Source organism: Nycticebus coucang, chromosome X (genome assembly GCF_027406575.1).
Source record: "Nycticebus coucang isolate mNycCou1 chromosome X, mNycCou1.pri, whole genome shotgun sequence".
Lineage (NCBI taxonomy): Eukaryota > Metazoa > Chordata > Mammalia > Primates > Lorisidae > Nycticebus > Nycticebus coucang.
This window is the reverse complement of record NC_069804.1, coordinates 23556107-23628195: the sequence shown is the minus strand read 5'-3', so window position 1 is coordinate 23628195 and position 72089 is coordinate 23556107. Positions and strand designations below refer to the sequence as shown.

The 72089-nt window shown below is 40.6% G+C and overlaps 1 protein-coding gene and 1 pseudogene across 1 annotated transcript; one reads left to right on the top strand and one right to left on the bottom strand.

Annotated features, from left to right (window-relative positions):
* The first annotated feature begins 3503 nt into the window (after nucleotides 1–3503).
* LOC128578036 (non-histone chromosomal protein HMG-17-like) lies at nucleotides 3504–4677 on the top strand. The gene has a single exon (XM_053580448.1). It carries the CDS (start codon nucleotides 3632–3634, stop codon nucleotides 3902–3904), a length of 273 nt encoding a protein of 90 aa, XP_053436423.1. The 5' UTR covers nucleotides 3504–3631; the 3' UTR covers nucleotides 3905–4677.
* An 8064-nt stretch (nucleotides 4678–12741) lies between these two features.
* Nucleotides 12742–59577, bottom strand: LOC128576718 (histone H3.3C-like; annotated as a pseudogene).
* Between the last annotated feature and the right edge of the window lie 12512 nt (nucleotides 59578–72089).

Here is a 72089-nt window from a genome sequence, read left to right as displayed (position 1 = left end):
ACCACACAGGGCTGTGACCCAGGGGGTTGTACCTGCATGAGTCACAGGGCGATCTACATCTCCTTGGCCAGGCCTCCACACTCTGCCACCATCTGGCAGTGGGAGCTAAGGCCTGACAACCTCGGGTGTTTAATGAAAGCTGGGGCAGTTCACTCAGTTCCATCCCCAACCCTGATTGATGTTGCTGACACTTATATTTTTACAGAATTTGTGATTCTGTCCTGGCTATATTCCCCTGTGGACCAGGTGCTGTTTGAGTTCACACTCAGCTCTGAGTTCCAAGCCTCTGACTGCCTGCCTTTGTCTCAGCTATGATCCCCTGAGGGCCAGGTGCTTCTTAGGCTCACTAAAGCAGTCCTCTGGCTCAGCTCCACCTTCAGAGTATGCCATCTCTGTTCCGCTGCTGCCGCTGCTGCTCTATGTCGTAAGGCACCGCCTCTCCCTCTCCTGTATGGTTCCTTCAGTCCACTGTCTTCTCCTTACCTCCATGCCACAGAATCATCACAGACCTGCAACAGCCCATGCCCTGTCCACATTTCTCGAGAAAATGCCCAAGAGTCTGGACTCCATGTGGGACAGGCTTCCAGACCTCGGGGTGAGAGTGGAAGAGAGTGCTGGGAGTTCAGAATTGCAGGTAGAGAATATATACAGTTTTATACAGTTTTATTCCTGACAGGAGAGTGCCATGGCACCCTAGTAGGGGAAGGGGTTCAGTTTTTACAGAGTCTCCCCCATGGGATAAAATGGGAGGATATTTGAACTCTGCTTGCTTGTTTGTAGAAAGTATACTGCGAGCCGTTCTCTTGGGGTTGGGGGGGAAACTCCCATCCACTTGGCAATGGATTTTGTACCTATTGTTTATATCCTTGGGGTCACACGTCACCTCAGCAGGGTTGATGTGCGTTCTTTAACCTTCTCTCTTGGCTCAGCTCCAAACCATCAGCTTACTTGCTAAACTTCTGTCCTTTAACTCTCCTTCTGGACGGGAGCCTCTGTGGAAAGCTGGCTTCAGTCAGCCATCTTGCCTCCATGCCCCCAACCCCCATCACAAGTTCTTGAACCAGAATATTAACCCTAGAAAAGAAGACTCTGTTATTTTTTACTACCCTTCAAATCCAAACTCTGCTTAACCTTCACCTTCCTAGTTTGCTGATGGCACTTTATTTTCACTAAAGACCATTTGATAGAAAAAGAAAGAAGATGGGGGCAGGACACAATGATAGGAGGGTCCTTATCTAACAAATGTAATCAATATAAACTAGTTCTGTGTACCCTCAATGAATCCCCAACAATAAAAGGAAAAAAGAAGGAAGAAATCTTTTCTTAGAAGGCTTGCCTGTTTATAACTCACCTTTTCTATAAATGTTTCTGACTGGCCCAGTTGGTTCCAATCACTCTAATAAGTAACTTGTCTCTGAGGAGACTATCAGACATTCTACATTCTTTCTTTTTGCCATAAGTAAGCCCAAGTAATGCCCACAAGCTTGGACCTGGGACTACCTTGTGAATACTTAAAATAGCAGGCAAACACAGAATTTTCCATTCCTGAAGCAGGGAAAGGAGAGCCATAGGAAGTCACCTTGTCATAGCCAATAGGGTTATGATGGCTTAGAATAAGGCAAAACTGCCACCTGTGTCCACCCCATCTACAAATAAAAATTGTTCTTAAAGGACTATATAGAGTCTTCTGTAGAGGTGTTTTGTTGTTGCAAACTATGTAATATGTTAATATGTAAAATGTTCCAAACATTTCTAGTATGTCATCCATCTTCAGAGAAGATTCTCCTCTGCTTAAGAATTAGGTTGCAACTTTCAACTCTAATTTGTGGTATATGTGAGCTTAATCTTCCAACTTTGTTACCTCAGAATATATCATAGTGGGGTACGGCTGGCCATGGCTGGCCAGGAGAAATGGATTGAAAAATAAAATTATCTAACTAGTTTCTGGATGTAATATCTTTAGTCATGGAGCCTCAGCAAAATATTTATCTAGTCAATACATACTGTAGAGCATGCTGTGGTCTCTCTTACTTGTGGAAATTGATTCTTTCTACTTGGCTAATGGATACAAAAGCCTGAAGGCACCAGAGTTACACAGAGTTTACTGGATTTTTATTATTTCTCATTAAAAAAAATGTCCACAGGTACACAGCAGGCTGGCCCTAGGAAAACTGAGATCTACCATTATTTATCTCTTTGAGATAAAGTGTTACAGTCACACAAAAGTATTTATTCCCCAAATGTTACAGTCCCTCCACTCCATCAAAAAAAAAAAAAAAATCCCTTGCTGTGTCCCAAATTTCCTTATCAGGTAACAGCAACTTTTAAAATGTAATCATCCACTTCATTCATATATTCATTCATTCACCAAACACTATTGGACACTGTTTTGTGTTAGGCTTTTTAAGTAGCTGAGGACACAAAGATGTATAAGAACTCCCCCCACCTTCTTCCCTATCCAATCATCTGATCATCACAAAATCATGTTGCTTTGGCTTCATAAAAAATCTTCAGTTCTTTCTTCCCTTTCTCCATCCCCACCACCATCATTTTGGCTCACCCCTCATCAACTGATATTGGGAGTATTGCAATAGTGTTAACTACCCATCCTTTTTTCCATCCTGTTCTTCCCAACATATTCTCGATACATGGATTAATATTTCTAAAATTTTCTTTTTGCTCCTCACTGCCTCAGGTCCTCCATGATCTGACCCCTACCCCAGATGTATCCACTCCCATTCTGTAATAGTTATGCCACGCTGCTTATGTTCTTAGGATACACTATGCTCCTGTGCCTCCATGTCTTGCCAGATGTAGCATTTTTTCTAATAGCATTTATTAAGATATAATTCACATGCCATTCAATTCACCCACTTAAAGTGTACAATTCAATGGTTTGAATATATTCACAAAGTTGTGCTACCATCAATTTTAGAACATTTTTATCACCCCCAAGAGAAACCCTGCACCCATTAGTAGTCACTCTCTATTTCCAGCTCCCCTCATCCCCTGTCTCAGCCATATGCAACCACCAATCTACTTCCAGTTTCTACAGATTTGACCATTCTGGACATTTCATATAAGTGAAATCATACAATATTTGGCCTTTTGTGTCTGGCTCCTTTCCTTTGTATAATGTTACAGCATGTATCCCTATGTCATTCTTTGTCATTGACAAATAATATTCCATTATATGGATATACCACCTTTTATTTAACCATTCATCAATTGATAGACATTTGAGTTTCCACTTTTTAGGTATTATGAATAATACTGCTATGAATATTCCTGTACAAAATTGTGTGTGTAGCTGGACGTGGTGGCTTGCATCTGTAGTCACAGCTACTCAGGAGGCTAAGGTGGGAGAATCCCAGGAGTTTGAGTCCACCCTGGACAACATAACAAGACCCTTTCTCTAAATTTAAAAAAAAAAAATGTGTCAGCATAATCTGAGGATAGAGTCTTTGGCCTTCTGACATCAAAATATAAAGCAGAGGATAAAAACTTTATAAACCCCCCGGAGCCCGAGCAGTGTGAAGAAGAGGAGGCGAGAACGACCCCCGGACCGACCAAAGCTCGCGCGTCGCTGCATCCCTGCGTACAGCGCCTACGTCCCGCCACCGTTGCCACCATGCCCAAGAGAAAGGCTGAAGGGGATGCTAAAGGAGATAAAGCCAAGGCAAAGGACGAACCACAGAGAAGATCCGCAAGGTTGTCTGCTAAACCTGCTCCTCCAAAGCCAGAGCCCAAGCCTAAAAAGGCCCCTGCAAAGAAGGGAGAGAAGGTACCCAAAGGGAAAAAGGGAAAAGCTGACACTGGCAAGGAGGGGAATAACCCTGCAGAAAACGGAGATGCCAAAACAGACCAGGCACAGAAAGCTGCAGGTGCTGGAGATGCCAAGTGAAGTGTGTGCATTTTTGATAACTGTGTACTTCTGGTGACTGTACAGTTTGAAATACTATTTTTTATCAAGTTTTATAAAAATGCAGAATTTTGTTTTACTTTTTTTTTTTTTTTAATCTATGTTGTTAGCACACAGAACACTTCATTGTTTTTTGGGAAAGGGGCATATGTCACTAATAGAATGTCTCCAAAGCTAGATTGATATGAGGGAAAATGTTTTTCCCTCTAGTTTTGAGAGACTTCCTCTTGGCTCCCAAGAGGAGGGATTCCCTGATGTTGACACACAGCTACCTTGGCACAAATGCCTTGTGGTATGGAAAAACTAATTTGTTTTTATATCCTATTCTCCCTCAGTCTTCAGCATAGTCTTAACTCCCTTAAACCCAGTCACCTCTTGGGACCTGACTCCCAATAATTGGTTACCAGTATATCAAGGAATCTGGACTTTTTCAATAATACCACTGAGATGCATCCCTCAAAAGAGCAGCGGTTCCATTTGTAGATTGTTGGATCTTCAGATAAATTCTACCATTTTCATTTCATTTCCTGAAAGTTAGGGTCGGCTTGTGAAAAGTTGTTAAACAACATGCTAAATGTGAAATGTCAACCCTCACTCTAAACTTCCCTGTTCAGAGCATCAAATGAAGACTTCATTGGGTTTTATAGTGGCTTTCTGATTTTTGGTAGAACATTGAAGAAGGGAGTTTGAAAGTTGTTGTATACTGTTAACGATCGTCTGCCCATGTCCTGCCTGAAATACCATGATTGTTTATGAAAAGTATCTTTAATAAAGCTGGATACAGTTTGGCTTGGAAAAAAAAAAAAAATATATATATATATATATATATATATAAAGCAGAGGACATGATTCTCACTGAGAATCCTCCAGAGACTGGTCAAAACCACTCCATGGTTGGTAGTCTCTTATCAGGAAGGAATGCTGGTCAGTTGTGCTGAAACCACAAAAGGGAAGAGCAGCATTAGGCAGTTGATTGAAATCAACAGTGGAGCTCAGCAATGGTAAGTGCAGTGGTTATGGTGCCAGCAGCATACACCAAGGCTGGCAGGTTCAAACCCGGCCCAGGCCAGCTAAAACAACAATGACAACTGCAACAAAAAAATAGCCAGGCATTGTGGCAGATGCCTGTAGTCCAAGCTACTTGGGAGGCTGAGGCAAGAGAATCACTTAAGGCCAAGAATTGGAGGTTGCTGTGAGCTGTGATGCCATAGCACTCTACTGAGGAGAACATAGTGAGACTCTGTCTCAAAAAAACAAACAAACAAACAAACAAACGAAAGAAAGAAACCAACAGTGAAGCAAGCCTTTAAAAAGCCTAGTTCTGTTTAGCTCTCAGGGAAGAAAGCCTCATGGTGATTAGCAAAGGAGCGGGTATAACAAGGCATGTCTTACCTCCCATCCCATCATGGCCAGGAACTCAGTTTTAAGATTTCTCTTGGTCCCCTTGGTCAAGAGGTGGGGGGGGTCTCTTCAGTTCATTTGGAGGCTTCATTTATATTTCTCAACTTTCTAGTTCACATTTATTTTTCTGCTCTAATTGAGCCTCTATGAGTCTATAAAATGATAAAAGACCAGCCATGTAATTGAAAGGTTAGGGCTTTGGGCCATACTAATCTCTGGGGAGGGTAGAGGGGATGGAGATTGAGTTCAATCATGAGACTAATGATTCAGTCATGCCCACATAATGAAACCCCCAATAATAACTTTGGCCACCAAGACTCGGGGAAATTCCTGATTGGTGACTACACTGATGTGTCAAGAGAGTGACATGCCCTGATCCCATGGGAGAGGACATGAAGCTCTGCCTTTAGGACTGCCCTCCCACAGCCCTATGTGTCTCTTTGTTTGACTAGTCCTGATTTGTATACTTTGTAATAAAATGTAAATGTGTAATAGTGTTTTCCTGAGGTCTGTGAATCATTATCCAGCAGATCACCAAACCTGAGGAGGCTGTGGAAACCCTTGCATTTGTAGCCTGTTGGTCAGAAAAGTAGGTGGCGTAAGGACCCCCCAAAATGTGGCTGGCATTTGAAGTGAAAGCAATCTCGTTAGAGGCCATGCCCTTTAACTTGTGAGATCTATGCTTATTCTTGGTGGGTAGTGCTAGAATTGTATTCCAGTACACCAGTTGGTGTCAGACTAGCAGAAAGTCTCTTAAAATAAAGAGAAATCAACCTTATCTTGGAAACACTAGAAGGGGGAAAGTGTGAGATGCAGATTCTTTATGTACGTGCAGTCCAAGAGAAGAACATGGACAAGAGAAAAGATGGCAGGGAAGTGATTCCTGTAGTGACACAAGATAGTAGGCCAAGTATCTATCCTTGGAGAAGTAAGAAAGAAGTCACAGGGAAGTTCTTAAACCTAATATATTGGCTCAGTATTTTATATGGCAGGAAATTCTTTTTGTTTGTTTGTTTGTTTTTTACAGTTTAATGTATTTTAATAACAAACTTACAGGAACAGCACAGAAGACAGACAACATTAAAAACATCTACTTGCATGTAGGACAACTCAGTTAGAAACATATAGTGAATGGATGGAATCTACTGTATGATAAAAATGATACAAACACCATTTAGTTGCTGTCAATAAGAAATTTGTTTTTAAAATATATATATAAATGCTGATCAAGTAGGCTTCATCCCAGGGATGCAAGGCTGGTTTAACATACGCAAGTCCATAAACGTTATCCACCATATTAACAGAGGCAAAAATAAAGATCACATGATCCTCTCAATAGATGCAGAAAAAGCATTTGATAAAATCCAGCATCCTTTTCTAATTAGAACACTGAAGAGTATAGGCATAGGTGGCACATTTCTAAAACTTATGAAGCTATCTATGACAAACCCACAGCTAATATTTTACTGAATGGAGTCAAACTGAAAGCTTTTCCTCTTAGAACTGGAACCAGACAAGGTTGTCCTCTATCACCTTTACTATTCAACATAGTGCTGGAAGTTCTAGCCAATACAATTAGGCAAGACAAGGAAATAAAGGGAATCCAAATGGGAGCAGAGGAGGTCAAACTCTCCCTCTTTGCTGACGACATGATCTTATACTTAGAGAACCCCAAAGACTCAACCACAAGACTCCTAGAAGTCATCAAAAAAATACAGAAATGTTTCAGGATATAAAATCAATGTCCACAAGTCAGTAGCCTTTGTATACACCAATAACAGTCAAGATGAGAAGCTAATTAAGGACACAACTCCCTTCACCATAGTTTCAAAGAAAATGAAATACCTAGGATATACCTAACGAAGGAAGTGAAGGACCTCTATTAAGAAAATTATGAAATCCTCAGAAAGGAAATAGCAGAGGATATTAACAAATGGAAGAACATACCATGCTCATGGATGGGAAGAATCAACATTGTTAAAATGTCTATACTTCCCAAAGCAATCTACCTATTCAATGCCATTCCTATTAAAATACCAACATCGTACTTTCAAGACTTGGAGAAAATGATTCTGTGTTTTGTATGGAACCGGAAAAAAAACCGTATAGCTAAGGCAGTTCTTAGTAATAAAAATAAAGCTGGGGGCATCAGCATACCAGATTTTAGTCTGTACTACAAAGCCATAGTGGTCAAGACAGCATGGTACTGGCACAAAAACAGAGACATAGACACTTGGAATCGAATTGAAAACCAAGAAATGAAACTAACATCTACAACCACCTAATCTTCGATAAACCAAACAAGAACATACCTTGGGGGGAAGACTCCCTATTCAACAAATGGTGTTGGGAGAACTGGATGTCTACATGTAAAAGACTGAAACTGGACCCACACCTTTCCCCACTCACAAAAATTGATTCAAGATGGATAAAGGACTTAAATTTAAGGCACGAAACAATAAAAATCCTCAAAGAAAGCATAGGAAAAACACTGCAAGATATTGGCCTGGGGAAAGACTTCATGAAGAAGACTGCCATGGCAATTGCAACAACAACAAAAATAAACAAATGGGACTTCATTAAACTGAAAAGCTTCTGTACAGCTAAGGAGACAATAACCAAAGCAAAGAGACAACCTACACAATGGGAAAGGATATTTGCATATTTTCAGTCAGACAAAAGCTTGATAACTAGGATCTATAGAGAACTCAAATTAATCCACATGAAAAAAGCCACAATCCCATATATCAATAGGCAAGAGACATGAATAGAACCTTCTCTAAAGATGATAGACGAATGGCTAACAAACACATGAAAATATGTTCATCATCTCTTTATATCAGAGAAATGCAATCAAAACAACCCTGAGATATCATCTAACCCCAGTGAGAATGGCCCACATCACAAAATCTCAAAACTGCAGATGCTGGCGTGGATGTGGAGAGAAGGGAACACTTTTACACTGCTGGTGGGACTACAAACTAGTACAACCTTTCTGGAAGGAAGTATGGAGAAACCTCAAAGCACTCAAGCTAGACCTCCCATTTGATCCTGCAATCCCATTACTGGGCATCTACCCAGAAGGAAAAAAATCCTTTTATCATAAGGACACTTGTACTAGACTGTTTATTGCAGCTCAATTTACAATCGCCAAAATGTGGAAACAGCCTAAATGCCCACCAACCCAGGAATGGATTAACAAGCTGTGGTATATGTACACCATGGAATACTATTCAGCTATTAAAAAAAAATGGAGACTTCACATCCTTCGTATTAACCTGGATGGAAGTGGAAGACATTATTCTTAGTAAAGCAGCACAAGAATGGGGAAGCATGAATCCTATGTACTCAATTTTGATATGAGGACAATTAATGACAATTAAGGTTATGGGGGGAGGAAAAGCAGAAAGAGGGATGGAGGGAGGGGGTGGGGCCTTGGTGTGTGTCACACTTTATGGGGGCAAGACATGATTGCAAGAGGGACTTTACCTAACAATTGCAATCAGTGTAACCTGGCTTATTGTACCCTCAATGAATCCCCAACAATAAAAAAAAAAAAGAAGAAGATTAAAAAAAAAAATACAAATGCTAGCATTGTCCAGAAAATTTTTACAGGCTTATTTATAATTGTTATAAAGTTGAGCTGCTGAAACTTGTTCACTGAAACATTTTGACTCACATTAATGCTGCACATCCCCACATTTTATATTAAAAATTCACACACAAATGAAAATGGAAATACTGCCAATACCTGATTTTTGTCCCCTATTTTTTTTATTAAGTCATTTGTACATAGATCATGAATACATTTATGCCATTATGGGATTTAGTGTGTTGATTATTTGTACAGATTGGAGTGCTTACATCCTACTAATCAACATAGCCTTCACCTTATTTACCCAATTACAGCATTAAGACTTTTGTGTTCTACACCTGATAGATCCAACTTGTACTTGCAATATACTCCATAGGTGTAGTCCCCCTACTAACACTCCCTCTATTGACCCACCACCCTCCCCTTCCCTCCTTCATCCTAGGCTGTAGTTGTGTTTCATTTTTCATATGCAAGTGTGAGTGATTATAAATTGGTTTCACAGTAGTTCTGAGTACATTGGATATTTTTTTTCCATTCCTGAGATACTTCACTAAGAAGAATATTTTCCAGCTCCATCCATGTAAACATAAAAGAGGTAAATTCTCCATTTTTATTAATGCTGCATAGTATTCCATGGTATACATATACCACAATTTATTAATCCATTGATGGGTCGATGGGCACTTGGGCTTCTTCCATGACTTGGCAATTATGAATTGAGCTGCATCGAACAATCTGGTGCAAATATCTTTATTGCCAAATGATTTTTGGTCCTTTGGACATACACCTAGTAGAGGAATTGCAGGATCAAATGGCAGGTCTACATTTAGATCCCTGAGTGTTCTCCAAACTTCTTTCCAAAAGGAACATAGTAGCTTGCATTTCCACCAGCAGTGCAGAAGTGTTCCCTTTTCTCCACATCCACGCCAACATCTGTAGTTTTGGGATTTTGTGATTTGGGCTACTCTTCCTGGAGTTAGATGGTATCTCGGAGTGGTTTTGGTTTGCATTTCTCTGAGGATTAAAGATGATGAGCATTTTTTCATGTGTACATAGTCATTTGTACATAGATCATGAATACATTTATGCCATTATGGGATTTCATGTGTAGACCATGTGCCTGTCTTCTGCAGAGAAGCTTCTGTTCATGTCTTTACCACAATGAAATGGGATCACTTGTTTTTTTCTTGGTAATAAGTTTGAGTTCTCTGTGGATTCTGGTTATTAGATCTTTGTCAGAAATATAACTTGCAAAAATCCTCTTCCATTCTGAGGGCTGTCTATTTGCTTAACTTAGTGTGTTCTTGGCAGTGCAGAAGCTTTTTAATTTGATCAGATCCCAGTAATGTATTTTTGATGTTGCTTCAATTGCCCGGGGTGTCCTCCTCATAAAGTATTCTAGGCCATTTTTTTTCAAGCGTTTCCCCTGCACACTCTCTAAGAATTTTTATAGTTTCATGACTTAAGTTTAAGTCCTTTAACCAGTGAGAGTCAATTTTTGTTAGAGGAGAAAGGTGTGGGTCCAGTTTCAGTCTTCTACAGGTCGCCAGGCAATTCACCCAGCACCATTTGTTGAATAGGGAATCTTTCCCCCAATTTATATTTTTTATAGGCTTATCAAAGATCAAATGACGATAAGTGTCTGGGTTCTACCTCTTGATCTTCAATTCTGTTCCATACATCTACCTCTCTATTTTTGTGCCAGTACCATGTTGTTTTGATCACTATCAATTTATAGTATAGTCTGAAGTCTGGAAGTGGGATTCCTCCTGATTTGTTTTTATTTCTGAGTAATGTCTTGGATATTTGAGGGTTTTTTTCTGTTTCCATATAAAACGAAGTACTAATTTTTCCAGATCTTTAAAGTATGACAGAGGTGCTTTAATGGGGATTGCATTAAATCTGTAGATTGCTTTGGGTAGTATAGACATTTTGTATAGACAATGTTGATTCTTCCCAGCCATGAGCTTGGTATATTTTTCCATTTGTTGACATCTTCAGCTATTTCTTTTCTCAGAGTTTCATGTTCCCTTTATAGAGATCTTTCACGTCCTTAGTTAGATACACTCCCAGATATTTCGTCTTCTTTGGCACTATTGTAAAGGGAATAAAGTCCTTGATTGTTTTTTCCCCTTAACTATTGTTGGTATATATAAAGGCTACAGATTTGTAAGTGTTAATTTTGTATCCTGAGACGTTGCTGTACTCCTTGATCACTTCTAGGAATTTTGTAGTTGATTCCCTGGGGTTTTCCAGATATATAATCATATTGTCTGTGAAGAGTGACAGTTTGATCTCCTCTGGTCCTATTTGGATCCCCTTGATTGCCTTCTCTTGCCTGATTGTGGTGGCTAACACTTCCATTACAATGTTAAAAAGCAGTGGAGACAGGGGGCATCCTTGCCTGGTTCCTGATCTGAGTGGAAATGTTTTCAATTTTACTCCATTCAGTACGATATTGGCTGTGGGTTTGCTGTAGATGGCCTCTATCAGTTTAAGAAATGTTCCTTCTATACCTATTTTCTTAAGCGTTCTGCTCAAGAAAGGATGCTGGATATTATCAAAAGCTTTTTCTGCATCAATTGAGAGAATCATATGGTCCCTGGGATGAAACCCACCTGGTCATGATGTATAATTTGTTTGATGTGTTGTTGGATTCTGTTTGCTAGGATCTTGTTGCAGTTTGGCTGGGGCCGGGTTTGAACCCACCACCCTGGGTATATGGGGCCGGCGCCCAACTCACTGAGCCACAGGCATTGCTGGATCTTATTGAATATTTTTGCATCAATATTCATTGGAGATATTGGTCTATAAATTTCTTTTCTTGTTGGGTCTTTTCCTGGTTTGGGGATCAGGGTGATATTTGCTTCATAGAATGTGTTGGGAAGTATTCCTTCTTTTTCTATGTTTTGGAAAAGGTCTTAATATAGGTACTCTTTAAAGGTTTGGTAGAATTCTGATGTGAAGCCATCTGGTCCCGGGCTTTTCTTTTGGGGGAGATTCTTGGTTGATGCTATTTCAGAACTTGTTATAGGCTTGTTCAACATTTCCACTTCTTTCTGGCTAAGTCTAAGAGGGTGGCATGTTTAAAGTAGTGGTCTATTTCCTTCAGATTTTCATACTTCTGAGAATAGAGTTTTATGTAATATTCCTTAAAGATTTGTTGAATTTCTGAGGAGTCTGTTGTTATTTGGCCTTTATCATTTCTGATTGATGAAATTAGGGATTTTACTCTTCTACTTCTGGTTAGGTTAGCCAAAGGATTTGTGAGTGTTCGTTTTGTATCCTGATACATTGCTGTATTCCTTGATCATTTCTAGGAGTTTTGTCGTTTTATCTATTTTATTGACCTTTTCAAAAAACCAACTTTTTGATTCATTGATCTGTTGTATGATTCTTTTGTTTTCAATTTCATTTAGTTCTGCTCTAATTTTAGTTATTTCTTTTCTTCTGCTGGGTTTAGGATTGGAATGTTCTTCCTTTTCCAGTTGCTTGAGCTATCCCATTAAGTTGTTGACTTCCTCTCTTTCCGTTCTTTTGAGGAAGGCTTGCATTTCTATAAATTTCCCTCTTAGAACTGCCTTTGCAGTATCACAGAGGTTCTGGTAGTTCGTGTCTTCATTATTGTTTTGTTCCAAAAATTTGGTAATTTCCTTCCTAATCTTATGTATGACCCATCTGTCCCCTATTTTTCCAGTTGCAATCATATACTTAAGTATCTTTTGACCCCATGGGGGGAAAAAAATCTAATGTTCAGAACTACCAATAACAGAAAGAAGAGAATTTTTTTAATAATGAAATGTTTTCCCATCATAGTGGACTCTTAAGCAGGTTCTCCACATATGCGGTGTGCTAGCTGGATGTCTTTTGGCATAATTGTTACATGTTTGGCATGAATAGATAGCAAACAGGTTGGTGTCTTCAAAAAGGCCAACCAGATAGGCCTCACCTGCCTCCTGCAAAGCACAAATAGCTGTGCTCTGAAAGCGCAGATCTGTCTTAAAGTCCTGAGCAATTTCTTGCACCACACGCTGGAAAGGAAGTTTGCGAATCTGAAGTTCAGTGGACTTCTGATAACATCTAATTTCATGGAGTGCCACAGTACCAGGCCTGTAGCGATGAGGTTTCTTCATTCCTCCAGTAGAGGACGCACTCTTGTGAGTGGCTTTTGTAGCCAGTTGCTTCCCGGGTGCTTTACCACCGGTGGATTTGTGGGCAGTCTGCTTTGTACCAGCCTGGTACATACAGGCGGCGCTGGCATTAGACAGTGGTGGTGGCTGCGAACACCAGGAAATTCTTATTAACTTCAAGCCTATCCAAATGCTGTTCTTCTATCATCCGTTAATTGCCCATTGGGCAAATCTGGAGAAAATTTAATCTTCCAAAATCCAGGACATAGGGCCGGGCACAGTGGCTCACACCTATAATCCCAGCACTTGGGAAGCCCAGGAGGTTGGATTGCCTGAGCTCATGAGTTCAAGACCAGCCTGAGCAAGAGCCAGACACCGTCTCAAAAAAAATATCTGAGTGTTGTGGCAGGCATCTGTAGTCCCAGTTACTTGGGAGGCCAAGGCAAGAAGATTGCTTGAACCCAAGAGTTTGAGGTTGCTGTGAGCTAAGACACCACGGCACTCTACTGAGGGTGACCAAGTGAGACTCTGTCTCAATCAATCAATCGATAAAATCCAGAACATTTACTTAACCCAATGCTATTCTGTTGTTCAAATAAATGCTCAAGATATTAGCAAAAGAAGGACTGGGAAGGAAGATTGTTGGTCTATTAATTAGATAAATAAAAGCTAGCCCAAATCTGAAAGATTCTGACAATTCCTCTACTATCTAACATAATGTAAGAATGCAGAATTTCATTAAATCATGGAGTAAGAATTTCAAGCTCATCAATAGAAAAGGAATGGCCCTCTCCAGATACAGCAAAAATAAATAAAACAAAATTTAACTTTATTTTTTTTTTAGACAGTCTCAAGCCGTCGTCCTAGGTAGAGTGCCATGACATTGTAGCTCACAGCAACCTCAAACTCTTGGGCTCAAGTGATCCTCTTGCCTCAGTTTTTTCTATTTTTAGTAGAGATGGGGGTTTCACTTTTTTTTTTTTGCTCAGGCAGATCTCTAACTCATGAGCTCAAGCAATCCACTCGCCTCAGCCTCCCAGAGTGCTAGGATTACAGGCATGAGCCACCACGCCTGGCCAAAAAAAATTTAACTTTAGTTATAAATCATTATGGTCAGTGAAAATGTTGGATGGAATTCATGTCAGTAGAATTTAATTTAACAATTACATTAAACTAGCATATCATAAAAGTGGGGGTTTGTGATGATTTTAATATCCCAGATGTTATTTTTAACATCCTGTTGTGATTTGGTGTGGATCCAACTAGGGCCTCAAAGAAATACTTTACTGATTTTTTTTTATTGTTTGGGACTCATTGAGGGTACAAAGAATTAGGTTACACTGATTGCATTTGTTAGGTACAGTCCCTCTTATAATTGTGGCCCGCCCCCAAGAGGTATGCCATACACTGTGAACCCCCACTCCCCCTGGTTGAGTACACTTCTCCATTCTCGTGATACTTTACTAAGAAGAATGTGTTCCACCTCCATCCAGATTAATACAAAACATGTAAAGTCTCCATCTTTTTAATGGCTTAATAGTATTCCATGGTATACATATATCACAGCTTGTTAATCCATTCCTGGGTTGGTGGGCATTTAGGTTGTTTCCACATTTTGACAAGTGTAAATTGAGCTGTGAAAAAGTCTAGTGCAATCCTTATGATAAAAGGATTTTTTTCTTCTGGGTAGATGCCCAGTAATGGGATTGCAGGATCAAATGGGAGGTCTAATTTGAGTTCTTTGAGGACTCTCCACACTTCCATCCAAAAAGATTGTATTAGTTTGCAGTCCCATCAACAGTGTAAAAATGTTCCCTTCTCTCCACATCCATGCCAGAATCTGAAGCTATGAGACTTTGTGATGTGGCCATTCTCACTGAGGTTAGGTGATATCTCAAAGTAGTTTTGATTTTCTTTTCTCTGATGATTAGGGACAATAAGCATTTTTTCATATGTTTGTCAGCCATTCATCTATCTTCTTTAGAGAAGGTTCTATTCATATCTCTTGCCCAGTGATAAATGGGATCGTTGGCTTTTTTTTGTTGATTAATTTGAGCTCTCTATAGATCCTAGTTATCAAGCTTTTGTTTGATTCATAATATGCAAATATCTTTTTCCATTCCGAAGGTTGTCTGTTTGCTTTGATTGTTGTCTCCTTTACTGTACAGAGCTTTTCAGTTTAATTAAGTCCAATTTGTTTATTTTTGTTGTTGCAATTGCCATAGAAGTCTTCTTCATAAAATCTTTCCCCAGGTGAATATCTTCAAGTATTTTCCCTACACTTTCTTCAAGGATTTTTATTGTTTCATGCCTTAGATTTAAGTCTTTTATCCATCTTGAGTCAGTTTTTGTAAGTGGTGAGAAGTGTGGGTCCAGTTTCAGTCTTTTACATGTGGTTATCCAGTTCTCCCAGCACCACTTATTGAATAGGCATTCTTTTCTCCAGTGTATGCTCTTGCTTAGTTTATCAAAGATCAGGTGGCTGTAAGATGTTAGTTTCATCTCATGGTTTCTATTTGGTTCCAAAGTCTTATGTCTCTATTTTTGTGCCAATACCATGCTATTTTGATCAGTGTGGCCTTATAGTATAGCCTAAAGTCTGGTAGGGTGAGACCCACAGCTTTGTTTTAAAGAAATACTTTATAGGGCGGCGCCTGTGGCTCAGCGGGTAGGGCGCCGGTCCCATATGCGGAGGGGTTCAAACCCAGCCCCGGCCAAATTAAAAAAAAAAAAAGAAATACTTTATAAAGTGAAAATTATAATAAACTGAACTTTGATTGTCAGATTAAAAGATTTTCTTTTTTCTTGTCTACTTTTATTAAATATTATTTATTGTTTTTCTTCTGATGTTGGCAAATGTAGGGAGGCCTGTTTTTAAAATGTGGAGAATCAGAGAGGTGGAGCATGATGGCAGATGGGATAGATGTTTAGCTCAGCTCTCTCGGAACAACAGGTGAAAGTGAGTGGGCTAGATCTTTCCCTGCGTGGAATGTTAGTGTAGACAGGCAGTTAGGGGTGTGCAGTGAAGTGGCGGATTGCTGGACTTGAAATGTACTCCAGAGCTGCAGAGTCTGTCACAAAATTTCTGTGCCGCTTCTGAAGTGGTGGCCAGAAGCAGCGGCAACCAGCCCCTCCCCCATGGAGGACTACAGTTCCCAGTTCATGGGGAAACTAAGTGTTGTGTGGAAAGATTGGTGAAGTGCGGACTCCTGAGTGGAATTTGGCAGCCAGAAAGGGGTGCCGTTTGGAGGGGCACCGCTGGGGCTAGGCAGCCAGAGAGACAATCAGGGGGAAAGGATCCCACTTAGGAAGCAGACATATTTTGAAATTTCTGGAATGGTGACTGCCACAGGCACCTTTTTGCATAGGCCAGGTGTGGTGATTTGAGTCTCACCTTCAGGCAGCCATCCTGTACCCAGGGAGAGTTTGTGAAACCTGCCTGTGAAGATTTTTGAGATCAGTTAAATCAACAGTTGGGCAGGGTCTAGGAGGCAGAGCATGATGGCGGACAGGATAGACATTTAGCTCTACTCTCCCAGAACAACAGGTGAGAGTGACTGGGCTAGATCATTCCTGGCGGGGAGTATTGGTGTAGACAGGCAGTTTGGGGTGGCAGATTGCTGGACTTGAAGTGTAATCCGGAGCTGCTGAGACTGCCAGAAAAATTTCTGTGCGCTGCTAAAGAGGTGGGCAGTAGTGGCGGTAACTAGCTCCTCCCCCATGGAAGATTACAATTCCCAGTTCGTGGGGAAACTAGGTATTGTGTGGGAAAATTGGTGAAGCGTGGACTCCTGAGCAGAATTTGGCGGTCAGACAGTGGTGCCATCTGAAGCGGCACAGCTGGGGCTAGGTGGTGGGAGAGACACTCGGGGGGAAGGATCATGGTCAGGAAACATATTTTGAAATTTTGGAAATGGTGACTACCACAGGCACCTTTCCACTTGGGCCAGGTGCAGCGATTTCAGTCTCACATGCAGGCAGCCATCCTGCACCCCAAGCAGGTCCAGGATACCCTGCACTTCACGGGAACTGTGGCAGGGAGAATTTGTGAAAACTGCCTGTGAAATTTTTTTTTTGAAATTGGTGGAATCAACAACTAGGTGGGGTCTAAGTGCCAAGTGGGTAGCCAGGCAACCACCAAAAACAGTGTAAACCATGAATCAGGTATAAGCCTGGGAACCACTCACAGTGCCACCGGGTGTCCACTAAGTATATCGCAACTTAAATATATTCCTACTAAAGTTGATCCCTACGACATACGTATAGTCGTATGTTTATGTGTGTATATATGTATATAATATTTTTGTTGGTGGTGCCATTTATTTTCTTTGCTTGTTCTTTTTGCTCTTTTGTGTTTTTTCCTTTTCTTGTAGGAGTTATTGTTAACTTTTTAAATTATTATTAATACTATTTTTTTTCCTTTTCCTCTTCTTCCCTTCTTATGGTTGCTGAGAGTGCTTACATCAGGCTATTAGAGTTTTTCTCTTTTTTTATTATGATTATTTTTTGTCTGTTTGTTTCCGATTGTCTGTGCATCTGTGTGCTTGTGTGTCTGGTAGCTTTATTGTTTGTTTATTTGTTCATTTTGTTTCAACATGTCTTGGGTTTTGCTAAATCCTCAGGTTGGCTATTTTCCCTAACTCCAATTTTTACATTCAGTAAGAACAAGGGGAAATGGGGGATGATGGCTGACTGGAACCAGCTTTCAACAGAAGCTCCAGTCCAGAGGGAGAGATAACAGCCAGAAAGAACCCAACAAAGCCGAAAGGTGGGCACTGAGCTGAGAGAATAGATAATTTCACATCTTCTCTGCCAAAGCAAGCTGTGACTCCAAGGAAAGAAATTTCAGGTACAGAACTCATCCCAAAGAGGACGTGTGTCTGTCCCCTCCCCCAAGAGAGTTGCTTACTTGCTGTGGGATCTCTACTAGTGAACAGTGAACTGAGGTTCTCTTCTCTCACCCTTCTTCCAGTGACTTGCTGGAAGCTGGGACTCCTTCTCCAAAGATTCCCTGCTGTGAGCCTAGGGATTCCCTTGTCTGGCAAGAATTTTGAACAAATATTTTCCCTGCCACCTGAACTTCCAGTCTATCCTTCCTCCCTTGCATGGCGCAGAGACCAGAATGTCCACACTTCTTGGCTAGGACTGGGCATTGCATAGACGGTGGCAATACAGCTATGCTTCATCTGTAAATCTGGTAACAGTGCAGAAAGACACAGAGGGGAAAGTGTCTGGCCTGGCTCTGAGAAAGCGTATCTCAGCAGCGGGAGGAAGCTTGGGTCTCTGCATGATGGGTGGAGACTCGGTAACTGCTGAGGTACACAAACCCAAGTGGAGACACCTTCCACCCAACATCAGCATTAATAGAGTGATCCTGCTGGGGTCTAATTTTGGAGAGTCACCTCCCCAACTCTGTGGTCTGCCAGAGGGAACCAGATCTCACCCTATAGAGATACCAGAGCTGCAGAACAATGGCAATAAAGGTGCAATGGCTGAGGAGAAATACATTTACTGTCTGGATATCCTCAGGTTTAGACTGAGCTCAGGTAGAACACTCCCCAGTTGCCATTGAGTACCTGAGGCAGGTGGGTTTTTACTCCCCCTGCTGGCTGGTGGCAGAGGGTGGTAGCCAAGAGGAGGAGGCATTGACTTTACTTTGACTCTGGCAGGCGCAAAGCCCTGGTAGATTTGCTTATTAGACAGAACTGGGCCACAGAGACTGGGTTAACAGAGACTGGCGGTGGAGTTACCAGAGATTGGGGTTACCAGAGTGTGGTGGTGAAGGGGGAGCAAGGTGGAGAAAGAGGCATCAGCCCCCTTGGTCCAAACCTAATGCACGGGCCTTTCTGACTCCTCAGAGCACCAGAGCAAGCCACACTTGAGCTACCAGTAGACTCCTGCTATCGAGTTGCTGGAGACCTTTTGAACTCTCCCACTAGAAAGTGGGGGTTTGGGACAATTGGTTTGGAACTTTTAAACTGGAAAAATCAACTGAGGACCCTCCAAGATGGAGCCCTGATTCTGTTGTAGTGGGAAGGTTTGATTTTCCTTTCCAGTTGTTGCCTATAGGGGGTGGGATGTCTTAGTTGCTTGTATTTCTCCACAGCTGAGACTTCAACCCAGAGTTGCTGGTTCACTAGAATTGGACAGACATCAGCTGAATACAACACAGAGCCACCTAGCCCCACCACACCAAGCAGGTCTCCAGAGTCTCAGGCTGTAATACTGTACGGGTCCTTTGCAAAGCTGTAGAGGAAAAGCTGCAGTCACCAAACCCAACTCTTTGGTAAAGGGCTGGTCAACCACAACCCCAGAAGCCCCCAATCCAATTTCACCTTACCTGCTCATCTAGCCAAATGGTGAAAAACAATCATGGGGTGGAATCAGCAGAAAAACTCTGGCAACATGAATAATCAGAACAGATCAGCTCCCCCAAGGAATGACAAAACAGCCATCCCAGAGAATACCATTCATAAACAGATGACTGAGATGTCAGAAATTGAATTTAGAATTTGGATGGAAAATAAGATTGACAGATTAGAAGTAAAGTTGGAATTAGAAATTCTAGGAATAATTCAAAGGTTGTCTCAAGAATTCAATGAATTCAAAGACAAAATCACCAAAGATTTTGACACATTGAGAAAAGAAGTTGCAGCCTTCCAAGATATGAGAAATACAGTAGAATCCCTCAGTAACAGAATGGAGAAGGTAGAAGAAAGGATTTCTGACATTGAAGACAAAGCTTTTGAACACTCCCAAATGCACAAAGAGGAAGAGAATTGGAGAACAAAAACAGATCATTCTCTCAGAGAGCTCTGGGATAATTCCAAGAAAACTAACATTCACCTTATAGGAATCCCTGAAGGCGATGAGGTTGCTTCGAAAGGTACAGATGCTCTTCTCCAAGAGATAATCGAGGAGAACTTCCCAAACATGGCAAGAGATGCTGAAATTCAGATATCAGACAATTTCAGAACTCCAGCACAACTCAACCCAATTAAAGCATGTCCTAGACATATAATTAACTTTACCAAAGTTGATATGAATGAGAAAACTCTGCAAGCAGCCACACATAAGAAAACCATAACCTACAAGGGGAAGAATATTAGAGTGACTGAAGATCTTTCTGCTGAAATTATTCAAGCTAGAAGAAGATGGTCATCTACCTTCAACCTCCTAAAACAAAAAAAAATTTAACCCAGGATCCTGTATCCAGCTAAACTGAGTTTCATTTATGATGGAGAAATTAAATACTTTAATATTCACATGCTGAAGAAATTTGCTACAACTAAACCAGCTCTCTAGGATACTCTCAGACCCATCCTCCATAATGAACACCACAATGCTTTACCACAAAAATAAATTCACTCAGAAATTTTTGATCAAAACCCAACTTCCTGGCTTGGTGCCTATGGCTCAAGCCCCTAAGGCACCAGCCACATACACCTGAGCTGGCAGGTTCAAATCCAGCCTGGGCCTGCCAAAACAACAATGATGGCTACAACCAAAAAATAGCCGGGCATTGTGGCAGACGCCTGTAGTCCCAGCTACTTGGGAGGCAGAGTCAGGAGATTCGCTTTAGCCCAGGAGTTGGAGGTTGCTGTGAGCTGTGATGCCACAGCACTCTACCCAGAGCAACAGCTTGAGGCTCTGTCTCAAAAAAAGAAACCCAACTTCCACAGAGGCAAAGGGATTAAAAATGCCCACTGGACTTTCAAAAAATTCAACACCCAAAATAATACCAGGCTTATCACTACTCTCAGTTAATTTGAATGGCTTAAATTGCCCTCTAAAGAGGCATAGGTTGGCTGACTGGATACAAAAACTCAGGCCAGATATCAGCTGCATACAAGAATCTCATCTTACCTTAAAAGAGATAGACTCAGGATGAAGGGATGGTCATCTATATTTCAGGCAAATGGCAATCAGCAAAAAGCAAGTGTTGCAATTTTATTCGCAGATACTATAGGCTTTAAACCAAGAAAAGTAAGGAAAGATAAGTATGGTCACTTCATATTTGTTAAGGGTAACACTCAACATGATGAGATTTCAATTATTAACATTTATGCAACCAACCAGAATGTGCCTCAATTTATAAGAGAGACTCTAACAGACATGAGCAACTTGATTTCCTCCAGCACTATAAAAGCCAGAGATTTTAACACCCCTTTGGCGGTGTTGGATAGATCAGCCAATAAGAAACTAAACAAAGGAATTTTAGACTTAAAATTAACCAATCAACAATTGGATTTAACAGACATATACAGAACATTTCATCCTAACAAAACTGAATACACATTCTTCTCATCAGCGCATGGAACATCCTCCAAAATTGATCACATCTTGGTCACAAGGCTAACCTCAACAAATTAAAAAAATAGAAATTATTCTTTGTATCTTCTCAGACCATCATGGAATAAAAGTTGAACTCAGTAACAACAGGAATCTGCAAACTCACACAAAGACATGGAAACTAAATAATCTTATGCTAAATGATAGCTGGGTTGTAGATGAGATTAAGAAAGAAATTACCATTTTTTTGGAGCAAAATGAGAATAAAGACACAAACTACCAGAACCTCTGGGATACTGCAAAAGTAGTCCTAAGAGGGAAATTTATAGCATTGCAAGCCTTCCTCAAGAGAATGGAAAGAGAGGAAATCAACAACTTAATGGGACAGCTCAAGCAACTGGAAAAGTAAGAACATTCCAACCCCAAACCCAGCAGAAGAAAATAAATAACCAAAATTAGAGCAGAATTAAATAAAATTGAAAATAAAAGAATTATACAATAGATCAATGAATCAAAAAGTTGGTTTTTTGAAAACGTCAATAAAATATAGACCTTTGGCTAACCTAACCAGAAATAAAAGAGTAAAATCTCTAATTTCATCAATCAGAAATGACAAAGGTGAGATAACCAAAGACTTCGCAGAAATTCAAAAGATACTTAATGAATATTACAAAAAACTCGATTCTCAGAAATATGAAATTCAAAAGAAATTGACCAATACTTGGAATCATGCCACCTTCCTTGACTTAGCCAGGAAGAAATGGAAATGTTGAACAGGCCTACATCAAATTCTGAAATAGCATCAGCTATACAAAATCTTCCCAAAAAGAAAAGCCTGGGACCAGATGGTTTCACATCAGAATTCAACCAAACCTTTTTAAGAGGAACAAGTACCCATATTATTTAACCTTTTCTAAAACATAGAAAAAGAAGGAATACTTCCCAACACATTCTTTGAAGCAAACATCACCCTGATCCCCAAACCAGGAAAAGACCCAAGAAGAAAAGAAAATTATAGACCAATACCACTAATGAGTATTGATGCAAAAATATTCGATAAGATCCTCGCAAACAGAATCCAGCAACACATCAAACAAATTATACACCATGATCAAGTGGGTTTTATCCCAGGGTCTCAAGGCTGGTTCAATATACATAAATCTATAAATATAATACATCACATAAACAAATTAAAAAACAAAGACCATATGATTCTCTCAATTGATACAGAAAAAACTTTTGATAATATCCAGCATCCTTTCATGATCAGAACACTTAAGAAAATAGGTATCGGGGCAGTGCCTGTGACTCAAAGGAGTAGGGTGCCAGCCCCATATGCCAGAGGTGGCAGGTTCAAACCCAGCCCTGGCCAAAAACTGCCAAAAAAAAAGAAAGAAAAGAAAAAGGAAATAGGTATAGAAGGGACATTTCTTAAACTGATAGAGAGCAAACCTACAGCCAATATTATATTGAATGGAGTAAAACTGAAAACATTTCCACTCAGATCAGGAACCAGGCAAGTTTGTCCACTATATCCACTGCTTTTTAACATTGTAATGGAAGTCTTAGCCATTGTAATAAGGCAAGAGAAGGCAATCAAGGGTATCCATATAGGGTCAGAGGAGATCAAACTTTCACTCTTTGCAGATGATATGATCGTATACCTGGAAAACCCCAGGGACTCAACCACAAAACTCTTAGAAGTGATCAAGGAATACAGCAGCATCTCAGGATACAAAATCAATACAAATCAGTAACATTCATATATACCAACAATAGTCGAGCTGAAAAAACAGTCATGTACTCTATTCCCTTTACAGTAGTGCCAAAGAAAATGAAATATCTGGGAGTGCACCTAACAAAGGACATGAAATATCTCTGTAAAGAGAACTATGAAACTCTGAGAAAAGAAATAGCTGAAGATGTCAACAAATGGAAAAATATACCATGCTCATGGCTGGGAAGAATCAACATTGTTAAAATGTCCATACCACCCAAAGCAATCTATAGATTTAATGTGATCCCCATTAAAGCATCTCTGTCATACTTTAAAGATCTGGAAAAATCCGTACTTCATTTTATATGGAAACAGAAAAAAACCTTGAATAGCCAAGATATTACTCAAAAATAAAAATAAATCGGGAGGATTTATTTATAAATCCAGACTTCAAACTATACTATAAATCGATAGCGATCAAAACAGCATGATACTGGCACAAAAATAGAGAGGTAGATGTATGGAACAGAATTGAAGACCAAGAAGTAAACCCAGACACTTATCATCATTTGATCTTTGATAAGCCTATCAAAAATATAAATTGGAGGAAAGATTTCTTATTCAACAAATGGTACTGGGTGAATTGCCTGGCGACCTGTAGAAGACTGAAACTGGACCCACACCTTTCTCCTCTAACAAAAATTGACTCTAACTGGTCAAGTGAGAGTTTAAAGGGCTTAAACCTAAGACATGAAACTATAAAAATTCTTAGAGAGAGTGCAGGGGAAACACTTGAAAAAATTGGCCTGGGAGAAATACTTTATGAGGAGGACACCCTGGGCAATTGAAGCAACATCAAAAATACATTACTGGGATCTGATCAAATTAAAATGCTTCTGCACTGCCAAGAGCACACTAAGTAAAGCAAATAGCCCTCAGAATGGGAGAGGATTTTTGCAGGTTATATTTCTGACAAAGGTCTAATAACCAGAATCCACAAACTTATTACTAAGAAAAAAACAAGTGATCGCATTTCATTGTGGACAAGAGACATGAACAGAAGCTTCTCTGAAGAAGACAGGCGCATGAAAAAATGCTCATCATCTTTTTTTTTTTGAGACAGAGTCTCACTTTGTCACCCTCGGTAGAGTGCCATGGCGCCACAGCTCACAGAAACCTCCAATTCCTCCAATCCACAGAAAGAAGTCTTAGGGGATTCTCTTGCCTCAGCCTTCTGAGTAGCTGGGACTACAGGTGCCTGCCACAATGCCCGCCTATTTTTTTGTTGCAGTTTGGCCAGGGCTGGGTTTGAACCCACCACCCTTGCTATATGGGGCTGGAGCCCTACTCACTGAGCCACAGGTACCACCCAAGTGCATAGTTTTTTTGGGGGGGAGGGGGTTGAGACAGAGTCTCAAGCTGTCACCCTGGGTAGAGTGCTGTCGTGTCATAGCTCACGGCAACCTCCAACTCTTGGGCTTAGGTGATTCTCTTACCTCAGCCTCCTGAGTAGCTGGGACTACAGGCACCCGCCACAACACCGGCTATGTTTTGTTGCAGTTTGGCCAGCGGCTGGGTTCAAACCTGCCACCCTCAGTATATGGGGCTGGCGCCCTACCCACTGAGCCACAGGTACCGCCCCAATGCTCATCATCTTTAATCATCAGAGAAATGCAAACCAAAACCACTCTGAGATACCATTTAACTCCAGTAAGAGTAGCCCATCACAAAATCCCAAAACTACAGATGTTGGCATGGATGTGGAGAAAAGGGAACAATTCTCCACTGCTGGTGGGAATGGAAACTAATATGTTCCTTTTGGAAAGAAGTTTGGAGAACACTCAGGGATCTAAAAATTGATCTGCCATGGGATCCTGCAATTCCTCTACTGGGAGTATATCCAAAAGACCAAAAATCACTTTGCAAAAAAGATATTTACACCAGATTGTTCATTGCAGCTCAATTCATAATAACCAAGTCATGGAAGAAGCCCAAGTGCCCATCGACTCATGAATGGATTAATAAATTGTGAATACTATGCAGCCTCAAAGAAGATGGAGACTTTACCTTTTTTATGTTTATGTGGAGGGACCTGGAACATATTCTCCTGAGTAAAGTATCTCAAGAATGGAGGGAAAAGTATCCAATGCGCTCAGTACTTCTATGAAACCAACTTATATTTACTCATACTTTCTTATGAAAGATAGATCACAACTATAGCCCAGGATGAAGGAGAGAAATGGAGGGGGAAAGGAGGGAAGGGAGGAGATTTGATAGAGGGAGGGTAAATGGTAGGACCACACCTATGGAGCATATTGCAAGGGTACAAGTCAAATCTGTCAAGTGTAGAACATAAATGTCTTAACACAATAATCAAGTAAATGAGGCAAAAGCTATGTTGGTTTGATGTAAGCACGTCAGATTGTATAAAAAAATCAACACGTTGTACCCCACATATGTATAAATGTATTCATGATCTATGTGTATATGACTTAATAAAAAAAAATATGGAGATTCAAAACCAACTGAAGATTTTTGGCCAGCACAGGGTCACTATCAACATTTTAGGCCAGATAATTCTTTCTTGTGGGAGACTGTTCTATGCATTGTGGAAGTTTTAGCTGCATTCCTAGCCTCTACCAGTTAGATGCCAGTAACACTCCCACCACCTGTTGTAACAACCAAATATGTCTCCAGATACTGTTTTTGTTGGGGGGGGGCTGTTCTATGCATTGTATGATGTTTAGCAGCATTTCTGGCCCCTACCCACTAGATGCTGGTAGCATCACCCACTTGCCCACAGTTGTGGCAATTCAAAATGTCTCCAGACATCTATCCATGAGGTTTTTCTCTAGGAGGTTTGACTATAAATCAGTGGTTCTAGAGAAAGCAATTTTGTCTCCTAGAGGACATGTCACTCCCTACCCCCATACAAAGACCCCACAAAATTTGGCCCAAAATGCTAGTAGTGCCAGGGTTGAGAACCCTACTATAAAGACTCATGATGGGGGTGGATGAAATTAATTTCATTATTTTTATTACTGAACTATATTCATATCTTTTGGATTTAGTTGGTTTCCCTGCCAGTATCAATTTCTGCTCTTTACCACCACATTTTCCATCTAATTTCTCAGGGGCAGAGCATTTGAGCAAAGCAAGGCAAATCAGTCCATTCCATCCGCTTAGGCCAGTGGTTCTCAACCTTCCTAATGCTGCGACCCTTCAATACAGTTCCTCATGTTGTGGTGACCCCCAACCACACAATTATTTTCGTTGCTACTTCATAACTGTAATTTTGCTACTGTTATGAATCCTAATGTAATTATCTGATATGCAGGATGTATTTAGGCAACCCCTGTGAAAGGGTCGTTTGACCTCCAAAGGGGTCGCAACCCACAGGTTGAGAACTGCTGCCTTAGGCAATGATTGGTTCAGAGGTGGGCATGTGAAAAGATCCAGGCCAATCAGAATGAATATCAGGACTTTTGCTTGGAAAACAACTCTTTTTCCTTCTGGAAGGCAAAGAAGATAAAAGGAAACCTGGCTGTTGCCTGAAGCCATCTTAGGACCAAAGAAGCAGTATAAGTTGGTAAAAGGTAGAGTGGAGATAAGGGTCCTTGGTTATTTCTTTTGGCCACTGGATCAAACCTCTCTAAAAGCCAACCCAATCTCTAGACTTTTAGCTTGCGTGGGTTATAAATGCCATTCATTGTCTAAGCCATCTAGAGTTTCATTTGTTGTCACTTGCTACTGAAAACAACCTACTGATTAACCATCTACTAGGATCTGCTTCTACCCACAGAACATTTCTGAACCAAATGCATGGGTTTTCCTTTGTTGTTTTTTTTTTCATTTATTTGTTTTTTGAGACAGAGTCTCACTATGTCTCCCTCCGTAGAGTGCCGTAGCATCGTAGCTCACAGCAACCTCAAGCTCTTGGGCTCAAGCGATTCTCTTGCCTCAGCCTCCCAAGTAGCTGGGACTGCAGGCACCCACCACAACACCTAGCTACCAAATGTATGGGTTTTTCCTCACACCAACAACTAGTTCTCCAACCTTCTGGACACTAGCTATGTGTCCTACAATTTAATTTAATTCTGACCACAAGTTAAGGGCTCAGTCCCACAAAACTTCAAATGCCAGTTGCAAGTCCCAGACCACTGAGACTTCTGACCATCTGGCCATAAGCTCAGGAGTCTCCCACAACCCCTCTTCATGTTCGATAATTTGCGAAAATGGTTCACAGAACCTAGAAAAGCACTTTATTCACATTTACCAGTTTGTTTTAAAGGATATTATAAAGGATACAGGTGAAGAGCTACATAGGGTGAAGTCTAGAAGGGTCCTGAGTGCAGGAGCTTCTGTCCCATGGAGTTAGGGTACACCACCCTCCCGGCATGTGGACGCATTCACCAACCCAGAAGCTCTCTCAACCTCATCATGTAAGGGCTTTTATGGAGATTTCAGTATGTGGGCATGATTGATTATTAACTCATTCTCCAGCCCCTCTTCTCTCCCTGGAGGTTGGGGGGAGTGAGCCTGAAAGTTCTATCCTTCTAATCAAGGCTTAATCTTTCTGGCAACCAGCCCCCTTTCTCCCAAAAGTCACCTCATTAGAACAAAAGAGGCTTCCATCACCCAGGAAATTCCAAGGGATTTAGGAGCTCTGTGTCAGGAACAAAAGATACTCCTATCACCCCCATCATGCAGGAAATGACAAAGGATTTAGGAGCTCTGTGTCAGAAACTGAGGTCAAAGACCTAATAGTAGAACAAAAGATGCTCCCATCACCCCATCACTTAGGAAATTACAAGGGTTTTAATTTTTGTCAGGAACCAGGCCAAGGATCAAATATATACTTCTTATTATGTTACCCTGTCATTACAATTTTATTTAAGACTGAATATTGATGGTGGTTCCAGAAAGAAGGAAATGAATGAATCAAGGATGGCAAGGAGTTCCTGTGGTTTGAATAAACTTCCCAGGTGATTCTCATGCTCCTCTGCTTCTCTTCTCTCGGTCCCCAGTAAGGAACATTATTTTAAAGCCTTTTCTCCAGTCAATTCTTGGCTGAAATGAAAGCTTTTTTTTCTTTGATTTTAACTGTTAATACAGTACTGACAACATGTGCTCTGTTATATAGTTCATGTGCATTATCTCCATCTACTTATCATCTATTCATTCCTTTTATTATTTATGGTTCCTTAAATTTATAGATGGTGGCAAAATAGTGGTCCTCTTATCCACTAAAAGGTAGTCTATGAAAATGAAATTGCTTACAGGCACAGTATGGAATTTGGGGTAATAGTTTGACCAAATAGTCATAGGTGATACACGTATATAGGACAACTTTTTTTTTTTGAGACAGAGTCTCACTTTGTCACCCTCCGTAGTGCTGTGGCATTACAGCTCACAGCCACCTCAAACTCTTGGGTACAAGTGATCCTGTTACCTCAGCTTCCCTGGTAGCTGGGACTACAGGTGCCCACCACAACACTGGGCTAGTTTTAGAGACAGGGGTCTCTCTCTTGCTCAGGCTGCTCTTGAACTCCAGAACTCAGGGGATCCATCAGCCTCGACCTCCTAAAGTGCTAGGATTACAGGCATGAGCCACCACACCCGGCCTTATATAGGACAAGGTAAGATCATTGCCTGGGTTTTCTTCTTTGAAATTGTCTCACAATGATGGTGAAATCAGATATTCCACTAGATCAGTGGTTCTCAACCTCAGCAACTGTGCACTGGAACTAACTGGGGACCTTTAAAAACTACTAATGCCCAAGCCATCCCCAGAGATTCTCATTTAATTGATCTAGCATAGGGTTTGGCTTTCTGGTCACAGGATTTTTTAAAGCTCCCCAGTGATTCTAATGTGCAGCCAGAATTGAGAACCACTGAGCTTGATGCAGCACAGAATCCTGTAAATATTGTTTTTAGCCAGTAATTTTTGCATATGATTTTAGGGACTTTTAGAGATTGAATCACAAATTTTTGTTAGTTGTGAATAAAACTAAATTCATAGTCTCCCCAAATAAAATTTCTTGGAGACAGAGTTTCACTCTGTCACCCTGAGTAGAGTGCTGTGGCATCATAGCTCACAGCAAGCTCTTGGATCAAGAGATTCTCTTGCCTCAGTTTGTCTGTTTTTAGGAGGGCATATGACTCCTGCTCAGGCTGGTCTGGAACTCCTGAGCTCAGGAAATCCACCTGCCTCAGCCTCCCACACAGTGCTAGGATTATAGGCCTGAGCCACTGTGCCCAGCCCAGTAAAATTTCTTTCTTTCTGTCTTTCTTTCTTTTTTTTTGAGACAGAGTCTCCCTATGTCACCCTTGGTGGAGTGCTGTGGCATCACAGCTCACGGCAACCTCAAACTCTTGGGCTTAAGCCATTCTCTTGCCTCAGCCTCCCAAGTAGCTGGAACTACAGGCACCCACCACAATGCCCGGCTATTTTTTGTTGCAGTTATCATTATTGTTTAGCAGGCCCGGGCCAGGTTCAAACCACCAGCCTCAGTGTATGTGGCCAGCGCCCTAACCACTAAGCTACAGGCTCTGAGCCAGTAAATTTTTTTTTTTTTTTTTTTGGTATCTGACCTTTTTTTTTTTATTGTTGGGGATTCATTGAGGGTACAGGAAACCAGGTTACACTGATTGCATTTGTTAGGTAAAGTCCCTCTTACAATCGTGTCTTGCCCCCAAAAGGTGTGGCACACACCAAGACCTCACCCCCCCCCTCCTTCCCTCTCTCTGCTCTTCCTTCCCCCACCCCTCCCTCCTTCTTTCTCTCTCTGCTCTCCACTTCCCCCACCCCCACTGTGTCAATTCTGAAGCCAGGGCTGGCACTGACTCTATAGCAAAGTCAAGGGTGCCCCCACTCCCAGCTCCTTAGAATCAAATCTCAGCACAGCTCCCCTGTCAGAAATCTAGGCATTTGGAGCTGTGGAATGTGTTGGAGAGTTTACTCTCTTTCCCCAAATGCAGGGCAGTGTCCCTGCCTCCCCTAAATTAATAAATCAAATCCAGATGCAGACCCAGTCTGCCTGATGCCTGATTGTCATTAATTGTCCTCATATCAAAATTGAGTACATAGGATTCATGCTTCTCCATTCTTGTGAATGGTGTACATATACCACAGCTTGTTAATCCATTCCTGGGTTGGTGGACATTTAGGCTGTTTCCACATTTTGGTGATTGTAAATTGAGCTGCAATAAACAGTCTAGTGCAAGTGTCCTTATGATAAAAGGATTTCTTTCCTTCTGCGTAGATGCCCAGTAATGGGATTGCAGGATCAAATGGGAGGTCTAGCTTGAGTTCTTTGAGAGTTCTCCATACTTCCTTCCAAAAAGGTTGTATTAGTTTGCAGTCCCACCAGTAGTGTAAAAGTGTTCCCTTCTCTCCATATCCACGTCGTCAGCCAGCATCTGCAGTTTTGAGATTTTGCGGTGTAGGTCACTGTCACTGGGGTTAGATGGTATCTCAGGGTGGTTTTGATTTGCATCTCTCTAATGATTAGAGATGATGAGCATTTTTTCATATGTTTGTTAGCCATTCATCTGTCTTCTTTAGAGAAGATTCTATTCATGTCTCTTGCCCATTGATATATGGGATTGTTGGCTTTCTTCAGGTGGATTAATTTGAGTTCTCTATGGATCCTAGTTATCAAGCTTTTGTCTGATTCAAAATATGCAAATATCCTTTCCCATTGTGTAGGTTGTCTCTTTGCTTTGGTTGTTGTCTCCTTAGCTGTACAGAAGCTTTTCAGTTTAATGAAGTCCCATTTGTTTATTTTTGTTGTTGTTGCAATTGCCATGGCAGTCTTCTTCATGAAGTCTTTCCCCAGGCTGATATCTTCCAGTGTTTTTCCTTGAAGATTTTTATTGTTTCATGCCTTAAATTTAAGTCCTTTATCCATCTTGAATCAATTTTTGTGAGTGGAGAAGGTGTGGGTCCACTTTCAGTCTTTTACATGTAGACATCCAGTTCTCCCACAGCACCATTTATTGAATAGGGAGTCTTTTCCCCAAGGTATGTTCTTGTTAGGTGTATCGAAGATTAGGTGGTTGTAAGATGTTAGTTTCATTTCCCAGTTTTCTGTTCGATTCCCAATGTGTATGTCTCTATTTTTGTGCCAGTACCATGCTGTCTTGAGCACTATGGCTTTGTAGTACAGCCTAAAATCTGGTATGCTGATGCCCCCAGCTTTATTTTTATTACTAAGAACTGCCTTAGCTATACAGGGTTTTTTCTGGTTCCATACAAAACGCAGAATCATTTTTTCCAAATCTTTTTTTTTTTTTTTTTATTGTTGGGGATTCATTGAGGGTACAATAAGCCAGTCACACTGATTGCAATTGTTAGGTAAAGTCCCTCTTGCAATCATGTCTTGCCCCCATAAAGTGTGACACACACTAAGGCCCCACCCTCCTCCCTCCATCCCTCTTTCTGCTTCCCCCCCATAAACTTAATTGTCATTAATTGTCCTCATATCAAGATTGAGTACATAGGATTCATGCTTCTCCATTCTTGTGATGCTTTACTAAGAATAATGTCTTCCACTTCCATCCAGGTTAATACGAAGGATGTAAAGTCTCCATTTTTTTTAATAGCTGAATAGTATTCCATGGTATACATATACCACAGCTTGTTAATCCATTCCTGGGTTGGTGGGCATTTAGGCTGTTTCCACATTTTGGCAATGGTAAATTGAGCTGCCATAAACAGTCTAGTACAAGTGTCCTTATGATAAAAGGATTTTTTTCCTTCTGGGTAGATGCCCAGTAATGGGATTGCAGGATCAAATGGGAGGTCTAGCTTGAGTGCTTTGAGGTTTCTCCATACTTCCTTCCAGAAAGGTTGTACTAGTTTGCAGTCCCACCAGCAGTGTAAAAGTGTTCCCTTCTCTCCACATCCACGCCAGCATCTGCAGTTTTGAGATTTTGTGATGTGGGCCATTCTCACTGGGGTTAGATGATATCTCAGGGTTGTTTTGATTTGCATTTCTCTAATATATAGAGATGATGAACATTTTTTCATATGTTTGTTAGCCATTCGTCTGTCATCTTTAGAGAAAGTTCTATTCATGTCTCTTGCCCATTGATATAAGGGATTGTTGGCTTTTTTCATGTGGATTAATTTGAGTTCTCTATAGATCCTGGTTATCAAGCTTTTGTCTGATTGAAAATATGCAAATATCCTTTCCCATTGTGTAGGTTGTCTCTTTGCTTTGGTTATTGTGTCCTTAGCTGTACAGAAGCTTTTCAGTTTAATGAAGTCCCATTTGTTTATTTTTGATGTTGTTGCAATTGCCATGGCAGTCTTCTTCATGAAGTTTTCCCCCAGGCCAATATCTTCCAGTGTTTTTCCTATGCTTTCTTTGAGGATTTTTATTGTTTCATGCCTTAAATTTAAGTCCTTTATCCATCTTGAATCAATTTTTGTGAGTGGGGAAAGGTGTGGGTCCAGTTTCAGTCTTTTACATGTAGACATCCAGTTCTCCCAACACCATTTATTGAATAGGGAGTCTTTCCCTCAAGGTAAGTTCTTGTTTGGTTTATCAAAGATTAGGTGGTTGTAAGATGTTAGTTTCATTTCTTGGTGTTCAATTCGATTCCAAGTGTCTATGTCTCTGTTTTTGTGCCAGTACCATGCTGTCTTGACCACTATGGCTTTGTAGTACAGACTAAAATCTGGTATGCTGATGCCCCCAGCTTTATTTTTGTTACTAAGAACTGCCTTAGCTATACGGGGTTTTTTCCGGTTCCATACAAAACGCAGAATCATTTTTTCCAAATCTTGAAAGTACGATGTAGGTACTTTGATAGGAATGGCATTGAATAGGTAGATAGCTTTGGGAAGTATAGACATTTTAACAATGTTGATTCCTCCCATCCATGAGCATGGTATGTTCTTCCATTTGTTAATATCCTCTGCTATTTCCTTTCTGAGGATTTCATAGTTTTCTTTATAGAGGTCCTTCACCTCCTTCGTTAGGTATATTCCTAGGTATTTCATTTTCTTTGAAACTATGGTGAAGGGAGTTGTGTCCTTAATTAGTTTCTCATCTTGACTGTTATTGGTGTATACAAAGGCTACTGACTTGTGGACATTGATTTTATATCCTGAAACATTACTGTATTTTTTGATGACTTCTAGGAGTCTTGTGGTTGAGTCTTTGGGGTTCTCTAAGTATAAGATCATGTCGTCAGCAAAGAGGGAGAGTCTGACCTCCTCTGCTCCCATTTGGATTCCCTTTATTTCCTTGTCTTGCCTAATTGTATTGGCTAGAACTTCCAGCACTATGTTGAATAGTAAAGGTGACAGAGGACAACCTTGTCTGGTTCCAGTTCTAAGAGGAAAAGCTTTCAGTTTTACTCCATTCAGTAAAATATTGGCTGTGGGTTTGTCATAGATAGCTTCAATCAGTTTTAGAAATGTGCCACCTATGCCTATACTCTTCAGAGTTCTAACTAGAAAAGGATGCTGGATTTTATCAAATGCTTTTTCTGCATCTATTGAGAGGATCATGTGATCTTTATTTTTGCCTCTGTTAATATGGTGGATAACGTTTATAGACTTGCGTATGTTAAACCAGCCTTGCATCCCTGGGATGAAGCCTACTTGATCATGATGAATGACTTTTTTGATGATAAGCTGTAATCTATTGGCTAGGATTTTGTTGAGAATTTTTGCGTCTATGTTCATGAGTGAGATTGGTCTGAAATTCTCCTTTTTGTTTGGGTCTTTTCCTGGTTTTGGTATCAGGGTGATGTTTGCTTCATAGAATGTGTTGGGGAAGAGTCCTTCTTCCTCAGTTTTTTGGAATAATTTCTGCAGTACAGGAATAAGCTCTTCCTTGAAGGTTTGATAGAATTCTGGAGTGAAGCCATCTGGACCAGGGCATTTTTTAGTTGGAAGCTTTTTTATTGTTTCTTTGATCTCAGTGCTTGAAATTGGTCTGTTCAGGAGGTCTATTTCTTCCTGGCTAAGTCTAGGGAGAGGGTGTGATTCCAAATATTGATCCATTTCCTTCACATTGTCAAATTTCTGGGCATAGAGTTTCTGGTAGTAGTCAGAGATGATCTCTTGTATCTCTGTGGGATCAGTTGTTATTTCCCCTTTATCGTTTCTGATTGAGGTTATTAGAGATTTTACTTTTCTATTTCTAGTTAGTCTGGCTAATGGTTTATCTATTTTATTTATTTTTTCAAAAAACCAACTCCTTGTTTCATTAATTTTCTGAATGATTATTTTGTTTTCAATTTCATTGATCTCTGATTTGATTTTGGATATTTCTTTTCTTCTACTGAGTTTAGGCTTAGATTGTTCTTCTTTTTCCAATTCCATAAGATCTCTTGTGAGATTGTTGATGTGCTCTCTTTCTGTTTTTCGAATGTAGGCATCTAAAGCGATGAATTTTCCTCTCAAAACTGCTTTTGCAGTATCCCACAGGTTTTGGTAGCTTGTGTCTTCATTGTTGTTATGCTCAAGGAAGTTAATGATTTCCTGTTTTATTTCTTCCTTCACCCATCTGTTATTCAACAGAAGATTGTTTAATTTCCATGCCTTTGGGTGGGCTTGAGCATTTTTGTTAGAGTTGAGTTCCACCTTTAGTGCCTTATGGTCTGAAAAGATACAAGGTAAAATTTCAATTCTTTTGATTCTGTTGATATTTGTTTTGTGTCCCAGGATATGATCAATTTTGGAGAATGTTCCATGGGGTGATGAGAAGAATGTATATTCTTTATCTTTGGGGTGGAGTGTTCTATATGCATCTATCAAGCATAGTTGTTCTAGGGTCTCATTTAAATCTCTTACATCTTTGTTTAATTTCTGTTTAGAGGATCTGTCCAGCTCTGTAAGAGGTGTGTTAAAGTCCCCTGTTATGATGGTATTATCAGATATCATATTGCTTAGACTGAGTAAGGTCTGCTTCAAGAATCTGGGAGCATTTAAATTGGGTGCATAAATATTTAGAATGGAAATGTCTTCTTGTTATAGTTTTCCCTTGACCAATATAAAGTGACCATCTTTGTCTTTTTTGACTTTAGTTGCTTTAAATCCACATGTATCTGAAAATAAGATTGCAACTCCTCTTTTCTTCTGAATTCCGTTTGCCTGAAAAATTGTCTTCCAACCCTTGACTCGGAGCTTTAATTTGTCTTTTGAGGCCAGGTGTGTTTCTTGCAGACAGCAAATGGATGGCTTGTGTTTTTTAATCCAGTCAGCCAATCTATGTCTCTTCAGTGGGGAATTCAAGCCATTAACATTTATGGAGATAATTGATAAGTGTGGTAGTATTCTATTCGTCTTATTTGGTGAGAGTCCATTGCTTAGTTTTATCTTTTGCATCAGTGTGGAGGTTAGGTTTTGTCCTTTGATTTCTGAGTTCTTACTTTGCTGCTGATCCATTGTGGTGGTCAGTGTGCAGAACAGGTTGAAGTATTTCCCGTAGAGCTGGTCTTGTTGTGGCGAATTTCCTCAATGTTTGTATATCCGTAAATGATTTGATTTCTCCGTCAATTCTGAAGCTTAGCTTAGCAGGGTACAGAATTCTGGGCTGAAAATTGTTCTGTTTAAGTAGGTTAAAGGTAGATGACCATTGTCTTCTTGCTTGGAAAGTTTCATTAGAGAAGTCTGCGGTAACTCTGATGGATTTGCCCCTGTAGGTCAACTGGCGCTTACTCCTGGCAGCTTGCAGAATCTTTTCTTTTGTCTTGACTTTGGACAGGTTCATCACAATGTGTCTTGGAGAAGCTCGGTTAGAGTTGAGGCGACCTGGGGTCCGATATCCCTCTGAAAGCAGTGTGTCAGACTCTTTGGTGATGTTTGGGAAATTTTCTTTGATAATATTCTCTAGTATGGCTTCCATTCCTCTGGGGCATTCTTCTTCCCCTTCTGGAATTCCTATAACTCGTATGTTGGAACGCTTCATAAAGTCCCATAATTCTGACAGTGAACGTTCTGCTTTCTCTCTCTTCTTTTCTGCCTCTTTTACTGTCTGAGTGATCTCAAGAACTTTGTCTTCTACCTCTGAAATTCTTTCTTCTGCATGGTCTAACCTGTTGCTGATACTTTCCATTGTATCTTTAAGTTCCCTAATTGACTGTTTCAGTTCCTTCAGGTCTGCTATATCCTTTTTATATTCTTCATATCGTTCATCTCTTATTTGATTCTGTTTTTGGATTTCCTTTTGGTTATTTTCCACTTTATTAGCAATTTCCTTCATTGTTTCCATCATTTCTTTCATTGTTTTCAACATGTGTATTCTAAATTCCCTTTCTGTCATTCCTAACATTTCTATACTGGTGGAATCATCTGCAGTAGCTACCTCATGGTCCCTTGGTGGGGTTGTTCTAGACTGGTTCTTCATGTTGCCTGGAGTTTTCTGCTGATTCTTCCTCATGAGTGATTTCTTTTATCTGTTTCCTTGCCCTAATTTTCCTTTCACTTCCTCTTGCTCTTTAAGTTCTTGTGCCTGTGGACTAAGGGTTACAGGACCAGAAGGGTGAGAAGGTTGAAGAGCAAAAAAAGGGGGATGAAAGAAAGGAGGACCGAGTGATAAGAAAAAAAGAAAGATAGAGAAAGGAGAGGGGGTGGGTATAAGGAATATTGACAAAAAGAAGAGAGGCACAGAAAGAGGGAGACAGGGCAATATAGGTGTACAGTAGGGTACTTTGACACAACCTTAAAAAACCCCCACCTTCTGGGGGTGCCCAGTTGCGTGGTTCCCTTGAGGTCAGCAGCTCTTTGCTAACCTGATCAGACACAGTACCCCACCTCCACCAAGTAGAGAGGAAAGACAAAAATGCTATAAATCAAACCAAAAGAAGCAAACAGAAAACTTTACGGGGATAAAATTGGGTGAAAAACCAAATTATATCGGTAGAAACACTAGCAAAAATGAAGTTGAAGTTATTAAAAAAGGCAGCAATGGGAAATTATAATTAAACTAGGAAAATTGAGAAAGAAAAAGGGATCTGTGTGGAAAAGATTGAAATTAAAAAAACAAAAAAACATCAGCAACGTCAAAATAAACGAACAAAAAAAACAACCAAACAAAAAAAAAAAAGAAGAAAAAAATACACAACCAAAAACAAAGCAGTTTGTATATGTTATTGAATATTGTCTGGGCAACACGTGGTCTTCTGGGGTATGAGATGTTAGTCACAGTTCTGATACGACTGGAGGCTGCTGATTTCTCAAACCCCAGCAGGTAGACACCCTAAATCTCTCTTCAGCCTACTTAAAAGGCACTTTGAACTTGTAAACTTGCTGAGCAGAAGCTTTCCCAGCTTTCTCACTTGAATCGCTGCTGAAGTGGCTATCCACTTACTCAGTGTGCCAAAACCGGTCTCACTCTGCCCCTGAGGGTTAGGGCTGCAAGGCGGCTCAAACCCCACCCTTAGGCTACTTGGTTGCTGGGTTACCAGCTCCCACCCGTTTCTAGCTCTGCGACCCTGAGGGCGGAGCTTGCCGGGGCAGATCACTGACAATGGATCCGTGTGACCCAGCGCCAAACACTATTAGCTCTGTCTGGCTCAGCGGCTCAGACTGGGGCCCTAGACAACGGCCAAAGTTCTCCGCACTCCCGCTCAGGCCTTCCCCAAGGCAGTTCAACTCAGTGCCAAGTCCAAGGACATCAAAACAGTTCACAGGTAAGGCCTTTCTGGTTTGCAGTCTCGCTGCTACTGAACTTACAGTTGTGGGCGGGTTTAGACGGATTGAACACACACGACCACTTGCCGGTTTTCCACTGTTTTAGACCTCCTCTTGGGGTCCAGAAGTCTCTCGCTGACTCCCTGTATCTTCATAGGAGTGATGATAGGCAGTTCCCACCAGCCAGAGATGCCTGGAGTCCTATCTCCCCAGACTCACGGTGCCCAGATGCAAGGAAGCTGTTACTCGGCTGCCATCTTGCTCCGCCTCCTTTTTTCCAAATCTTGAAAGTACGATATTGGTATCTTAATAGGGATGGCATTGAATAGGTAGATTGCTTTGGGAAGTATAGACATTTTAACAATGCTGATTCTTCCCAGCCATGAGCATGGCATGTTCTTCCATTTGTTAATATCCTCTGCTATTTCTTTTCTGAGGATTTCATAATTTTCTTTATAGAGGTCCTTCACCTCCTTTGTTAGGTATATTGCTAGGTATTTCATTTTCTTTGAAGCTATGGTGAAGGGAGTTGTGCCCTTAACTAGCCTCTCATCTTGACTGTTATTGGCGTATACAAAGGTAACTGACTTGTGGACATTGATTTTATATCCTGAGACACTATTGTCAGTAAAATTTTTGCCAGTAAAATTTCTTAATACCATGTGCTTGCTTAATGTTTCTGATTTCAAAGGACCCAGTGTGGAAATAGAAGTTTCACACTAAAGCAAATCAATAGACCATAAGACAGAAGAATATTCAATGAACACTTCTCTGGACACTTTAGAGGAGTAGATTCCAAGGAGGGCTATTAGAGACAAGGGTCTCTCTCTCTCTCTCTCACACACACACACACACACACACACACACACACACAAACTGCTAAAACTATTTCTTTTGGTCAAAATTATTCCCGAATATCACCAAAAGGCATTATTCCATTGGCTTGAAAATCTGTAACACCTCTTCCACTCTCTTAGGATCAAAGGCTGGGCTATTACATGAATCAAATTGACCAGAGAATTGACATACATTCATCACAAACACAGCACAAATTTAGGGATTTTCTTCTTGTAGCTGAGGATCACTTGATATAGAAAGATAACCCCAACTGGTCACAGGACAGTAAAGAGAAGACCTCAGTAGAACAGTAGACCCACATTGCAGAACCTCAACAGTTACCCAGCAAGCAAATGAACCAGAATTCTCTTGTTAGGGCTGTGTCCTGCTGTTCCTGGAAAATTCAGTTCCCATCAGACTGAAGGTTCGTGTGGCCCCAACTGAATATGTGGAAATGCTATGGCATCAGGTGCTTTAGAGAACTATTGGCTCTATTTGGAACTTCTCTGTCACAGAGACCAGAAACAGGTCTAGTTACCTCATGCTAGGAGGAGCTGCTCCTTCTTTGCACAGTAAGTCAGATTTCCCCAACACTTAGGTCAGAAAAGCTCTTGATACCATGTGTTCAGAATGAAATTGATAGGAACATCAGAACAGGTTGGAAGAAAACAAATTGACAAACTTCCTCACTTCAGCAAAATACAGAGATTGGCTGATGAGAGAGAAAAGCCAACACTTAATTAAAGGATTTCTAAGTGCCCATATTGGTTACAAATAGTTATTTGTTAAATTTATCTCCATTCCCCCCAATTTTCTGCCTTTGCAGGAGCCCTACCAAATGCTGTTTTGTATTCTCTGTAGCAGTTGATAATTAAAAGTTAGACATGTTCCTGTGGCTAAATTGAGCACCATCATAGCACAATCTAAATAGAAGGAATTATACTAGTTTGTGAAGTGTTAGAAACATAGTTTGTAAATTTCTTTTCTGAATTAAGCGCCTGGAAAAAAATTTCAAACTTACAAAAAAGTTGTGAAAACAAAAATAAACCAGAGAAACCTCTATTCCCTTTACCCAGGTTCACCTATTCTCTGTACCTCCTCCTTTGCAAATTTCACACGTCATGGTCCTTGATGCCAAATAGTTCAGTATGTACTTCCTAACAATAGTCTCTTACATAACCATAGTAAAGTCACCGATTGATTGATTGGATGCCAGACATTGAGTCCATTGTTAAGTGCTGGAATTTTTATAAGTGATTTTTGTAATATTTTGTAAATAATTTTGAGCTTTTCCCTGGGATGCAGTTAAGTTGCTTGGAAACATTTTGATTCTTTCAAGTCTTGCTTTTCAGCTTCGTTAGGCTGGCTCAAACCAGAGCATCCTAGACTAAGGGCTAATTTGACCCACTTTTGAGGTAATATTCTTCTAAGTATTAACTTGAACCTCATGTCTATATATTTTGAGGATTCTCCACTCTGGCTAACGGGAAGATGAACTATTCCTAACCCCATGTGATATCTAAGAACTTTTCCACCTGATCCTTTTTAGAGATTGTTTCCCTGGTTTCCTTACATAACATGTGCAGATTAGTACTAAGCTGAAGATTTGAGGGAAACCATCTATAGGTCTCCAGAGTTCAATCTCTGGAGTTCTCTGATCTTCTGCCCTGCAAATTCTAGCCAACTTGGCCTCTCCAAATCCTTATCTCCAGCCCCCCCCAACTCTGAGACTGGGGGCTTTGTTTGGTTTTCCCTCACTGCACTGTGACCTGGAAACTCACTCTCAATGGAGGCAGTTGTAGGAGGGTAGATCTGGTTCATGTTACTTCATCCTGGCCCGAACAATATTTTTGTCTAATCGACTGTTCATATTTCCACTTTGTCAGTTGCCCTAATAATGTACTTCATAGTATTCTACTTCCCATCTAGTATAATGTTGCATCTAGGCTCAGGTATTGCTTATTTTTCATGTCTTTTTAGCCTCCTTTAATCTGGAACATTCCCACAGCCTTCCTTTGCTTTTATGACATTGACATTTAGGAAGAATCCTGCTCCTCCCAGTTTACCTTGTTTTGAGACTGATGTTTCCTCACGATTACCTTCAGGTTAGACATTCTCAGTCAGAATACTTCATAGATAATATTGTGTCCTTTTCAGGGCATCAGATCTGTCTCTCCATTGGATATGTTAACTTTGGTCATGTCATCAAGCTGTTGTCCAGTTTTTCCATTTTATAATTACTGCTTTTCCCCACCTTGCAAAGAATAAGACTCTTTGGGGAGACACTTAAAGATCATGGAAATATCCTGCCTTCATCAAAATTTCCCCTAGATTTAGTATCTATTGATGATTCTTGACTGATCCGGTCTTTACCAGTATGATTGCAAAGTGATAATTTCCCCACTCAAGTTCCACATTCCTAATCCTTACGTTGACTTGTCAGTCCCTGGCATTCTACTATAAGCAAGAGCCCTTCCTTCTCCCTCAATTATTCATTTATCTAATTATCTAATCAGCATGGACTCTTGATTTCCTATTTTTCCATTGGTTTATAATTCATTACTGTACTTATTTTGGTATTCAAATTTGGTGGTAAGATTTGGCCAGCAGGAGCCCCTTCAAGTTGCCTCCTCTGTCTTTGTAACATGTCCCCATTTTTCTCTTATCACTTCCTTACTTCCTGGCATATCAAGATATTCCATGCTCATCTTATATCTACCTTGCTCCATCTCAGCTAGAGAAACAGTTTTAAACTGTGAAACAAACCTCTGATGTACACAATTGGCTTTATCAAAGACCAGACTTCTACCAATCTTTGTGAAAGGTTCTTTATTCAGAAGGAAAGAAAAAACTCTCAGATAACCCAAGTCATTTCAACTTATGTCTCATACTATCAATCATATAGCACAATAAATTATGAAGGCACGATCTATAACACGACCTACACAAGCACTAAAACTTAAATATTTGAAATATAAACTGAGTTATCCCCTCTTCTATTCATAAAAGTTGCTCACACGTTAGTTCACATATGGTTAATTTATATATAATTCTGAATCAGAGAAGTTTCCTTACCTTAGTATAATTTGTAGAGTACTTTATAAATATCAACCATGTTAGACTGCATTAATAACTCAGTTTATTTATCTTTCTCACTATCTGTGCCATTTACTCTGTACCTTTACAGATTTTGCTATCAAAGGCATGGTATATATTTCCACCCCTCAATGCTCAGTTCAGCCATGTGACTTGCTTTGGCCAATGGTAGCTGTAAGACAGAAAGGGATTGTGAAAGTGATTCTGCACTTGGGTTTGTTCTCTTGCACTTTTGCCATTTCCACGAGAAGGATGTGCCTGGGTTAACCCAGGAGGAGGAAGAGCAACAGGTAGAACAGAGCCAATCACCCTTGCCCAGCATGGCTTCATCTGTCACGTCCCAGACATGTGAGCCCAGCCTAGAGCAGCAGAGCTGCCTGGGAAACCCAACACAAATGAGCTGAGCCCTGTAGATCTATGAAAAATGTTTATTGTCATATACCACGGAGGCTTCGTGATATTTGTTAGGAGGAAAATGCTAATATATTAGCTAATATAATTCTCATTACATAGGTAAAATGGGTATATTATTCTCACTTTACAGATGTGGAAGTGAAACTCATAGAAGTGAAATGATTTTACCAAAAAAAAAAAAATTATTTTATCATCGTCAGCCGCAAGTAGGTGTAAACACAAGACTTTAGACCTGAGATTTTTGGAGTTCAATCCCAGAGTTATTGCCAGTGCATCTCTTAGTAAAGCGGCCTTGAAGAGTAGAGTTTAAGGGCATTTTTGTGGAAGTCATACATTCAGTCGCATGATTGCTAAGCTGCACTTCTAGCTGGGCTACCTAAGACTTCAGCTGCTTCACACTTCCTGCAAGGAAACCATCAAATGTGGGGCAGAGGACAAAGTGAGCTTGAGCTGAGCTGTGTGTCATTGTAATTGGTCACAGTAGTCGCCCATTTATTTTCCATTCTCAAAGCTATAACCATTTGAGTTCGACTAGCAATTTATTACGAAATGCACCAGGCTTGGCACCTGTAGCACAATGGTTACAGCACCAGCCACATACACCGAGGTTGGCGAGTTCAAAACCGGTCCAGGCCAGCTAAACAACTGCAACAAAAAAATAACCAGGGGTAGTGCTGGTGGCTCAGTGAGTAGGGCACCGACCCCACATACCAAGGGTGGCAGGTTCGAACCCAGCTCAGCCAAACTGCAACAAAAAAACAGCTGGGCATTGTGGTGGGCGCCAGCAGTCCCAGCTACTCAGGAGGCTGAGGCAAGAGAATCACCTAAGCCTAAGAGCTGGAGGTTGCTGTGAGCTGTGACAGTACAGCACTCTACAGAAGGTGACAAAGTGAGACTCTGTTTCTAAAAAAAAAATAAATAAATAACCAGGAGTTGTGTCTGTGAGCTGTGCCACCATGGCACTCCACCAAGAGCAACATAGTCAGATTCCATCTCAAAAATAAAAATAAAATAATAAAAAAGCTGGGCGCAGTGGCTCACACCTGTAACCCCAGCACTGTAGGAGGCTGAGGCTAGAGGACTGCTTGAGCTCAGGAGTTCGAGACTTGCCTGAGCGAGAATGAGACCCCTGACTCATGAAAAAAAGTGGAAAAACCAGCCGAGCTCTGTGGTGAGCATCTGTAATCCCAGTGGCTTCCGGAGGCTGAGGCAGCGGGATGCCCACAGCCCAAGTCTGAAGTTGCAGTGAGCTACTATGCCACTGCACTCTACTCAGGGGCATAGGGTGGGACTCTGTCTGAAAAAAAAAAGCAAAGAAATAAAAATAAAAAATAAGCAAGGAAATAAAATAGAAAAAAAAATTTGGCGGCACCCGTAGCACAGTGGTTACGGCGCCAGCCACATACACCAAGGCTGGCAGGTTCAAACCCAGCCCAGGCCACTAAACAGCAACGACAACTGCAACAAAAAAATAGCAGGGCTTTGTGGCAGGGGCCTGTAGTCCCAGCTACTCGGGAGGCTGAGGCAAGAGAATCACTTAAACCCAAGAGTTGGAGGTTGCTGTGAGCTGTGATGCCACAGCACTCTACTGAGGGTGACAACTTGAGACTCTGTCTCAAAAAATAAATAAATAAATAATAGAAAAGCATACCCATGTTCTTTTAAGTTAAGAACTGCCTACTTCATTTTAAAATAATGACTGAAACAAAATAAGAACCATGGAATTGTGATTAAGGCCTAGAGTTTGATAAAATAGGGCTGGGACACAAGCAGGATAAGACATTTTGGTCAAAAATGGACTGCATATATGATTATAAGAAAATTATATATAAAGGGAACACTTCTACACTGCTGGTGGGCATGCAAACTAATATGTTCCTTTTGGAAAGATGTTTGGAGAACACTTAGAGATCTAAAAATAGATCTGCCATTCAATCCTATAATTCCTCTACTAGGTATATACCCAGAAGACCAAAAATCACATTATAACAAACATGTTTGTACCAGAATGTTTATTGCAGCCCAATTCATAATTGCTAAGTCATGGAAAAAGCCCAAGTACCCATCAATCCACTAATGGATTAATAAATTGTGGTATATGTACACCATGGAATATTATGCAGCCTTAAAGAAGGATGGAGACTTTACCTCTTTCATGTTTACATGGATGGAGCTGGAACATATTCTTCTTAGTAAAGTATCTCAAGAATGGAAGAAAAAGTATCCAATGTATTCAGCCCTACTATGAAACTAATTTATAGCTTTCATATGAAAGCTATAACCTAAGAATATGGGGAAAGCGGAAAGGGAGGGGAGGGGAGGGAGGAGGATGGGCAGAGGGAGGGTAATTGGCGGGACCACATCTACGGTGCATCTTACAAGGGTACATGTGAAACTTACTAAATGTAGAATATAAATGTCTGAACACAATAACTAAGAAAAAGCCAGGAAGGCTATGTTAACCAGGGTGATGAAAATTTGTCAAATGGTCTATAAAACCAGTGTATGGTGAAAAAAAAAAAAGAAAGAAAATTTTATACATATAGGTAACTAAGATGGCAGCTGAGTAACAGCTTCTATGCAGCCTGGCACAGTGGGAGTGGGGAGAGAAGATCCCAGGCATCTCTGGCCAGTGGGTTTTGCCCAGAGGCTTCCTTTTGGTGACATAGGAAGTCAGTGAGAGACTTCTGGACCCCACAAGGAAGACAGAAACGGTGGAAACCTGGCAAGTGGTAGGTGCATTTGTTCATTCGGAGGCTGCCTACAGCTGTAGCCATAGCAACAGTGAGACTGCAAGCAGAAAAAGCCTTAGCTGTGGGCTGTTTTGGTTTTTTTGGACTTGGGCACTCAATCGAACTACCTTGGGAGATCTTGGGCCAGTGTGGGGATGACTTTGGATGTTGTCTGGGGCCCCAGACTGAGCCACTGAGCCGGAAAGGAGCTAATATCATTAAGCTGTAGGCTGCCCTCACAGCTACTGTTGGGGAGCTGCCCCTACATGTTGCAGCATGGGGATCAGCCAGGAGACACTTGGATGAGTAATCTAGTGACTGAGCTGCCCAAAGGCGGGGACTGAGATGCTGGGGTAATGCAGAGATCCAAGTGTTTGGCTGATTAACAGCCTTGGCCCTCAGGGGTATAGAAGGAGACTGGATTTGGCACACTGGATAAGCAGGCAGCCACACCAGGAGAGATCCCAGGGATAAGTGCTTTCCTTGGAAAGCTTCTGCTAGGCCAAAGTTCATAGTTTGGAGTGTCTTTTAAGTGGACTGAGGAGACATTTGGGCTCCCAAGCCTGCGGGGTCTGAGAGATCAGCTGAGGCCTCCAGTCTTCATCTTGTACAGCTATATCAACATTGTGATTAACATCTCATACCTCAGAAGATCACCTGTTTTGGGTTATGTGTTTTTGTTGTTGTTGTTGTTGTTTTTCTTAATTTCAACATTTTTCCTTGACATTTTTCTTTATTTTCCTCTGTTTTTTCACTATTCTAGTTTAAATACAATCTTCTATTTTTGCCTTCTTTAACAATTTTTTTTTTCTTTAACAATTAGAATTTCATTTTTGCCAGTGTTTCTGCCCCTATTATTTGGGGGGGGTTGCCCCCAATTTTATCCTATAAGGGTTTTTGCTTGTTTGTTTCAGTTTGATTTATAATATTTTTGTCTTTCCTCTCTAACTGGTGGATGTGGGGTACTGTTTCTGATCCGGCTGGCGAAGAGCTGTTGACCCCAAGGGAATCACCTAATCCAGCACCCCCAGAGGTTGGGGGGTCTTTAAGGTTGGGTCATAGTACCCTACTATACACTTATATTACTCCTATTTCTTTCTTTCAGTGCCTTTCTTCTTTTTGTCAATATTTCCTTTTACTCACCCCCTCTTCTTTCTCTTTTTTCTTTCTTTCTAGAATCTTTTTTCCTTTCTTGCTCTTCAATCTTCTCATCCTTCTGGTCCTATACCAAAAGGACTCATTAAAACTTTAGGCCAGGTGGCACCTGTGGCTCAAAGGAGTAGAGCACCAGCCCCATATACCAGAGGTGGTGGGTTCAAACCCGGCCCCAGTCAAAAACTGCAAAAAAAAGAAAAAGTAAAAAGAAAAAAACTTTATGCCAGTGGTACAGTAACTTAAAGAGCAAGAAGAAGTGAAAGGAAAATTAGTGTAAGGAAACAGATACAAGAAAGCACTCATGAAGAAGAATCAGCAGAAAAATCCTGGCAACATGAAGTACCAGTCCAAAGTAACCCTTTCTAGGGATCATGAGGTAGCTCCAGCAGAGGATTCCTCCTATAAAGAAATTTTAGAAATGACAGAGGAGAATTTAAAATACAGATGATGAAAACAATGAAGGAAATTGCTGAGAAAGTGGAAAATAACCAAAAGGAAATCCAAAAACAGACTCAAATAAGAGGTGAACAATACGAAGAATATAGAAAGGATATAGCAGAGCTGAAGGAACTGAAGCAGTCAATTAGGGAACTTAAGGGTGCAATAGAAAGTATCAACAACAGATTAGATCATGAAGAAGAAAGAATCTCAGAGGTAGAGGATAAAGTTCTTGAGATAACTCAGATAGTTAAAGAGGCAGAAAAGAAGAGAGAGAAAGCAGAACATTCACTGACAGAATTATGGGACTCTATGAACCATTCAAACATAAGAGTTGTAGGTATCCCAGAAGGAGAAAAAGAATGCCCCAGAGGAATGGAAGCCATTCTAGAGAATACTATAAATGAAAATTTCCCAAATATCACCAAAGATTCTGACATACTCCTTTCAGAGGGATATAGGTCCCCTGGTCACCTCAATTCAAATAGAGCTTCTCCAAGGCACATTGTGATGAATCTATTTAAAGTCAAGACAAAAGAAAAGATTTTGCAAGCCGCCAGGAATAAGCGCCAACTGAGCTAGAGGGGCAAATCTATCAGGATGACCGTGGACTTCTCCAATGAAACTTTTAAAGCCAGAAGACAATGGTCAGCTACCTTTAATCTACTTAAACAAAACGATTTCCAGCCCAGAATTTTATATCCTGCTAAGCTAAGCTTAAAATTGATGGAGAAATCAAATATTTTACTAATATGCAAACATTGAGGAAATTTGCCACAACAAGACCAGCTTTACAGGAAATGTTTCAACCTGTTCTACACGCTGATCATCACAACGGACCTTCAGCAAAGTAAACACCCAGAAATTAAAGGATAGAACCTAGTTTCCACAATGGTGCAAAAGACAAAACTAAGCAACGGACTTTCACAAAATAAGATGAATAGAGCACTACCACACTTATCAATTATCTCAATAAATGTCAATGGCTTGAATTCCCCACTGAAGAGGCATAGATTGGCTGTTTGGATTAAAAAACAGAAGCCATCTATTTGCTGCCTGCAGGAAACACACCTCACATCAAAAGACAAATTAAAACTCAGAGTTAAGGGTTGGAAGTCAATTTTTCAGGCAAACGGAATTCAGAGGAAAAGAGGGGTTGCAATCTTATTTTCAGATACATGTGGATTTAAAGCAACTAAAGTCAAAAAAGACAATGATGGTCACTTCATATTGGTCAAGGGAAAAATACAACAAGAAGACGTTTCGATTCTAAATATTTATGCACCCAATTTAAATGCTTCCAGATTCTTGAAACAGACCTTGCTTAGTCTGAGCAATATGATATCCTATAACACCATAATAACAGGGGACTTCAATATCCCTCTCTCAGAACTGGATAGATCCTCTAAACAGAAATTAAACAAAGATATTAGAGATTTAAATGAGCCCCTAGAACAACTGTGCTTGATAGATGTATATAGAACACTCCATCCCAAAGATAAAGAATGTACATTCTTCTCATCATCCCATGGAACATTCTCCAAAATTGATCATGTTCTAGGACACAAAACAAACCTCAACAGAATCAAAAGAATTGAAATTCTACCTTGCATCTTCTCAGACCACAAGGCACTAAGAGTGGAACTTAACTCCAACAAAAACGCTCAACCTTACACAAAGGCATGGAAGTTAAACAACCTTATGCTGAATGACAGTTGGGTGCAGGAAGAAATAAAAAATGAAATCATTAACTTCCTTGAGTATAACAACAATGACGACACAAGCTACCAAAACCTATGGGATACAGCAAAAGCAGTCCTGAGAGGAAAATTTATCCCTTTAGAAGCCTTCATTCAAAAAACAGAAAGAGAGCACATCAACAAACTCACAAGCCATCTGACGGAATTGGAAAAAGAAGAACAATCTAAGTCTAAACCTGGCAGAAGAAAAGAAATATCCAAAATTAAATCAGAGATTAATGAAATTGAAAACAAAAGAATCATTCAGAAAATTAATGAAACAAGGAGTTGGTTTCTTGAAAAAATAGGCTCAGCGCTTGTGGCTCAAGCAGCTAAGGCACCAGCCACGTACACCCAAGTTGGCTGGTTCAAATACAGCCCGGCCCGCCAAACAACAATGACGGCTGCAACAAAAAATAGCCAGGCATTGTGGCAGGCACCTGTAGTCCCAGCTACTTGGAAGGTGGAGGCAGGAGAATCACTTGAGCCCAGGAGCTGGAGGTTGCTGTGAGTTGTGATGCCACAGCACTCTACCCAGGGGGACAGCTTGAGGCTCTGTCTCAAAAAAAAAAGAAAAGAAAAAATAAATAACATAGATAAATCTTTAGCCAGACTAACTAGAAATAAAAAAGTAAAATCTCTAGTAACCTCAATCGGAAATGATAAAGGGGAAATAACAACTGATGCCACAGAGATACGAGAGATTATCTCAGAATACTACCAGAAAATTTAGACCCAGAAATTTGACAATGTGAAGAAAATGGATCAATATTTGGAATCACAGCCCAGATGAAATAGATCTCCTGAACAGACCAATTTCAAGCACTGAGATCAAAGAAACAATAAAAAAATCTCCCAACATAAAATGCCCTGGTCCTGATGGCTTCACACCAGAATTCTATCAAACCTTCAAAGAAGAGCTTATTCCTATACTGCAGAAATTATTCCAAAAAATGGAGGAGGAAGGAATATTCCCCAACACGTTCTACAAAGCAAACATCACCCTGATACCAAAACCAGGAAAAGACCCACCTAAAAAGGAGAATTTCAGACCAATTTCACTAATGAATATAGATGCAAAAATTCTCAACAAAATCTTAGCCAATAGATTACAGCTTATCATCAAAAAAGTCATACATCATGATCAAGTAGGTTTTGTCCCAGGGATGTGAGGCTGGTTTAATAGACGCAAGTCCATAAACATTATTCACCGTATCAACAGAAGCAAAACCAAAGACTATATGGTCCTCTCAATAGATGCAGAAAAAGCATTCAATAAAATCCAGCATCCTTTTCTAATTAGAACACTGAGGAGTATAGGCATAGGTGGCACATTTCTAAAACTGATTGAAGCTATCTATGACAAACCCACAGCTAATATTTTACTGAATAGAGTAAAACTGAAAGCTTTCCTCTTAGAACTGGAACCAGACAAGGTTGTCCTCTGTCACCGTTACTATTCACCACTACTATTACATAGTGCTGGAAGTTCTAGCCAATACAATTAGGCAAGACAAGGAAATAAAGGGAATCCAAATGGGAGCAGAGGAGGTCAAACTCTCCCTCTTTGCTAATGATATGATCTTATACTTAGAGAGCCCTAAAGACTCTTGGAAGTCATCAAAAAATACAGTAATGTCTCAGGATATAAAATCAATGTCCACAAGTCAGATGCTTTTGTATATGCCAACAATAGCCAAGATGAGAGGTTAATTAAGGACACAACTCCCTTCGCCATAACCCCAAAGAAAATGAAATACTTAGGAATATACCTAACAAAAGAGGTAAAGGACCTCTATAAAGAAAATTATGAAACCCTAAGAAAGGAAATAGCAGAGGACATTAACAAATGGAAGAACATACCATGCTCATGGCTGGAAAGAATCAGCATTGTTAAAATGTCTATACTTCCCAGAGCAATTTACCAATTCAACACCATCCCTATTAAAATACCAACATCCGGGCGGCGCCTGTGGCTCAAGGAGTAGGGTGCCGGTCCCATATGCTGGAGGTGGCGGGTTCAAACCCAGCCCCGGCCAAAAACCACAAAAAAAAAAAAAATACCAACATCCTACTTTCAAGACTTGGAAAAAATGATTCTGCATTTTGTATGGAACCAGAAAAAAACCCATATAGCTAAGGCAGTTCTTAGTAATAAAAACAAAGCCTGGGGTATCACCAAACCAGATTTTAGGCTGTATTACAAGGCCATAGTGGTCAAGACAGCATGGTACTGGCACAAAAAATAGACACATAGACATTTGGAATCGAATAGAAAACCAGAAATGAAACCAACAACTTACAGCCACCTAATCTTCGATAAATCAAACAAGAGCGTCCACTGGGGGAAAGATTCCCTATTCAATAAATGGTGCTGAGAGAATTGGATATCCATATGTAAAAGACTGAAACTGGACCCGCACCTTTCTTTACTCACAAAAATTGATTCAAGATGGATAAAGGACTTAAATTTAAGGCATGAAATGATAAAAATTCTCAAAGAAAGAATAGAAAAAACACTAAAAGATATCGGCCTGGAGAAAGACTTTATGAGGAAGACTGCCATGGCAATAGCAACAACAGCAATAATAAACAAATGGGATTTAATTAAACTGAAAAGCTTCTGTACAGCCAAGGAGACAACAACTAAAGCAAATAGACAACCTACCCAATGGGAAAGGGTATTTGCATATTTTGAATCAGACAAAAGCTTAATAACCAGGATCTATACAGAACTTCAATTAATTCACAAGAAAAAAAAACCAACAATCCCATATTTCAATGGGGAAGAGAGATAAATAGAATCTTCTCTAAAGACAACAGACAAATGGCCAGCAAACATATGAAAAAATGCTCATCATCCCTAACTATTAGAGAAATGCAAATGAAAACCACCCTGAGATATCATCTGACCCCAGCGAGAATAGCCTATATCACAAAATCTCAAAACTGTAGATGCTGGCGTGGATGTAGAGAGAAAGGAACACTTTCTCTCTACAACTCACAACTGTGTTGCTAGTTTGTGGGACTACAAACTAATACAACCTTTTTGGAAGGAAGTATGGAGAAACCTCAAAGAACTCAACCTATACTTTCCATTTGATCCTACAATCCCATTACTGGGCATCTACCCAGAAGGAAAAAAAACCTTTTATTATAAAGACACTTGTACTAGGCTGTTTATTGCAGCCCAATTTACAATTGCTAAAATGTGGAAACAGCCTAAATGTCCTTCAACCCAGGAATGGATTAACAAGCTGTGGTATATGTATGTCATGGAATATTATTCAGCCATTAAAAAATGGAGATTTTTGCAGCATCTGTATCAACCTGGCTGGAGGTGGAAACCCTATTCTTAGTGAAACATCACAGGAATGAAGAAGTATGAATCCCATGTATTCAACTTTGGTATGAGGACAATTAATGACATGGTGGGCATGGGGGAAGGGAAAATCAGAAAGAGAAGGAGGGAGGGGGTGAGGGAAAGGAAAAGAAGGGAAAAAAAGAAAAGAAAATAGTGACTAATTCTCACATAAATTGGATTTAATTTTGATCAAAGTACATTACTTAAACATTACTTTTTAATTCAACTTGTTAATATGTTGTTTAGGATATTGCATCCTCATTTATAAGTGAAATAGGTTTGTAATTTCCCCTTTATAATAATATATTTTCTCCAATTTTAATATCAGGTGTATCCAGATGAAGTAGAATGATTTTGAAGTATTTCTTCTTTTTCTATTGTCTATAAGATTTGGCATGATCTGTTTTTTGAAATTATCTTTTACTTTTATTTATAAATATTAGTCGTCTATTTTTTGAGTCTTTGGAAAAAAGAGTAAGAAGAAGTTAACTGATGACTCCATACTGAACCTCAGAGTCAAAGCATTCTATAATAGACATACTCTTATTTGACATTGTGAATGTTACTTTCTTTGCATTATCATTATTATTAGTGCTTAATATTTAGATGCAGCAATCATCTGATTTCTTTTCCGAATGTATTTATCTTCTTTCTTTCTTTACGAGGTTTTTGTTTCTAGTCCTTAGCTTAAACATTGTTATTGTTATGAAATTTTAAGCCTTTTTAATTTTGTGACGGCAAAAAATGATAATAAACAGGTATATGTAAAAAAAAATTTTTTTTAAATAATAAAATAACACCTATGGTGCATCTTACAAGAGTACATGTGAAATTTACTAAATGTAGAATATAAACACAATAACTAAGAAAATACCGGGAAGGCTATGTTAACTAGTTAGATGAAAATACTTCAAATTGTATATAAAACCAGCACATTGTACCCCACGATTGCATTAATGTACACAGCTATGATTGAATAAAAATAAAATAAAATAAAATGAAGGAAAAAAAGAAAATTATATATATTTTTACTGTACCTTTTCCATGTTTATATGTACAAATACCATTGTGTTACAATTGCCTATAATATTAGTACAGTCACGTGCTATATGGGTTTGTAACTTAGGAGCAATAGACTGTACCATACAACTAAGTGCATAATAGGCCATACCATCTAGGTCTGTGAAAGTTCACTGTAGGATGTTCAAACAATGACAAAAATCACCTAAGGATGCATAGTTCAGAGCGTGTCTCCACCATTAAGCCACGAATAACCGTATTTCTTAATGTTCTCCTTCAGAGAAAAATTATTAAAAAGAAATAATTTTTTATATGAGAAAGAACTCATATTTCCTTTACCTTAGGAAGAAGCAATAATCATATTAGTTCAGAACTGATAAATTGGCTAGCTCATATTAACCACTGGGATACTTAATAAATTATAGATTCCTGCTCCCCATCACAGACCTATTCAATAATAACGTCCCAAGTAAAAACCTGGGAATTTTTAGTTTTAACAAGCGATGGGTGGTTCTTATGCTCAGCCAAGTTTGCATTTAGCTGATAGAGAGGCAAAAAAGGGTTAGAAGTTATGACTTTAAATTTAGTTCTAGTTCTGTGCTTTAGAAAACTCATCTAACTTCAGTGTTCTTATCTGTAAGATGGGAATGTTGGACGAGCTCTGTCCAGAAGAAGCAAATCGAGCTAGCCAAAGGCACTGAGGCTTTAAATATTGGCTCTCAATCCCAACATTAGACTCCCCTAGGAAGCTTTTGAAAGTGATTGATGCCCAGGCACCACCCAGACCACCACCCAGAAACCTCCAAGGGCAGTTCTGTGTGTTGCTAGTTTAAAAATCTCCCCAGGGTGGCGCCTGTGGCTCAAAGGAGTAGGGTGCCGGCCCCATATGCCAGAGGTGGAGGGTTCAAACCCAGCCCCGGCCAAAAACTGCAAAAAAACAAATAAATAAATAAATAAATAAGTAACAACTTTTAAAAAATAAAATAAAATAAAAATCTCCCCAGGTAACTTTAATGAATAACCTTGGGTGACTCCTATCACATTCAGCCAGGATGATTGAGATTGATCAGTCTCTGTGCCTGTTTCCTTGTCTATAACCTGGGAGGCATATTACCTATCTTATGTGACACATTGCTCCTACTTATGGAGGGCCTGCTATTATGATTCTAAGGTCTTTCTCCAGAGTAAACCATCTGCTATGACTCAGGAGAAAAATTCTCAGATTAAAGAAAGAAATTCCAAACATCCCACACTGCCAGCACTGACATCACTATCCAGAATAACAAGGGCCAGTGCACATGTGTGAGATGGGAAGACACGTGTGCAGGGATCGGGGCAGTTCATTGAAGAGCTCACTTGGAGAAAGTAGTTCTTTCTAAAATGAATTGCAGGATAGTTTTCATCAGCCCTAATGTTATGTCTGTGGATTTCCAAAGAAAACTCAACTGGTGATTGGTACCTTGGGTCCTTGGGCTGACTGAAGCCAGTAGCCCTGGGGACCTGTGCTGATCTTGAATTACCCTTTTTGAATGGGCTGGCCTATCATTTTGGCCTCCACATTCTTTAATCATCAACAGCTCCTTGGGGGAATCACAACAGCAGAGAAACTATGAAAGGAAACAGCTGGGAAATGGCATCTGGCCTTCAGGGCTTACAAAGGAAAAGGCTATTCTTGAACAGTTGGATTTAATGTTTTAATTTCCTGTTCACTTGGTGGTTTTATTGCACACAGTTTCCCAGGGCTAACATTTTTGCCACAGACTGTAAGTCTTGCTGGCTGGTTCAGCTTGTCCTGCCAGCCCACATGGCACATGCCCAGAGATCTCTTCCTGGGTGGCAGTTTTGTTTTGTTTTTTTTCTTCTGAGACAGTCTCATTCTATCTCCCTAGGTAGAGTGCCGTAGCGTCACAGCTCACAGCAACCTGAAACTCTTGGGCTCAAGTGATTCTCTTGCCTCCCAAGTAGGCGGGACTACAGGCTCCTGTCACAATGCCCAGCTATTTTTAGAGACAGGGTCTCACTCTAGCTCCGGCTGGTCTCAAACTCCTGAGCCTTCCCAGAGCACTGGGATTACAGGTGTGAGCCACCACGCACAGCCTTTGGGTGGCGGTTTTTCTTCCACTCCGTAAGAAAGATGTAAGGTAGATAAAATATGTCTTCCTGGCCCTACAAGATCCTTTTATACCCTCAGCGCCATCTTTCTCACCTTCCTCAGATACCCTTTGCTTTTTTTTCTCCCACACCACCCCTCATAAACAAACACAAACAAAGCAGGTTCTCAGGAACAATTTGAAGTTTATCTAGTATTTTAGGAGGTCCAAAGATCTGAAATTTGTCCATGAATAGCCTGGTTTAAAACTTCTACTCTGGGCTCAGCTCCCGTAGCTCAATCAGCGAGGGCACCAGCCACATACACCTGAGCTGGCGGGTTCGAATCCAGCCCGGGCCCACCAAACAACAATGACAACTACAACCAAAAAATAGCCAGACGTTGTGGCAGGTGCCTGTAGTCCCAGCTACTTGGGAGGTTGAGGCAAGAGAATCACTTAAGCCCAAGAGTTTGAGGTTGCTGTGAGCTGTGACAGCACAGCACTCTGCCCAGGGCAACAGCTTGAGACTCATGTCTAAAAAAAAAAAAAAACTTCTACTCTGAAAATTTCGAAAATCAAGTCAGGGCAGACGTGTTTTGGGATCAGGGCCCCTGAAATCATATGAGCAGCTGCACAATTCACCTGCTGACTGGCTTGCCTGCATCTCATGTTTCGGGGATTCCAGTCCTGACCCTGGGGTGTTCAGATGGTCCTTAGACCTGAGAGAGCATCAAGGGTCCCAGTGAGATGAGATCCCAAGCGTGTCCTTGGGCTCTCTCTGCAAAGTTGAATATTTTGTCAATGTGGCAAATGGCACCAATTATTGAGCCAATAAAATTGCATGAACTGAGCTGCTGAGTCTGAGGTAGCTCTCCTGCAGCCGATCTTTCACCCTGGCACCACAACAACAATGACACTCTTCCTGGTCATGCTGGATGGTTCTAAGGCAGGGCGAAGAGAGACTGCAAAGAACAAACCAAGCTGGTAAATTGCAATGTTTACATACCTAGAGGACAAAGTCAGGCACAGGGATATTCCTTAAAACCTTCATTAAGTTGATTGCTGCAAGTTTGAAAAATCTTGTGAAGCTTATATGTGCATACGCATGGGTAACTCTAGGGCAGTTCAATTTCTCCCGTGTTAACCTCCCTCTATGGTCCCCTAGAGCTCCCCCAGAGTCAGTCCTTGGTTCCAGATTGGCTTCTCACTTAACCACAAGTCCCAGATCTTTGGGCCACTTGGCCATCCGCATTTTTTTCTCATCTAGACCCCCCCACAACACTTTCCCAGTCATTCTCCTTTCCCTGTTGTTTTTCATTCAAGCAAAAACCACTTACAAGACAATTAAGAATATTTGCCATTAGTAACCACTAGGAAACACAGAGTTTCAAGTTATTCAAGGAATCTTAACAGAAAAAAATCAACTATGGTTGTGTCTGATTTTCACTGAAATGGGAGTGTCCTGTCTTACGAGTAAATCCTTCCCCACCAAAGCCTAGCTTCACAACTTCATTTGGCCCCTTCCCTCATGGAGTGAGCCATACCTCTCCCTTCACCCCCATCCATGTAGATGTGGGTTCTAGAGGCTTTGGTATTAGCTAGTACTGAACATTCAAGTCCTCACAAATTCAAGGGTATTTCTTCTTCTTCTTCTTCTTCTTCTTCTTTTTTTTTTTTTTTTTTTTTGCTTCACAGATAAAATTCCAAAATTGTACCTTTAACTTTAAAGATTCTTTTCTTCTTTATACGGGAAAAATCAACTCGGGCCATGAGCTCTCCCTTGAATCCTCAGTGGAAATTCCCACAACAATATTTGTGCCTCAGTTCAAGATAAGAATGAACACATATAATGGAACTGATTTCCTTTGAGTCCATCTCCTCCTTCTGGGACAGAGCAAGACTGAAAGATTTATGGAGTCAAATGTTTTCTCTCGCCTTAGAGTTACTAGATGAATTTATTTTTCCCTCAAGACAAGAAAACTCACTTTCTTGTACATAGTTCTTATGTTCTGTTTTTTATGACCTAAACATTTCCAATATCTCATAAAACAAAAGGACCTCAGAAGGACACCAGGAGACCCAAAACCCAATAACAGTATTAGCAATAAATGGGAACTACATTGCCTTAATGACATAACCTTGTGCCAAATCAGCTTTCCTCAGCCTTTATAGCAATCTGTAAACAAGATGAATGTGTTAAGTTAATTTTGGTAGGATGTTCTTTTTCTTTGAAGTTACACCAAATAAGTGACTTTAATATTACCCGATCTAAGCATCAGTAAGTCACCTGCCAGAATTAAAAATCATGTTTAGCCCACTTGGTTATCTTCATAGTTGGAGCGGAACTATCTAAATAAGATACTTTCTTTTTAATTAAATAATGTTTAGAATATGTAACAAATGCATACAATATACCATCCAAAGGCTTCAAAACATTGAGTGAATAATGAACTTTCACAGACAAAGGAGTGTCATCCAAAATATACAAAGAACCCTTAAAACTCAACGATAAGAAAATGAACAACCTGATAAAAAATGAGCAAAAGGCCTGAATGGACACTTACCCAAAGAAGATATAAGAAGATATAAGATACAAGAAGATGGCAAAAAAGCATATGAAAAGATGCTCAACCTCCTATGTCATCAGAGAACTGTAAATTAAAAGAACACACAGACATCACTACACGCCTTTCAGAATGGCCACAATCTAAAACACTGACACCACCAAAGGCAGGCAAGTATGGGGAGCAACAGGAACTCTCATTCACTGTGGGTGTGCAACCACTTTGGAAGACAGTTTGGAAGTTCTTACAACATATACTCTCCCTATACAATCCAGCAAGCATGCTCCTTGGTACTTAGCCAAGTGAATTTAAAACACATCCCCACCGAAACCTGAACATGAATGTTTCTAATAGCTTTATTCATAATTGCCAAAACTTGGGAGCAACCAAGATGTTCTTCAGTAGGTGAGTGGATGAACTGTGGCATATCCATACAATGGTACATTATTCAGTGCTAAAAAGAAATGAGCTATCAAGCCATGAGAAGGTATGGCGAGATCTCAAATGCATAAGGATTACTAAGTGAAAGAAGCCTGTCTAAGAAGACTACATACTGTATAATTCCAACTATATGATATTCTGGAGACAGGAAAAAAAATCAGTGTTAGACCAGGTGGGAGGATCGTGCTGTATCCTAGCATTCTGGGAGGCCAAGGCAGTGCTTGAGCTCAGAGTTCGAGACCAGCTTGAGCAAGAGCAAGACCCCCATGTCTAAAAATAGCTGGGCATTGTGGCAGGCACCTGTAGTCTCACCTACTTGGGAGGCTGAGGCAAGGGGATCACTTGAGCCCAAGAGTTGGGGTTTCTATAAGCTAGTCTGAAGCCATGACACTCTAGCCCAGGCAACAGAGTGAAACTCTGTCTCAAAAAAAAAAAAATCAGTGTTTGTCATGGGTTAGAAGGAAGAAAAGATAAATAGGCAGAGCAGGGAGGATTTTTTTTTTTTTTTGAGACAGAGTCTCACGATGTTCACCCTGGGTAGTGTGCCGTGGTGTCTCAGCTCACAGCAACCTCCAACTCCTGGGCTTAAGTGATTCTCTTGCCTCAGCCTCCCAAGTAGCTGGGGCTACAGGCACCCGCCACAATGCCCAGCTATTTTTTGGTTTTAATTGTCATGGTTGTTTGGCAGGCCCAGGCTGGGTTCGAACCTGCCAGCTCTGGTGTATGTGGCAGGCACCTTAGCCGCTTGAGGTACAGGTGCCAAGCCATAAATGCTGGCTTTTTTTGTTCTTTTTTGTTTTTGTTTTTTGAGACAGAGTCTCACTTTATCGCCCTCGGTAGAGTGCTGTAAATACATATATATTTTTTTCTTTTTTTTGAGACGGAGTCTCACTATGTCACCCTCGGTAGAGTGCTGTGGTGTCCAAACTCACAGCGACCTCAAACTCTTGGGCCTAAGCGATTCTCTTGCCTCAGCCTCCCGTGTAGCTGGAACTACAGGCACCCGCCACAACACCCAGATATTTTATGTTGCCATTGTCATTATTGTTTTAGCTGGCCTGGACTGGGTTCAAACCTGCCAGCCTGGGTGTATGTGGCTGGCACCATAACCACTGTGCTACGGGCACCGAGCCTTAATGTTTTTCTTTTAGATTTCATTAAACAAATATTTATTATTGGATATAGAGAGGAAGAGAGAAAGAGAAGAGTTGAGGATGATTCCAAGGACTTTGGCTTGAGCAACTACAAAAATGTAGTTGTCAGTTCCAGAGATGGGGAAGACTGCTCAGGTGGTGTTGCACTGTGTCAATTTACCTAAGCTGGGGTTATGTTTCCTAGACTTCTCTTCCCTCTGGACCTGTCATCTGAACAACAGACTTGCAACATCATGACTAAGGCATGGTTCTGGGGTAGTGCTGGCCAATAGAGAAATTCTTATAAGATCTGGAAGGCAGGATTGAAGCAGCAGCCGTTACACTCTGAAGGTCAGTGTTACATGCCAGGCACCACTGCAGCTCACACGCACTGTCACTGATCCACTGCTTCACCTGATTGGGAACTGGAGGGTAGGCGATAGCTGGGCCCACAGCTCCCCCAGCTCCCACTGCATCTCCTCCTTCCACTTCTCTGAGCCCTGGGCCAGCTGCCTGTGCAGCTCCATTGCAAAGCGACCCAGTTCCTTCTGCAGGTCACCTGCATCATCAATGTTAGAGGTAATGAGAGCCAGACACAGGTTTGTCCTCACTGGTTCCAGTTAGTCCTTGTGTATTGCAGATGGTCCTTGCTCTCTCTTGTGCCACGCTCAGCTTTTCCTCCTGGCTGCTCGCTGACCTCTGGTAGTATCAGGCTCATTCCCAAAGCACAGGCCCTCCACGGACTTCTTCACCAACTTCTCTTTGTGGTCCCTAATTAATGACTTTTTTCTGATCCTCCGATTGTCCCCTTCTACACATTTACTTCCCTACCTTCTCTCATGATTTGTTGGGTCCAAACCCTGTAAATAAATACATTAGTACAAATCACAGTGATTCTGATTCTCTGATTGAACCCCCACTGATGACACACTGCCAAAGGAGCAAATTCGGGTAGGCCATCAGGAATTTGGTTTGACTTGTTAAATTTAAAATTTATATTCCACAGCCAGGTGGAAATTTTGAATAGGCAGTTTGTTTTTTAATTAATTATTTTTTATTAAATCATAACTTTGTACACTGATGCATTTATGGGGTTCAGGGTACTGCTTCAAAATACAATGTGCAATGTTTACATTGAACTAAGTAACACATCCATCACAATTATATGCATTTCTTAATAGTTTTGAAATGTACCATTGCAGTACCATTGCATCATGCATGTTAGGTGAGGTCCCCCCCAAATACCCTCCCTCCTCCCATATCCCCCCTCCACTGCCCTCTCTCTCCTCTTCCCTTCTACTTTCTTGACTATAGTTACGTTTTTCCATTCGTATGAGTGTGTTGAATACGCAGTTTGATATTATGAGTCTGTACAGGGTGTCCCAAAAGTTAGCCCCAAAGTCTCCACACATGGATAAAATGGGAAATTGTAGCTAAAGGTACCTTTATTTACGAAATAGTCATTACAAAATTTTACAGAGGTGGCAACCCATGGAGAATATTTTGTAAATAATTTGGATTTTTTTTTTTTTTCCTGGCCGGGGCTGGGTTTGAACCCACCACCTCCACCCATGGCTGGTGCCCTACTCTTTTAAATATTTTAAGAAAAATATTTTCTTAATGTCACAACATCCCTAGACTTGGCCCTTACAACATTTTTCTATTTATACTGTAATATTCTGAAATAAAAATTTAAAAAGGAAAATATTGAATGAAGACCAAGAAAAATTATTGAAATGAACAAAGGTTCTCAATTGTTGAATAAACCTAGAAAATTTGGGTATGCATATTGACCGTTTATCAGGTCAATTTTATTTTAAAAATAAAAAATATTTTTAAAAATATACCTTCTAGGCAGCGCCTGTAGCTCAAAGGAGTAGGGCGCCGGCCCCCCATGCTGGAGGTGGCAGGTTCAAACCCAGCCCCGGCCAAAAACTGCAAAAATATAAAAATTAAAAATAAATAAATTTAAAATTATTTTTTATTTTATTAAACTTTTAGAAGGTATATACATATACCTTTTTGTTTGCATCTCTCCCACTAACTAGAGACTCTCTTTATTAATCAGGTCCAAAGGTAGACTTAGAGCATTAGCAAAATAATTCAGACCCAACCATAACAGCAATTGCAGTAAAAATAAAGCTAAAATTTTAAAAATCACATTTATCATTTGAGCCATCCTAGAAATTGAGGGGTAAAATGTTTTGTGGTTTGGGGATACTTGGCAATGTCTGGAGATATTTTTGGTTGTCATAATTGGGATATATATATATGTATATATATACATACACACAGAGGGTGCCAAAAAAAGTATAGTCATTTTATTAAGAAAGGAGAACCTGTATTAAAAGTGTAATACTCGGGCTGGGTGCAGCAGCTCACGACTGTAATCCTAGCACTCTGGGAGGCTGAGCGGGTGGATTGCTTGAGCTCAAGAGTTCCAGCCCAGCCTGAGCCAGAGCAAGACCTCATCTCTATGTACCAGAATGTTTATTGCAGCCCAATTCATAATTGCTAAGTCATGGAAAAAGCCCAAGTGCCCATCGATCCACGAATGGATTAATAAATTGTGGTATATGTACACCATGGAATATTATGCAGCCTTAAAGAAAGATGGAGACTTTACCTCTTTCATGTTTACATGGATGGAGCTAGAACATCTTCTTCTTAGTAAAGTATCTCAAGAATGGAAGAAAAAGTACCCAATGTACTCAGCCCTACTATGAAACTAATTTGGGCTTTCACATGAAAGCTATAACCCAGTTACAACCTAACAATAGGGGGAAGTGGGAAAGGGAGGGGAGGGAGGGGGGTGATGGGTAGAGGGAGGGGGATCGGTGGGATCATACCTGCGGTGCATCTTACAGGGGTATTTGCGAAACTTGGTAAATGTAGAATGTAAATGTCTTGGCACAGTAACTGAGATAATGTTACTCATTATGTAACCATTGTGATGAAAATGTGTCAAATGGTCTGTGAAGCGAGTGTATGATGCCCCATGATCATATTGATGTACAGAGCTATGATTTAATAAAAAAAATAAATAAATAAAAGAAAAATAAAATAAAAATAGCCAGCATTGTGGCAGGCACTTGTAGTCCCAGCTACTTGGGAGGCTGAGGCAAGAGAGTCGCTTGAGCCTAAGAGCTTGAGGTTGCTGTCAGCTGTGGCACGACAGCACTGTACAGAGGCAACAAAGTGAGACTCTGTCTCAAAAAAAAAAAATCCTAACACTCAGTATATACCAATAACAAAATGAATACAAGTCATGTTGAGCACCTGTTATAACTGCAGAAGTCAAGCGTGACTTGAGTATTACAGATGTAATACTGTTTTTTCCTTTTTAAAAATGTGTATACAGGGCGGCTCCTGTGGCTCAGTGAGTAGGGCGCCGGCCCCATATGCCAAGGGTGGCGGGTTCAAACCCAGCCCCGGCCAAACTGCAACAAAAAAATAGCCGGGCGTTGTGGCAGGCGCCTGTAGTCCCAGCTGCTCGGGAGGCTGAGGCAAGAGAATCGCGTAAGCCCAAGAGTTAGAGGTTGCTGTGAGCTGTGTGATGCCACGGCACTCTACCCGAGGGCGGTACAGTGAGACCCTGTCTCTACAAAAAAAAAAATGTGTATACATTGGGTGGCACCTATGGCTCAAAGGAGTAGGGCGCTGGCCCCATATGCCTGAGGTGGCAGGTTCAAACCCAGCCCCCACCAAAACTGCAAAAAAAAAATGTGTATACATTTTTTGGCATCCTTTCTATATAGCATACAAGGGCTATCTGGGAAGTACCCAGCCATTACATCTCTATTTTTCATATTACATGGTTGGATACTTTTTAGACAGTACATATATTTTGTGTGTGTGTGTGAGCTCTGGCCTCTACCCACTAGATGCCTGGTATCTAGAGAGATACCAGGAGAGCAGGTACCTGTAAAGAACAGGATGCTACCAAAAATTCTACAATGCACAGGACAGTCCCCATGACAAGTGTGAATGATGTAGATTGGAAAACCCTTGCTAAGAGTATGTCTACTTAGGAGTAGAATGAAAGTCTTAACAAAACCATAAAATCAGGACAAAATCCAATTTCATTTATTTTTCAGTAAAATGGTAAAAGGATGTTCAAGTGGCAGAAAGGGAAGGGAGATAGGGTTCAGGAAAAGAAAATGGGGAGGAAGAGGCAGGGAGAAGATTAATATACCACTTAGACACTTCTAAGAGGCCCTCAGAGCCCATAAACAACTCTTAGCAGATGTGGATGCACTGAATGATATTACAACTGTGGGAAGGGATTGATCTTCACTCAACCTCATAGTGCTACAACAGTCCCTGGAATTTGCTTGTCTGTACCTGGGACCAGATCATGGGGGAAATACATTAACTCTTAGAGCGAGTGATGGAGGGTCACCCCAGGATATGACCAACAGGCTATATATCTTCAGCTTCCCCAGTCTTTGTGCCCTGTAGTTTGAAACTCTCTGTTGGTCCATCTTAAGTGCAGCAGAGAAGAGGTAGCCAAGACCTAGACCTAGACCTCAATGGGTATAGAACAAAGTAGTTTGCTAATTACAAATCAGGTCAATTATCGTACAGTAAATTGAATTATGTTCTCTTCTATCATATCTTAGCATGGCCATGTGATTTGTCAGCTTCTGCTATTCTCTACTGAGTTGCTACCCTCTGCTGAGGGCTATAGTTGCAATTCTTATAATCAGCCAGCATGCTCATTACTGTGCTCTGAAGGTTTGTAGGATGGTGTACGCAAAGAGTGATTTATAAAATCCTTCATCTTGTGGAAAGACCAGGCAATTAGGCACCTCAAATAAAGGAAGAGGAAGGCTGAGCCATGGTGAACACTGCCAGCCAACTAATGCACACTGGAACACACGCAGCACCAGATTATGAGCTTCCTCCAGTGCCTCTGTGGCCCAGACAGCCTGAAGTCTTCCCTCCAGAGAATCAAGAGGGGGGTCACACCATCCATTTTTGCTTTGTTGATTTTAATAACTACAAAAAAAAATCTGAATGGAATACAATTTCACTTGTCCATGTGCACAGATATATTACAAAGCACACAATTGACATCACTAATTTATGGCTTTGACATGAAAGCTATAACCCAGTTATAACCTAAGAATATGGAGAAGGGGGAGAGAAAGGAGAGGGGAGGGGGGAGGATGGGCAGAGGGAGGGTGATTGGTAGGATTACACCTATGGTGCATCACAAGGGTACATGTGAAACTTAGTAAATGTAGAATATGAATGTCTTAACACAATAACTAAGAAAACGTTAGGAAGGCTATGTTAACCAGTGTGATGAAAATATGTCAGATGGTCTAGAAAACCAGTGTATGGTGCCCCATGATTGCATTAATTTACACAGCTATGATTTAATAAAAAAAAAAAAAAGAATGAATGACCGTCTTCTCCCACTTCTCTTAATTCCAAATGTAGCAAATGCTGCCACTGCCCTGGCCATCTCCCCATAGTACTGACTATTCTGTGCACACAGACAGTCTTACCGCAAGCACTTGTGATTCTTTGTCTGAGGGCACCCTTGAGCCACATCAGCATGGGTGGCTCTTGTATGTGTCAGAGAATAATGTTCCCAGGACTTTCCTCAGTCAATGAGAAAGAGAAGTGGATGAACAGATAGCCCAGCTTCCTTGCCTCTAGGATAGAACAATCCAAGCCTTGTCTGTACTGCCTCCCAGAGGTCCCCAGCATGGCCAGTTGTCCACAGCTGTCTTCTGCTCATGCGCGTGCCTTTTGTTGTCTTCTTCCTGGTCCCTGACTCAGCTCTCCCTTTCCCTCACCAGGACTTCCTGAGATTAGTGCCCAGATAAACTCCTCACAGTCAACTCCTCTCCCCAGGGAATGCTTCTGGAGAAAGCCAACTGAAGACACAGTCACCACAACAACTGAAGATCTAGTCCCTCCCATGACAGGGTGGGCAGAGATGCCTCTCCATTCCGGGAGATGGACCCGGGAATGTCATCTAAGGGCCAGCATTTGGATCCTGCTCATGGTTTACAGAGCAGAATATAGAGTGGGTCTCAACCAGAGGGACAATTTTGGCCCCCAGGGGATATTTGGCAATATCTGGAGACATTTTTGGTTGTCATAACTGGGGAGGAGTGCTACTGGCATCTAGTGTGTAAGGCCAGGGATGCTGATAAACGTCCTACAGTGCAGAGGACAGCCCCCTCCAACCAACACCAACAGTGCTAAAGTTGAGAGACCCTACCACAGAATAGCAGCAGAGTCAGAAGACCTGGTTCTGGACACTTTTCACATGTCTAAAAAGGGGGTAAAATATATACTTCACAAGATCTTATGAGTCTTGAGTTGAGGTAACCCGAGCTTGGAGCCATTCATTTATTCAAGTGCTTACTATGTACCAATCAAGTGAGTTGGTGATCAAATAAAATGCAAAAGACATACAGTACTAGCCCTGAGAAGCCCCAGAGGCTGGGTGTGGAGAAAGTACACAAACACTTATTCCTTTCCAAGGTCATGTCTGTCTCTATTAAGGCATGTAGTATCTGTGCTATGGTAGAACAGCAGAGAGAAGGAGTCTCACTACTCAGAGGTCAGGAAAAGATATTTAAGGTACTAGATGGAATCAATAGGTGACTAAGCACAAAGGGGCCTTTCAGGCAAAGGAAACTATGCCTTTTGCGAGGGCATGGAGCTATGAAAGGTTTGTCTTACCTGTGGCGTGGCGATTGTGCTCAGAGCATAGAAAACATGTGAAAGCAAAGAGAGAGATGAGGTTGGAAGCAAGGCAGGCCGCAGGTAGAGTGGAGACTCCTTTGAAGGAGTGGTGAGGCAATTCAGGTGCCGAAGGCACCAACCCTGATGGGATTTGCACAACCCTGAGAATGAGTGTGCCTTCAGTTTTGTACCCTAGGTCTCTCCTTGCCTCACACTAGTTCCAGCTGTGCTCCCTTGCCATGAGCAGCAGCTAGGAAGTCTAGTTTGCAGGCCGGGAGAAGCCAGAAAAAATCCTGGGCCTTTTTTTTTTGTGGGGGGAAGGGTAGGATAGCCTGGCTCCAACAAGGTCTGTTGTGCTGCTTCTCATCCAACAACATTTCTAGGTCAGATCGACAAGTAAGCAGAGCTTTCCACTCTGTAATGAGGTTTCTTACCTAAATAGAATATTGCTTCAGCACTGACTCCTTTCAAATGTAACACACAGCAGATTCCTATTAGTAAGATATCATTTAGTTGTCCAGTTCTTATACTGAGTCTAAATTTGAGCATATAGAGGGAGAAGAGATGGAAAAGGATGGTTTTTAAAATTAAAAAAAGGGGCAGTACCCATAGCTCAGCGAGTAGGGTGCCGGCCACCCAGGCTGGTGGGATCAAGCCCAGCCCGGACCAGCTGAACAGCAATGACAACTGCAACAAAAATAAATAAATAAACAAACTAATTAATTAATTAATTAATTGAAAAAAATATTTTCAAACATTGCAATTGCCATGGAAGTGTTCTTCATAAAATCTTTCCCCAGGCCAATATCTTCAAGTGTTTTCCCCACACTTTCTTCAAGGATTTTTATTGTTTCATGCCTTATGTTTAAGTTTTTTACCCATCTTGAATTAATTTTTGTAAGTGGTGAGAGGTGTGGGTCTAGTTTCAGTCTTTTACATGTGGTTATCCAGTTCTCCAGCACCACTTATTGAATAGGCATTCTTTTCCCCAGCATATGCTGTTGTTTAGTTTATCAAAGATCAGGTGGCTGTAAGATGTTAGTTTCATCTCATGGTTTCTATTTGGTTCCAAATGTCAATGTATCTACCATTCTGTTTTGATCAGTATGGCCTTGTAGTATAGCAGAAAGTCTGGTAGGGCGATACCCCCAGCTTTGTTTTTATTACTAAGAATTGCACTGGGTATAGAGGGTTTCTTGTGGTTCAATATAAATAAAATGAAGAATTATTTTTTCCAATTCTTGAAAATATGATGATGTGATTTTAGTGGGGATGGCATTGAATCTGTAGATTGGTTTGGGAAGTATAGACATTTTCACAATGTTGGTTCTTCCAAGCCATGAGTATGGTATGTTCTTCCATTTGTTAATATCTTCTACTAATTCTTTTCTTGGGTTTCATAATTTTCTTTGTAGAGGTCTTTCACCTCTTTTGTTAGGTATATTCCTAGGTATTTCTTTTTTTTTTTAAGCTACTGTGAGGGGAATTATGTCCTTGATTAGCTTCTCATCTTGGCTGTTATTGGCATATACAAAGGCTACTGATTTGTGGAGACATCACCTCAATATCCTGAGACATTGCTGTATTTTTGATCACTTCCAAGAGTCTTGTGGTTGAGTCTTTGGGGTTCTCTAAGTATAAGATTATATCACTGGCAAACAGCAAAAGTTTGACCTCCTGTGCACCCATTTGTATGCCCTTTATTTCCTTCTCTTGCCTGATTGTATTGGCTAGAACTTCCAGCACTATGTTGAATATTAGTGGTGATAGAGGAAAACCTTGCCTGGTTTTAGTTCTAAGTGGAAAAGCTTTCAGTTTTACTCCATTCAGTATAATATTAGCTGTGGGTTTGTCATAGATAGCTTCGATCAGATTCAGAAATGTGCTACCTATGCCTATATTCTTAAGCGTTCTAATTAGAAAAGAGAGCTGAATTTTATTAAATGCTTTTTCTGCATCTATTGAGAGGATCATATGGTCTTTGTTGATATGGTAAATTATGTTTAGGGACTTGCATATGTTAAACCAGCCTTTCATCCTGGGATGAAACCTACTTGATCATGATGAATGATTTTTTTAATGTGTAGCTATAATCTATTGGCTAGGATTTTTTTGAGAATTTTTGTATCTATATTCATTAGTGAAATTGGCTGAAATTCTCCTTTTTAGGTGGGTCTTTTCCTAGTTTGGGTATCAGGGTGATGTTTGCTTCATAGAATGTGTTGGAGAAGATTCCTTCCTTCTCAATTTTTTTGAATAATTTCTGCAGTACATAAGCTCTTCTTTGAAGGTTTGATAGATTTTTGGTGTGAAGCCATCTGGACCAGGGCTTTTTTTTGTTGGGAGATTTCTTATTGTTTTTTCAATCTCAGTTGAAAAAAGGAATCTCAGTCCTTAAAATAGGTCTGTTCAAGAGATCTATTTCCTCTTGATTAAGTCTAGGGAGAGGGTGTGATTCCAGGTGTTGATCCATTTCCTCCACATTGTCAAATTTCTGGACATAGAGTTTCTTGCACTACTCAGAGATGATCTCCTGTATCTCTGTTGCATCTGTTATTATTTCCCCTTCATCATCTGATTGAGGTTATTAGAAATTTTACTTTTCTGTTTCTAGTTAATCTGGCTGAAGTTTTATCAATTTTATTTATTTTTTCAAACACCAACTTTTTGTTTCATTAATTTTCTGGATGACTCTTTTGTTTTCAATTTCATTAATCTCTGATTTAATTTTGGTTATTTCTTTTCTTCTGCTGGGTTTGGGATTAGATTGTTCTTCTTTTTCCAATTCCATAAGATGGTTCATGAGTTTGTTGATGCACTTTCTTTTTTTCAAATATAAGCATCTAATGTGATAAATTTCCCTCTTAAGACTACTTTTGCTGTATCCCACAGGTTTTAATAACTTGTGTCTTCTTTGTTGTTATGTTTGAGGAATTCAACAATTTCCTCTTTTATGTCTTCCTGAAGTCAACTATCATTCAGCATAAGGTTGTTTAATTTTCAAGTCTTTGTGTGGGGAATCAATGTTTTTATTAGAATTGAGTTCCATCTTTATTGCCTTGTGGTCTAAGAAGATACACAGTCTGATTTCTAGTCTTTTAATTATGCTGAGGTTTTATTTGTAGCCTAAGATGTGGTCAATTTTGGAGTATGTACCATGGGATGATAAGAAAAATGTATATTCCTTAGCTTTGGGGTGGTGTTTTCTGTATATGTCTAATTAAGCCCATTTGTTCTAGGGTCACATTTAAGTCCTTTGTATCTTTGTTTAGTTTCTGTTTAGAGGATCTGTCCAGTTCTGTCAAAGGGTGTTAAAGTTTCCAAATATTGTGGTGTTATGGGATATCATATTGCTCAGACCCATTAAGGTCTGTTTCAAGAATCTGGGAGCATTTAAGTTGGGTGCATAAATATTTAAAATTGAAATGTCTTCTTGTGGGCAGTGCCTGTGGCTCAAAGGAGTAGGGCGCCGGCCCCATATGCCGGAGGTGGTGGGTTCAAGCCCAGCCCCAGCCAAAAACTGCAAAAAAAAAAAAAAAGAAAAGAAAAGAAATATCTTCTTGTATTTTTCCTTTGACCAGTATAAAGAGTCCATCTCTGTCTTTCTTAACTTTAGTTGCTTTAAATCTGCTTGTATCTGAAAATAAGATCACAACTCCTCCTTTCTTCTGATTTCCATTTGCTTGAAATACTGTTTTCCATCCCTTAGCCCCGAGTCCTGATTTGTCCTTCAAGGTTAGGTGTGTCTCCTCTAGACAGCATATGAATGACTTGTGCTTTTTATCCAACCAGCCAGCCTGTGCCTCTTCAGTGGTGAATTTAGTCCATTGACATTCTTTGAGAGAATTGGTAAGCATGGTGGAGTTCTAGTCATCTTATTTTGTGAAAGTCCATTAAGTAGTTTTATCCTTTGCACCATTGTGGAAGCTAAGTTTTGACCTTTAGCTTCTGGGTGTTAACTTTGCTGGTGTTCCATTGTGGAGGTCAGTTTTGAAAAGAGGTCTAAGTATTTACTGTAGAGCTGGTCTTCTTGTGGTGAATATCCTCGGTATCTGTATATCCGCAAAAGATTTTATTTCTCTGTCAATTTTGAAGCTTAGTTTGGCAAGATACAAAATTCTGGGATGGAAATTGTTTTGTTGTTTACACCTTGTATGTCAAATCAGCACATTGTACCCCATAAGTGCATTAATGTACAGTTATGATTTAATAAAAAAAAATGTTTTTAATGTTGAAGGTGGATGATCATGCTCTTCTGGCTTGGAAGATTTCAATTGAAAAGTATACTGTCCTCCTAATGGTTCTGCCTCTGTTGGTCAGTTAGTGCTTACTCCTGGCTGCTTGCAGAATTTTTTCTTTCTTCTTCACTGTGGACAGTTTCATTACAATATGTCTTAGAGAGGCTCTGCTTGAGTTGAGATGACCCAGGGTTCAATATCTGTCTGAAAGAAGTGTGTCTGAGTCTTTAGTAAAACTTGGGAAGTTTTCATTTATGATAGTCTCCAGTAGGCTTCCATTCCTTTGGGACAATCTTCTTCCTCTCCAGGAATCCCTATCATTCGGATGTTTGAACACTTCATGGAGTCTCATAGTTCTCTAAGTACTTGTTCTGCTTTCTCTCTCTTCTTTTTTGACTCTTTAACTACCTGGGTTAACTCAAAAACTTTATCCTCTGACTCTGTGGTTCTTTCTTCTCCATGGTCTAACCTATTTTTGACACTTTTTACTGCATCTTACATTCCCTGATTCTCTTTCATTTCCTTAAGCTCCATCATATCCTTTCTATATTCTACATATATCTCTCATCTAACTTTGGGCTATGTCTTTCCATTTTCTTATCCATTCCTTTTATTGTCTTTATCATCCATATTTTAAATTCCCTTTCTATCAAGTCCATTAATTCTTTTTTTTTTTTTTTTTTTTTTGTAGAGACAGAGTCTCACTTTATGGCCCTCGGTAGAGTGCCATGGTATCACACAGCTCACAGCAACCTCCAATTCCTGGGCTTAAGTGATTATCTTGCCTCAACCTCCCGAGTAGCTGGGACTACAGGCGCCTGCCACAACACCCAGCTATTTTTTGGTTGCAGTTCAGCCGGGCCGGGTTTGAACCTGCCACCCTCGGTATATGGGGCTGGTGCCTTACCAACTGAGCCACAGGTGCCACCCAAGTCCATTAATGCTTTATAGATGGACTCTTCTGCAGTAACTCCTTCATGGTCCCTTAGGGGAGTTCCTCTGTTTTGGTTTCTCATGTTGCCCTAATTTTTCTGTTGGTTCCTCTGCTGTGTTCTTTCTTCTTATTCACCTCCTTGTCTTCCTTTTTCTTTCTCACTGCTTCCTTTGCTTCAAACAGAAGTCAGCTGATGATGGCAATATGTTGCCATATGTTGCAGGGACACCAGGTGACGATGTGGATTTTTTAGGAGACAGAGAGCACAGCCAGCAACCTCTATGGTCCTAAATCCAAACATAGTTGCCTTTGGTGATTGCCTGATTATTTCCTCAGCATTCAGACCCTGCAGAGTTGGGATCATAAAGCTCACAAGAATCCTTCAGGGACAGGTCTCACAGTGTCCCCTGAAACCAGTTCTATGGGGTGCAGGAGTCCCTCAGCCTGTCCCAAGAGTGGAGTTCTGATCCTAGCAGGCGGAATTAGGACAGCTGTGCTTTAGGCCCCTGCTAAGATCTTCCCACAATGGCAGCCCCTGGCCTCTGAGACCTTCTCCGTATGGCTGCCTTGCCAGTCACCAAACCTATGGCAAATCTACTCTAACCAGCATTGGAATCTGGTCACTGTATACTGTTCAAGTCTTCCCACTCTTGCAAGCTTTCCGCTCAATGTGCAGCTTCCCCCAACCACTGAAAACTCCAGAAAGGCTTCCTCTGGTCCCAGACCTCTGTGGGAGGGGCAGCCAATCCCAGCTGGTGGCAATGACTTGCCTAATTTATCAGATTTCCACCTCCAGGGACCATACTGCTGTATCAAGCTCACCACCTCCTCACTGTGCTACCTGAGGTATGACTCTGGGTAAGGTCCCCATGCCAGGTAATGCTGGGTTCTCTCTTTTTCCCCAGTCATTCTAGCAGAGCTCAGCTGAACAATCCTTCTGGTCTGCCATCTTGATCAGCACATCTATTCCAAATAATCTTTTTCAAACTACCACATACAGAATGCCCTAAATATAATACATAGGGAAGCAAAAGGTAAATGGTTAAGTATAAGAGGGTCACATTATGTGCATGTGGTTATGAAGAGCCTTAGGCAAGAGCTCACCGCAGGATACAATGAAGAATTCTGATGCTTGCAACAAATATATAGGGTCTTCATACACGTTGAGAGCTACTAATGCGGACTCATTTGGGTGTGAATTGCTCACAAATAGCGGGAGGAGCCCTGCCCTTGACAATAGATTCTCCAAACAATTCAAGTGTCCACCCAAGCCGCAACCTTCTGTAACTTTCCCGGCATTTGTATATCTCAGAAAATCCGTCTGTTACAACTGTACAAAAGATGTGTCTATCACATGTGATATCACATGTTTGCCTCTAACGTTAAGTGGAAAAGAAAGGGCCCTGAGGAAACCCTCTAAACCCGCCTACTAGCGGAAGTGAGGTCACCAGAACTGGAGGTGGGGCCTGA

Excerpts from the sequence above, each read along its gene's own strand:
- LOC128578036 (XM_053580448.1), top strand. The coding sequence starts at position 3,632 with ATGCCCAAGAGAAAGGCTGAAGGGGATGCTAAAGGAGATAAAGCCAAG.